At 36.9% G+C, this 72,089-nt stretch overlaps 2 protein-coding genes and 1 long non-coding RNA gene across 3 annotated transcripts; all 3 read right to left on the minus strand.

Annotated features, from left to right (window-relative positions):
* Window positions 1-718: 718 nt before the first annotated feature.
* LOC121987316 lies at window positions 719-1,256 on the minus strand. Its single transcript, XR_006113487.1, has 3 exons — window positions 1,177-1,256; window positions 818-955; window positions 719-731 (listed from the first exon to the last, which is right to left on the minus strand). It is a non-coding gene; the product is annotated as an uncharacterized LOC121987316 (long non-coding RNA).
* Window positions 1,257-34,949: 33,693 nt separating this feature from the next.
* Window positions 34,950-38,178, minus strand: LOC121984286 (THO complex subunit 4A-like). Its single transcript, XM_042537154.1, has 5 exons — window positions 37,850-38,178; window positions 37,615-37,755; window positions 36,566-36,634; window positions 36,307-36,491; window positions 34,950-35,324 (listed from the first exon to the last, which is right to left on the minus strand). Exons 1-5 carry the CDS (start codon window positions 38,006-38,008, stop codon window positions 35,165-35,167), a joined length of 714 nt encoding a protein of 237 aa, XP_042393088.1. The 5' UTR covers window positions 38,009-38,178; the 3' UTR covers window positions 34,950-35,164.
* A 5,013-nt stretch (window positions 38,179-43,191) lies between these two features.
* Window positions 43,192-45,284, minus strand: LOC121984287 (actin-depolymerizing factor 7). Its single transcript, XM_042537155.1, has 3 exons — window positions 45,118-45,284; window positions 43,667-43,932; window positions 43,192-43,582 (listed from the first exon to the last, which is right to left on the minus strand). The coding sequence occupies exons 1-3, from the start codon at window positions 45,118-45,120 to the stop codon at window positions 43,432-43,434; spliced, it is 420 nt and encodes a 139-aa protein (XP_042393089.1). The 5' UTR covers window positions 45,121-45,284; the 3' UTR covers window positions 43,192-43,431.
* Window positions 45,285-72,089: the final 26,805 nt, after the last annotated feature.

The raw sequence follows: 72,089 nt of genomic DNA on the forward strand, positions 1-72,089 counted from the left end.
CATTAGGATGCTCAAGAGCGACAGCCTTTAATATTCGCAGATCAATCTGTAAGGACATTAACAAAAGCGACGAAATCTTATGCTAGTGTAGGAACACTAACTAACATTTAAAACCAAATTTCAAAATATAAATTGCTCAAAGTTATTGAAGATTAGAGGCAATAAATAAATTTAAAATACAATCACGTTCAAAATAATTTAACTAATTACAAAAATAAACTCATTCCAGCTTTAAGTGAATTTGATCAGTAACTTAAAAACATATCTGCAAAATATTTTTCAACAAGTACAAGCATGACATTTGTTATACATTTATACAAGGGTGGAGGCATATGAAGGGTTGTGGGTTCAATTGACCTCACAGAAACTTCAATTTCAATATATTTTACCAAGTAAATTATTTTTTGAACTTACACAAATTACCTTGAAATCATTCATTAGTTATTTAGAAAATATTCTCCCTCAGCAACTTTCTTTATAGCATTATCAAATTAGCCGTTAACTTAATGATGAAATCCAAAAATTTAAAGCATGATAAGATCAATTGGGTTCAATATACACAACCACATCAGCTTAATGGAAATTAAATAAAAAAAGACTAATACAATCTAAAATTTCATCTTGATATTGTACACATCAAGAAGACTGGCATAAGATGTTGCACTTGCCTGAACTTAAGGATCGATTGAACAGGACCGAAGATCTCATCTTGTGCTATTTTTCATTTCATCCTATAAATTTCAAATATCACAACTGTCATCACAAATGCAGATTGAGAGTTTACCAAACCTTTATAGATTTAAGGACTAAGCCATACTTGTACATCAGAGAAGATGGTCGGCTGAATGTAATAACCTTTGTTTCCAATTCGATCTCCACCTGTTACTAGCGTAACACCACTGTTGATTCCCGATTTGATGTAACGCAAGATCTTGCTAAACTGCTCCTCATCAATCTGAGATATGTGTGAAGAACGAAAGTACTCAATATGGACAGGTTTCAGAACTTCTTTGTTAAGAAGCTAGACGACTTTTTCATACATGTTTTATACGAGTTATGCACGATCAAACAACAATCGAATGAGATGAAAATTAATATGAGCACATAAATTAAGACACAAACAAATACGGCAGTTTCTACCTTTCAGAGAGAACAAAGACAGAAAAAGGAGGATACCTGAGGACCTTGTTCAACACCCTTTTTAAAGGGGTCTCCAACAATGCGTTTTAAGGCACGGACTTTTGCTTTCTCTACAAACTCATCGTATATACGCTCCTGAACAATGGAATCAATCTCATCAATGAAGATAATTGAGGGTGCATTTTTCTTTGCTTCCTCAAATTACTCTCACTCTCCTGAGAATCATCCTCACCTATAATGTAGACATCATGAGTCTACGACCCAGCAAGCACAATCCATTATGAATAAAAGGACATACATGAAATAGTAGAGATAGCAACTATAAGCCAAATAGAGAAACAAAATGTATTAATTACTAAATAAAAAGAAAATATTAATAAACGTGTACAAGTGATACCCCATAGCTAATAGAGTGAATATGTCACATATCCGGTAACCATAATTAGAGCCAGTCAATAGTTAGTCGGTCAACAGTTAGCCAGTCAACAGTCCCATGAACCTAGAGGTACCTCCTAGAGAACATGCAGTCAGTCATATAGCTGAAGCTACCATATATAATTTATCAGTCATGTTTGGATGGGTCCTCCCCGGAGCTCATCCCAGGTCACCCATCTCGTACTGTCGCCACATATGCTCATACTCATTCTATTAGCTATGTAGAAAACCATAAACAACTACCTTATCATGTGACAATTTATCATGCCTAGCTATTTCATTCTTACAGTCAACATATCCATTCATAGTGCCCATTCCTTATCCGTATTTCATACAACATAGCTATACACAATATAAGCATGCGTATCAAAACCCAGGAAACTATCACAGAATATTCATATTATCATGGTAGAAAGCAGTCACGATTTTTAAGAAAAGCATGCAATCATACAGGGTATTAGATCACAGAACTAGTAACAACCAAGGATTAGATTTTTGAACTTCTACCAAAAACCACAATCAAAACACCTTTGCTCGGAGAAAATTAGAACCCATCAAAATCAAACCCATCAACACCGTAACAATTCCGAAGAGAGAAGCTTAACTACAATTTCAAATCGTGTTTGAAATCCCAGCCACCATAAACGGACCTTCCAGCTTCAAAGGTCACCCCCACTTCCAAACAAAATTTCAAGAGTCCAGTACACCACAATTAAGTCGAACCGAAAAGAAAAACAAATCTCAAATTCATCTCGAAGATGTCGTAAGAATCAACACACCAGAGCTCCACAGAAATCCCAATTCATGACACATTCCACCAACCAGTCATTAAGCCAAGCATATCAACGAACAGGTAACGTGTAAGACGTGCAAAACACTTACAGCAGCAACAATACGGTGGAACTCGATTAAAAACTCATACATAGTCAATTAAACATTGCAAGATTTGTATTAAGAACATTCCAGTGGTTATCAAGCTTCAACAATAACTGAATACACCGACCAGATATTGAAATCTAGAAATCAGGCGATTTCAACCGTACTTCGATGAACCTTCGATTCAAATCGATAAATCTCAGGGGAAACCGAGTACAATCTCATTCACAGACAGGTGAAATCCACAAGATTCACCACAGAGTAGACCACCGGAAATCCATTTCCATCGATAATAGAACGCAGGGAAAAAACTCAGAAACCACGCGATTCAAACTAAGAAATCCCCAATGAAACCTCAACCGAACAAGGCCCTAAAGAAGGTAAACCTTTCGCAAATCATTTCACCAATCTCTGCACCTAAGAGAAACGATCCACACCTCCTAAGTTACTACCACCTTACCTCACAGATCTCGCACAATCATAAAGGGAATGAACTTGCCTTTCCTTGCGTTTTCCCTTTCCAGTGTTGCCTCTACGAGTCCTCACGCGATGGTAGCACCGTCGTGAGGTGGTGGCAGGAATCCATGTCTAGGCGCACTGCCCCTTGAGAACCGCCTACGTGAGGTGGAGCCTGGCAGAGAGCTCGGTCGTCGGTGAGGTGCTTCGCCAATTTGGTGGAGCGACAGCGCCAAGAGGAACAGCGATCGCGAGTGGAGATGGTGTGGTTCGATGTTGTTTGGCGTGTTTAGGGCTACAGTGAACGGGTCGGTAAAGTTTAGTTTTTATAAGTAAGTTATCTTGCCTAACTTCGGATGTGGTCGTGGGCGTCCTCTCGCTGTTAGGATCTTGTTGGCCCTTGCCTCAGCCGGGAAGAGCGAAGAGAGGAAGGAGGAGGAGGAAGAGATGATCGGACGAGGAGGTAGAATGGAACGATTTATGCTACGGTTTTGCTTAGGACCGAAGCAGGTGGTTTTGATCCTGATCGGAAGAGGCAAGTACGTAAGGAGAAGAGGGAGATGAGGCTGAGAGAGATGGTCGGAGGAAAGTGGTGGTGGCGTCGCGGCGATATAGGTTTAGGGCTAAGTATGGGTGGACGGCGCGATATAGGTTTAGGTTTGGAGGGAAGAGTGAAGTGTTGCAAATTTCGGCTAAGTATGGTTGGAAAAATTAAATTATTTTATTTTATCATAGACATCAGATTTTAAAAACCGCTGTTAAAATCGGTGTCTATTAACGAAAAAAAGGCGCTCATAGACATCGCCTAAAAAACCGATGTCTATGAGCGAAAATCTGTGCTCATAGACACCGGTTTTTGGAAAAACCGGTGTAAAATACTCAAAGACATCGATTTTTGCTTAAAACTGTTGTTGTTCCACCGATGTCTATGAGGGTTTTTGTTGTAGTGCTAGGAGAAAGAAAGACTTCACCAAAAGGGATCCGTAGAAGATCAAGTCTACTTCTAATAACAACAAGACAAACGTCACGTGCTTTGGATGCAACATGAAGGGACATTACAAGAATGACTACTCGAATCTCAAGAAGAAGAAAGCCCTCAAGGTGATTTGGTATAAATCGTCCACGGAGGAATCCGACAGTGACGAATCGAAGCACACCAACTATCTCACGTTAATGGCATACGGACTAGAATTGGAAAGTGAATCGGATGACGGGTTTGAACCCGAATCGAGCCACGAGCCCATACTCGTTTCTGAAGGTTCCGATGAGGTACAATCTATGTTAAGCAAACAAAATAATTGCATGTTTTCATAGAAAGTTACTTATGTTCAAAAATCAAATAAACGACTAAGTATATAAAATAAAACACTTAATGAACAACTAAAATTAAATTCAACGACTGACCTAATTCAAGATGAAATCCCAACTCAAGTTGCAAAACTTGAGGAGGACAATTCTAGATTGAAAAGTGAAGTAGTTGAACTAAAACAACTGCTAGAAAAATTCACAACTAGATCTAAATATTTTGATATGATACTTGGATCAAAAAGAGCTGTGTATAATAAGTCTAGACTTGGATACAAGTCCAGCTCAACTAACAAAACCTTTATATCTCTAGTCAATCAAACTAAAAGTTAAACCAAGGCTTGGGTTCCGAAAGCGTGCCTAATCACATAAGTAGAAATCAATCAATACTACGTACCTAAAAATAAGATACACTATCTAAAATAAAATAAATTAAATAAATCAACCTTAATCTCAAAAATTAAACCCTCTAAGCTAAATTCTGTAAAGTCAAACAAAAATAAAATTAATCTAAACTCCTATAGTCAAGTCTATTACAACTATAAAACAAATTGACACAAACCTAAAACCTAACCCAATAATTCAGGGGGAGGTTCTAAACTAGTTGGCACCTCTAAAAATAATAATTTATCTGGGTAGGTAATTAGGACTATATTAAATAGGGGCAAAAGTTTAACCTGACAAATGGTACTAGTAAGTTTTGAATGATAGTATATTAGGGAAGCTTTGTCAATGCATGTCTAAGAAGATATGACTTTGACCTAGTGCATTTGGCTTAGTAGAACTAACTGAAGCTATCCTTTACGAATCCTAACTAGTTAGACCAGAGTTTTGTATTAAGTTCAGTGGATAGAACTATTTGAAAAACTTTGAAGGCGTGGTTACACTAATGATGTCCAGATGACTCACCACAACTTAGAAGTTTATCCAGTTAATGTTTGTTTGTTGAACTCAAAGCTAAAGTTGAATCTAACACAAAATTAAACCAAATTCTGAAATTTAACTTAACTCATCTTATAAAATTATAAGATTTCCTAACTGAAAATATGGATCGGGTGAGATGACTAAGGATTTAAATTAAAATGAATTAAATTAAATTAAATTAAATTAAATTTAAATCAATCAATCTAGCTAATAATGACTCCCACCTTTTGTAGGAAACCAAGTGGATAATGGACAGTAGTTGTTCCAGACACGTGACTGGGGATCACACCAAGTTTACTCAACTAACATATAAAAGCCTAAGAATGGTTGTCTTTAGAAATAATGGTAAAATTAAGGTAAGTAAGATAGGTAATATCGAACTCAAAACTGACTTTATTGTTAAAAAGGTATTACTTATTGATAATTTTAAATACAATCTACTTAGCATTAGTTAGTTGTGTGATTTTGGATATAAGGTTAGGTTTTTATCTTCTGAATGATTAATCAAGCACATAACTAATCCTAACATAAACCTAAAAGGGTTTAGGAAGCACAATATCTATATAATTAACCTAGTCATCTCTTCACTTAAGTGTCACTTAACACATAAAGAAAAAATCTGGTTATGGCATAGAAAAATGTCTCACACAAACTTTAGAAATCTAGTAAAATTAAATGGCTTAGTTAGAGGCATACCAAAATTATCTAACTTAGATTCAACAATCTATAATATTTGTCAACAAGGAAAGCAAACCAAATCAACTTACAAATTAACAAATCAAACTCAAACAAATTCTATACTAGAATTATTGCACTTGAACCAATTTGACTCCCATGGAATCTAATCAATAAATGAAAGTCTCTATTGTCTAATAATAATAGATGATTACTTGAGATTTACCTGGGTAAAATTCTTAAAAAAATAAAAATGAAACATTTAAAATCTTTAGTAATTTTTGCAAACAAATTGAAAATGAAAAGGACTAAAAAATCAAATGAATTAAAAGTGATAATGGAGGTGAATTTAGGAATAATAATTTTAATATATTTTTCCTTAAAAATGGCTATCATTATGAATTTTCATTCCCCAAAACATCCCAATAAAATGGAGTAGTTGAAAGGAAGGATAGAACCCTACTTGAAGCCTCCAGGATAATGCTAAATGAATATCAACTTCCAAAATACTTTTGGGCAGAAGTTGTTAGTACAATATGCTATGTACAAAACAGAACTACAATAAATAAAAATTATAATAAGACTTCATTTGAACTCTATTATGATAAAATACCCAATATCAAGTACTTTAAAGTATTTGGGTGCTTAGTTTATATATTAAATACAAGAGAATACTTAGAAAAATTTACTTCAAAAGTAGAAAAAGGAATTTTTGTCGGTTACTCATTAAACAGTAGAGGTTACAAAGTATATAATAAAAATACACTAAAAATTGAAGAAATCACAACTGTAATATTTGAAGAATCAAACCATAACTTAGAACAAACTTAGATTCAACTAATTGATTTTGCTAGAGGTAGCTCTAGTCAAGGGAGAGCAAGTGAAAATCTAAATCAAGAATACAAAGAAGAAAATCAACCACAAGAAAACGAACCAAATAGAATCTTAAGAGTTAACCCAAACTACCCAATTGAATAAATAATTGGTGACCCAAACCTAGGGTTCCAAACTAGATCAGTATTTAGAAACCTAAGCCAAATAGCTTTAATCTCTAACATCAAACCCAAAACAATAGAGGAATCACTAAGTGACCCAGATTGGATCTTAGCCATGTAAGAGGAACTGACCCAATTTGAAAGAAAAAAAATATGGAATCTAGTTCCATTACCAGAACATAAAAAATTAATAGAGATGAAATGGGTCTTTAGAAACAAACTAAATGAAAAGGGGAAAGTCATTAAAAATAAGGTCAGATTAGTAGAAAAAGGATTTAGCCAAATTAAGGGACTTGACTGTAATGAAACCTATGCCTATGTCACCAGACTCAAATCAATTAGAATGTGGTTGAGCTATGCGACCCATAAGGGTTTCAAATTATATCAAATGGACGTAAAGTTGGCCTTTCTCAACGGATTAATTAAAAAAGAGGTATATGTAGGTCAACTCCTAGGGTTTCAGAACTTAAAACACCCTAACCATGTATTCAAATTAAAGAAAGCCCTTTATGGTTTAAAACAAGCTCCTAGTGCTTGGTATGAAAGGTTAACCACATACTTAATCTCAAAAAGCTTCAAACAAGGTCAAGGAGACCCAACCCTCTTCATAAAAACAATTGATCAAGATTTCTTTATAGCTCAAGTTTATATAGATGATATAATATTTGGGTCAATTAATTCAAAACTTCTATAAGAATTTATAACATTGATGGAACAAGAATTTGAAATGAGTCTAGTAGAACAACTAATATTCTTCCTAGATCTACAAATTAAACAAACAAATGAAGCAAACTATATTTATCAACAAAAATATACACTTGAATTACTCAAGAAATTTGGAATGGAAAACTCCAAAGATATTAAAACTCCAATGGCCACCAATGTAACCATAGATAGTGATCCAAATGGAAAATCTATAGACCTCAAATATTATAGAAGTACCATAGGAAGCCTATTGTACCTCACTGTCAGTCGACCTGATATTTTATTTACAGTTAGTATGTGTGCTAGGTACCAAACTTGTACTAAGGAGTCACACTTGGCTAATGTTAAAAGAATATTCAGATACTTAAAAGGCATGTCCAACATAGGAATGTCGTACCTTAGAATAGTTAATTTTGAACTTATAGGGTTCTCTGACTCAGATTATGCTAGCTGTAAACTAGATAGGAAAAGTATAAATGGTGGTTGTCAAATATTTGGACCATCACTTGTCAGCTGCTTTAGTAGAAAGTAACATTGTATCTCATTATCTATTACTGAGGCAAAATATATAGCAATAGGAGAATGTGTTGCACAACTACTATGGATGATGCACACCCTAAAAGATTTCAATCCAAACTTCAAAAATATAAAAGTATTAATTGATAATATTAGCTCAATCAACTTAACAAAAAATCTAGTATATCATTCAAGAACTAAATACATTGAAGTTAAGCACTACTTTATCAGGGATCATGCAATTAAAGGAGATACTAAACTCAATTACATTGAGTTCAAGTTAAATTTAGCTGATATATTTACTACACCACTCTCTGAAAGTGAATTTAGCAATTTACGTCGACAATTAGGAATATTCTTCATAGATTAGGACACTTATTGTACATTTTTAAATGATTTTCAAATTCTAGGAACAATTCTTTACTTATATTTTGCAAAAAAAAATCCCATTTACTTAGTTTTTTAAAATTAATTTTGGTCTTAGTCTAGATCAAATCCATAGAAAATATGTTCCTATAGATCTATGACTTGAGCATCTTACAAACACAATAGGTTTACATTGGTTGTGTATTCAAACAACTTAAAATGGTGTGAGATGTGTAGGCTCTTTGCCTAGCTTCAGATGATTATATCAGTGTATCAACATAAGTCTAGACAAAAAATACCAAAATTATAGTGATAGGGTTAAGTAGTCCATTTTGGTCAAACACTATATGGATCCATCTACTTAACTTGACTAACCAAGTGAACATTGCTATCTTCTAATAGTTAGTTAGTAACTAACAGTTAAACATTTAAAGCCAAATCTTTTAGATGAATATCTTTTTTATATATCCATTTTAGGGGGAGGATAATCGAACATGATTTTTAAATATATTTATTTCCTTTTCTAATACTTGTTTTAAAATTAGTCTCTAAATCACCTTCAAAATTATTTTCAAAATTCTTTTTGAAACATACTTTCAAAATTAATTTTAGAATACTTACTTTATAAAATTCTTATACTTTTTCAAACTATCTGGTTTGAAAATTGCAAGTTGAAAAATATTTTGAATAATATGTTCAGAAAACACTTTGAAAATTACAAGTTGAAAAATATTTTGAAGGATATTTTTAGAAAACACTTTGAAAACTTTGAAAAATTTTATTTAAAGGTTATTTTTTTTTTACTTTGAAAAACCTTTTCAAAACTATTTTTCAAAGTAAATATTTTCAAAATCATTATTTTTCTTGAAGAATATTGAAACCACCTTCAAACATATTTTGTAAAGTAATTTCAATTATTTATCTTGACAACTAGCTTGTAGAATATTTAAAATGTTTAAAATCTATCAAACTTTTTAAAACTTATTTTGAAATTGTTGCAAAAGATACTTTAAAATTATTTTGCAAAAAGTCCTTTAAAAACCCCTCTTAAAATATTTTATTTGAAAACTACTTTAAATATATATATATATATATATATATATATATATATATATATATATATATAAATCATTTTGTAAAAAGTCAACTTTCCAAACCTGTTATAAAATTTGAATACCTCTTTTAAATTGAGTGGTAATTTTTCATAATTTGTTCATTTATCTACTTATTTTTTTTTGATGAATGTCAAAGGGGAAGAATTAGAGTTTAAGTAAGAAAATCAAAAAACTTAACCTTAAAATGTTACAGAGAACAAAAATTTACTTGCTTATCTTAATTCTCTTAAAGTTATTTTTGGTTTGCATATCATTTTTTAACTTTAACCCAGGTTGTCATTGCATCAATAATGGAGATATTATTGGTGTAATTTACACTAACGGTCTAGCTCAGGTTTTAATGAATGACAAGTAAGTTAAGTTAGATGTTATTGGGTCTAATTATTTTATCAAGTGTGCAGGAGTTGACAGGTCTAGAAGACTTGACACCAGGATGAAACTCAACTAGGTTTGAGGAACCGATAGTTGGTACAAAACCCAGATAAGTTAAAGGGTTGACCTAATATTTGGAAGAAAGTCTAGCTGGGTCCGCGGGGCCTGACAGCTGGCCGAAGTCTAGTTGGATCTGTGGACCTGACAACTAGCATGAAGATCTGGTGGGTCGAGAGACTAGTCAACTGACTATAAGTTGGTAAGTAAAGGTAAGTCATTGGAGGATAGTGACTCGGTGAGGACACGTCTCAATTGAGGGATAGTAGGCGATGGTTTAGTCTAGGTCCATTTTGGATCCCTAAACTGAGACCTTGACTAGTTCCTGATCCTAAAAGGATAGGAACTAATTAATACTCCTTATTATAATTTTACTAAAACTTATTTTGTAGGTTAGATATTGTCGTGTTGGACTAACCTAACTTACAAGGTAAAAAGAGCAAAAAAGGCCTTGGGTGAACAGTACCCAAAGCACCTTCATGCATTTGAAGATGTCTTCGCACTGTTCATAAAAGGCACCTTCAAGGAAATGGATGGCGTCTTTCATAGGATAAGATTCAGACCTCGTCGCAAATAAGGACCAAGCTATTCGGGATCAAATTTCTCAGGTTGGATGCACCTTTAAGGTTATGGAAGGCACCTTCTGTTGGTGTAGGGAGCACTAGACAATCGAACCTATGTCTTGATCATGGAAAAGGGGATTAAAGTTAAGTTGTCTTGTTGTCTAATAAGTTGAATTAAGTGTGCAGGAAAGTCCTAAGTAATCTTAGGCAAAGGAAAGTCATAGCTATGGTTAGGCAGGTGGAAAGTCCTAGCTACGATTAGACAACGAAGTCCTAGTCCGGGAGACTAGACGAAGTCTTGGTGGGTCGAGAACTTTGGGTGAAATCCTAGAGTTGAGAACTCCAGGTGAAAATCCTGAGGGTCGAGACAGGGTGAAAGACTAGACGGGTCATGGAGGGAATGCCCAGAATGAAGTCCTAAAGTCTTGGACACTGAGCAAAAGTCCAGACAGTTTGGAGGACCAGTTTGACAGAAGATAATTTCTCTTGAGAGGAGTAGGTGAAAATGCGTTCCTAAACAAGGAACAATAGGCGTCGGTCCAACCTAGAGTTTTTGCGAAACTCAAAGTCAGGACCGGACAATTCGAAGGCTATCAAAACTTGTTTTCTTTATATATTATTGCTTGAACTAACCTTGTTTTATAGAAAGTGGAAGATGGAAACATGGTAGTCCGGGTGCCCGGGATGCCTCAACGAAGGGGCACCCTGGCAGGGTGCTTAGTCGGGCGCCCTGGTGGTCCGGACCCCCAGAGCTGCTCCAGGAGCCCAGACGAACAAATTTCATCGACTTACTAGGTTGGAGCACAACGATTGGACAACCCATGTCAGCGGTTCAGGCGCCCAGAAGGGGTCCAGGTGTTCGGACGTGGATAAACTTTAGGTATGAAGTTTTGACGAGAGTTCGACATGTCAGCACGGTCCAGGCACCCAAGGGAGGTTCCAGGCACCCGAAAGGTGCTCAGAACATGTTATAAAAAGAGGCTTTGACTAGTGGATCAAATACAACATTTGAAACAACTTTCTCATTTTCTTGTTGCTCAGAAATGCCTTCTCAATGCCCGAAAGCTTCTCTGACGATGATTGCACTGAAGATCTAATCCTCCAAGTCATTGGTATTATTTTTATTCAAGTTACTTGTGTTTGAATTGTAATCATGTATTGTAACTTTTTGATTGATTAGTATTTGCCTAATGAAAGCACTCTCACATACGGACCTTGGAGTAGGAGCCCCCATAGGCTCCAAACCAAGTAAATCTTGGTCGAGTTAGCATTGTTCTTTTGTCTCTTTCTTTATTCTGCCGCCTTTACTCTCTCTGATTGTTTTAAAATGAATGTGAAAGCCATGAGCGTTATCCCCCCCCCCCTCCCCCCTCCAGCATGTCTCGATCTTACACCTTCCACACCCCTTATAAGGGCATGTCGAGCAAAGCTTCAAGAACAGCTTCTATACAAGCTTCTACGCATCTGCTTGGCTTTCTAACTACTCCGGCTTGTTGTTGTTGTTCTACTATGACTCTACTACACTTGACTACCATCGAGAAGTCATCCAAACACTGATCTTGAGCTAATCATCTACAAGAGTGTTTGGTAACAACAATTTAATTACTGTACTTAATTTCTCGCGTACTCGATTCTCTCTTCTAGTGGTCCCGGAGGAGATTTTTAGTGAATTACCTATCGATAGATCCGCAGGACATGGGTTTTGGAGTAGGAGTCACCGAAGGCTCCAAACCAAAACTGAATTTGTTTTCTTACTTGCTTTTGATTTTCATGTTGTTCCACTGCATATACTTTGATTTCAAAATGAAAATAAAAGTTTTTAAAACCATATGATTCACCTCTCCCACTCATGTGCATCTTGATCCAACAGTATAATCATCCTTGTACGCTATATTTGGATGATCACTCATTTCTTGGATGCTTATCCCATGCTAGGGAGGAGTTAGTGGTTGACCTGTCAAAGATTCACAGTCGACCAAAAGACATATTAAGTATGTTAAAGGTGAGATTTTCTGAAAATAAGTCGATAATGAAAATTGTTTACAATGCACAACAAAAGCATAAAACAATCAAGCATAGAGGTCGATCACAAATATAATACCTTATAGCAAAGCTGAAAGAGTATAACTATTTCTACCATCATAGGAGGTGCAAGAAAATTATTGGTCCCGGTATGGCCTGCAAGAGGGAGGTGAATTGTGTATAAAATAAAAAAAATTCTTTCCTTATCTTTCAACTTTGTCAGATAGCACAATTAAATTAAAGCATAAATAAATTGAACAACTTTAAAAAAATAAGTAAGAAGACTATAATTTACTTTGTTATAATCTACGTGGTTGTTAATCCAGGGAAGATGAAAGCACTAAAAAAATCTCCTTCGTTGAAGGCAGAGAAGCCTCTTACACTTTTTGAAAGCTCAGAAATAAACTTAGAAATGAATACTTGAATTGTTGTCTATTTCCTAGGTCCAAGGGCCTTTTTATAGTTCCTAGAAAATGTTATCCGCAGCTTGAAGACGCGTTCAAAGTGGTCCAAGGCGCCTTCAATCGAATAAGTTTTATCCTCCAAAGATAAAACCTTATCTTTGTTAGGACCGAAATGTACCTAGAGGGGGGGGGGGGGGGGGGAATAGCTCGGTGTGATCTCGTGCTCGTCGTTGCTTTGTTTCTTCAATTATGTGCAGCGGAAATACAAGAAAACAAGCACACAACGTTAACACAAGGGATTTACTTGGTATCCACCTCAAGAAGAGGTGACTAATCCAAGGATCCACACACTCACACACCCTCTACTATGAAAAATACTCCTTTACGGTAACTACCGAAGGCGGAGAAGCCCTACAAGCTCACAGTACAAGAAGAAAGGGAAGGGAAATACAATACAAGCAAAAGCTTACAAGATATGCACAAGAAACCCTAACCCTAGCTTCTTCCTCGCCTCTTGACTTGGACGTGCACCAGCACAAGCCTCCAAGAACCTTCAAGATCTGGCGTGAGAGCTGTGGAGAAGTGGCTGTGAAGTCACTGTGGAGAAAGAATCGAAGCCGTGGAAGAAGTATCAATGAAATCGCACGCCAACATCTTTATACAGCGCCAACGGTTGGATCCCAATCGATTGGATTGCTCCCAATCGATTGGGGAGGCTTTGGATCGATCGGTCGATCGATCCAGAGCGCCTCTGTGCTCTCGAAAATTGCCTAGATCGATCGGCTGATCGATCCAGGGCTTATCGCGTGAAAACGCACCTCCCAATCGATCACCCGATCGATTGGCGACTCCCAATCGATCGGCTGATCGATTGGGAGGCTTTATATTTGTGCAACACTTCTCCCCAATCGATCCACTGATTGATTGGGAGGAGGTTTGTCGTGGGGACTCACCCAATCGATCGGCTGATCGATCCAGCTCCTGTTTTTGCCCAAAACTGAGTCCAAAGTCCCCTAAATCAACATCTGGTCAACCATGACCTGTTGGTACATCATGCCTAGCATCCGGTCACCCTTGACCTACCAGGACTCGCTCACCAAGTGTCTGGTCAATCCCTTTGACCCACTTGGACTTTTCTCCTCGTGCCAAGTGTCCGATCCTCAATGACCCACTTGGACTTTCACCATATGTCTGGTCAACCCTTAACCCATCTGGATTTCCTCGTGCCAAGTATCCGGTCAATCCCTTTGACCTACTTGGACTTCCCAACTGCTTGGCTTCACTCACCAGGTCTTTCCTTACTGCCTAGCTTCACTCACTAGGACTTCCCAACTGCCTAGCTTCACTCACTAGATCTTTCCTTACTGCCTAGCTTCACTCACTAGGTCTTTCACCTAGCTTCACTCGCCAGGACTTTCCAGTCTGCCTACCCTCCTAGTTAGGACTTTCACCTGGCTTCACTCACCAGGATTTTCAAACTGTCTAGCTTCACTCACTAGGTCTTTTACCTGGCTTCACTCACCAAGATTTTTTTCTGCCTAGCTTCACTCACCAGGACTTTCACCTGGCTTCACTCACCAGGATTTTCCAGTCAAGTATCCAGTCAACCATGACCTTCTTGACTCTCCTTCACAATCTCCCCACATGAACAATCGCACCTGCAATCTCCATGTGTTGTCGACATGTATTGTCAAACATCGAAACTCAAACATCAAGACTCAAGCTTGAACCAATTCAAGCTCAGTCAACCAGGTCAACCTTGACCTAGGGAATATTGCACCAACAATCTCCCCCTTTTTGATGTTTGACAATACTTTTAAGTTAGGCTAATCTCATAGCCTTAACTCTCCTTCATGCCAATGTAAGAATGATGGTTTCCTTCATTCTCCTCCTTTTCTAGAGGGCAAACTCCCCCTTTAGGTAATGAAAGCCTAACTTAACCACACATTCTCCCCCTATTGGCACACATCAAAAACTCTCCCCCTGAAGAGTTACCCAACGTTGTTGACAACTTCACTCGTTGTTCACAACACAATAACGAAGGTCTCATACCCTTCATTATTTTTAACGCTCATCCTTGAGCATGTACCACTTGGTATATTCACACACGATTCAAATGAAGGTCTCATACCCTTCATTGCCATCAAATGCTCATCCGTGAGCATACACCACTTGCATAATGAAGATATCCACTCTCCATTATATTTAAATACCCAACCTTGAGCATTTTCGCTAAAGAAGGTTAACCACCTTCCAATGTGTATGAAAAATATATTTTTCATGTCCTTAAAGAGTAACTCCCCCTAAAGACATGTACGTAACTTCTGTCATTACACCAACAATGACTTGGAATCCCTAAACCTTTAGGAGACCCAAATTTTGAAGTTTTGAGGTTCAAAAATTCAATATTGAAACCAAACCTCAACCTAAACCTCTACTTAGTCTTCCTTAACCAATCCATCCTTGTTTTCATCATGAAAACTCCCCCTAAATATATATAAATGTGTTTTGAGGGGTTAGGAAAGGTTTTATAAACTAAAAATGGTTTAGAATGCTGAAGTCAAGCTTTCCCAGCCAAAATCAGCATTCCCAATCGATTGGAGTTGGGTCCCAATCGATTGAACCTGCTTGAATCGATCCACTGATCGATTCATCTAGTGTGGATCGATCCAGTGAGCTTCTGTTCGCAAGAAGCTCACTCTCAATCGATCGCCCGATCGATTGAGACCCTTCAATCGTTTGGGTGATCGATTGAAGGCCTGAAGTTGCTGAAATTTCATTTCAGTCAACTTCAGAAACCCCTAGAAAATTCTACAAAATTTCAAAAATCATGAAAATTCATGTAGACATTATTTAGGGTATATATTATCAAGGAAAAATATTTTTCTATGAAAATACTTTCTATTTTCAAAGATTGACACAAACTTGGAAACTTGTAAAACGTTTAGTGTTTCCTTCAAATTTGTGCTCAACTATTCAATGATGATTACTATCAAAAGATAGTCTTCATCAATGTTTTCCAAAGCATACTTAAAATCTTTTTCAAAACCAATATCCAATCATATTCTTTGGGCTCAATGTACATGACTTGTACATTAGCTTTCCCAATGATTGGAAAACACATAACTATGTGTTTTGATGAATTTAAAACTCAAAAGAATGCACTAAATCAACATCTTGAGTTTTGTTCATCATTCTAACATCTCACTTGTATTTAATGTGTATGAAACCACATACAAGTCACCTTATAGTTCTTAGTAAGATGTAAACTTTGGTTTTGCCCTAATCTAGGGAGTATGCATATCTATCTAGGCATTTTGAGATTATGAACATCCACCAAGGATGTTACTTGTTAATAAAGCCGTTTGTCCTTGATTTCAAGGAATTTAAAAATTATGCATGATGCGATATGACATACATCAAAGATAAATAATTTTCAAAAGAAAATTTTCCTAGAACTACATGATGTATGTATGGCATGACATGATATTTTTTGTGTTTTTCGTAATAAATCATGAGTCCAAGAATAAATATGATGTCATGACATATGATTGGCAAACAAAGCATGATAAATTATCATAAATAAAATACCTAGAATAACTATCCAAGTATCCTTAAACCTTAGCCAACTTAAAGTTTAAACCCTACATTTTCCCAAAATGTCCCAAGAAAATGCCAAAACCCAATTTTGACATTTCTTTTACTTTTAAATTAAGCATATTCCTCAAATTTGACACAAATTACTCTTTTAAAGAGTAGCAAATTAAGTTAAGGCTTAAGTTGCCTCTAATTCCTAAGAACATACCACAATCCCCACTTGGCATTTCTTTACACTTAATTTCTTGTGTCAATCAAGATTATATCAAATTTCTTAACCTATGGCACATCTTACCCTTTCCAAGAGTAACTCATTTATCCATATCATTTTCAAAGGTTAATAATAACCTTGAAAATGCTCTTAGAGTGCCAACTTCATCATGATTGGATTAACTACCCTTTCAATTAGAGTTGACACTCTCTAACCCATCTAAGGGGTAGAGAAAATGCTCCTAGGAACCGAAAACCTATTTGTGCTCCTTGGATGCTCTAGGTATTCACTAGAAATAGTCTTCCTAAATACCTTCCTAGTGACCTTGTTAACTTCTTAGAAGCCTTGGTCACATCTCCTAGGTCAACTCTAGGGATTTCTTCCCTTGTGACCTTCTTTGTGACTTTCTTAGACTTCTTAGAAGTCTTAGTCACGTTTGTTACAAAAATACTCTTAGGAATAACCTCCCTAATATTTTTGACTTGACCATTTGACCTAAGGTTGGTTCCATAATTATATGGAATCATGTGATAAGAAGGCACATCTTTTTTAGTTTTAGGTTTGTATCCCAAACCCCTAAGGCCCTTGGATGACCCTTGTCATGCTAAACCTAGGTTTTGCTCATTTTGTCCTTTTAGGATACTTTCCATCCTTTTTAGAGTCTTTTCCATTTTATCAAGCCTTGACCTCAAGACTTGATTTTCCTCTCATAACTCCCTAGATTTTGATTTTTCTTAAATCCTTGAGCATTTTTATTTCTAGGCTTATAACTATGGTCCTTAGTGTTATTGCCTAACCTTTTTCCTATCTTCCTAACCCTAGGTGTAGTGGTCTTAGCATGGAGAGCCATGTGTTTTTCTTTAATGCTATCATGCTCCCTATTTTTATGGTAAATAGCATTAAAATGATAAAAATTTGAATTAGCATGCTTTTTACCATTATTTAAAGGAGTAAGCTCAATAAACGATACCTTTTGTTTTACCTTGGAGGCTCCCCCTTGAGTTGTGTTTCCTCCTTGAGCCTTGACCACTTTCTTCCCCTTGGGACATTGATTCCGATAGTGTCCCCTTTGATTGCAAGAAAAGCACACAATGTGCTCCTTGCTCTTCTTTGTTCCGGGAGCAGTCTGTTTGAGCTTCTCCTTGCCCTTAGTTGCCACTTGGTCCTTCTTCTTGGCTAATTTAGGGCACTTGCTCTTGTAATGCCCTTTTTCCCTACACTCAAAACAAATAATATGATCTTTATTATTAACAATTGAAATTGGTATACCTTTGCTTATAAGGATGACTTCTTCTCCTTTTGATCCTGATGTAGAGGCTTCTTCTTGATCCGACAATGATGATCCACGCTCCCCCTCAATCCTAGAGATGGAGGCTTTTACCTCTTCATCCTCGGACGTTGAGTATCTCTCAACTTTTGAATCCTCATGCTCATGAAATAAGGAGTATACTCCTTTGCTTGTATCTTCGTGCTCCATAGAGGATGGATCTTCTTCTTCTTCCTCCGGTGTTGAACATCTCTCAACCTCGGAATTCTCCTCCTCTTGGTCTTGATCCACCAAGTCGCCCTCTTTGGATTCTTTATTGTTTTGTACAGTGGAGGGGATCTCATGAATCTCGGCCAACTTTCTCCATAATTCTTTCGCATCTTCAAATTCTCCAATTTTGCAAAGAATGGTGCTTGGCAATAAATTAACCAATAATTTGGTTACCTTGTCATTCGCCTCGCATCTTTGAATTTGTTCTTGGCTCCATTTGCTCTTTTTGAGGATTTTTTCCTTTGAATTTCTTGGAGTCTTGAAGCCTTCCATGAGAGCAAACCATTGCTCTATCTCCATCATCAGAAAATTCTCGATTCTTGATTTCTAAGAATCGAAGCATGTCATGGTGAACGGTGGAGGCACCCTTGTATCGAATCCAAGTCCATCTTAGAATTCCATCTTTAAGTTGAGCTTCTTGAATGAAGTCTTCGACTTGTAGAATTGCTCCAACTTCTTCACCCTCTAGCTTTTTGCCCCTTCCGGTGATGATTCCGGTGAAGAGCAACCTTGCTCTGATACCACTTGTTAGGACCAAAATGTAGCTAGAGGGGGGGTGAATAGCTCGGTGCGATCTCGTGCTCGTCGTTGCTTTGTTTCTTCGATGATGTGCAAAGGAAATACAAGAAAACAAACACACAACGTTAACACAAGGGATTTACTTGGTATCCACCTCAAGAAGGGGTGACTAATCCAAGGATCCACACACTCACACATCCTCCACTATGAAAAATACTCCTTTACGGTAACTACCGAAGGCGGAGAAACCCTACAAGCTCACAGTACAAGAAGAAAGGGAAGGGAAATACAATACAAGCAAAAGCTTACAAGATATGTACAAGAAACCCTAACCCTAGCTTCATCCTCGCCTCTTAACTTGGATGTGCACCAGCACAAGCTTCCAAGAACCTTCAAGATCTGGCATGAGAGCTGTGGAGAAGTGGCTGTGAAGTCGCTGTGGAGAAAGAATCAAAGTCGTGGAAGAAATATCGACGAAATTGCATGCCAACGTCTTTATACAGCGCCAACGGTCGGATCCCAATCGATTGGATTGCTCCCAATCGATTGGGGAGGCTTTGGATCGATCGGTCGATCGATCCAGAGCACCTCTGTGCTCTCGAAAATTTCTTGGATCGATCGGCTGATCGATCCAGGGCTTATCGTGTGAAAACGCACCTCCCAATCGATCGCCCGATCGATTGGAGGCTCCCAATCGATCGGCTGATCGATTAGGAGGCTTTTTGTTCACGCGACACTTCTCTCCAATCGATCCACTGATCGATTGGGAGGAGGTTTGTCGCAGGGACTCACCCAATCAATCAGCCGATCGATTAGGCATGAGCCAATCGATCGGCTGATCGATTCAGCTCCTGTTTTTGCCCAAAACTGAGTCCAAAGTCCCCTAAATCAACATCTGGTCAACCATGACCTGTTGGTACATCATGCCTAGCATCCGGTCACCCTTGACCTACCAGGACTCCCTCACCAAGTGTCTGGTCAATCCCTTTGACCCACTTGGACTTTTCTCCTCGTGCTAAGTGTCCGGTCCTCCATGACCCACTTGGACTTTCACCATATGTCTGGTCAACCCTTGACCCATCTGGATTTTCTCGTGCCAAGTATCCGGTCAATCCCTTTGACCTACTTGGACTTCCCAACTGCCTGGCTTCACTCACCAGGTCTTTCCTTACTGCCTAGCTTCACTCACTAGGACTTCCCAACTGCCTAGCTTCACTCACTAGGTCTTTCCTTACTGCCTAGCTTCACTCACTAGGTCTTTCACCTAGCTTCACTCACCAAGACTTTCCAGTCTGCCTAACCTCCTAGTTAGGACTTTCACCTGGCCTCACTCACCAGGATTTTCAAACTGCCTAGCTTCACTCACTAGGTCTTTTACCTGGCTTCACTCACCAGGATTTTCTTCTGCCTAGCTTCACTCACCAGGACTTTCACCTGGCTTCACTCACTAGGATTTTACAGTCAAGTATCCAGTCAACCTTGACTTTCTTGACTCTCCTTCACAATCTCCCCACATGAACAATCGCACCTGCAATCTCCATGTGTTGTCTACATGTATTGTCAAACATCGAAACCCAAACATCAAGACTCGAGCTTGAACCAATTCAAGCTCAGTCAACCAGGTCAACCTTGACCTAGGGAATATTATACCAACAATCTTCAGCTAACAGCTAGTGAAGGCACCTTCTATAGGCTAGAAGGCACCTTCCATGAGGCATTGAAGGTGTCTTCCATGGGATGGAAGGTGCCTTCCACAAGACAGATCATGTTCTCGAGCAATTTTTCGCTCTAACTTCTTGTCCCTAGTAACACCTCATGCTTCCTTTGCATCTGCCAGCGTACTTTTCCACAACATCTCGTCTCTCAGGCGCACCTATCCCATCGACTCTTTCCCATGCTATCTTTCTCGCTAGCTAGGTCTTTCACTCGACTACTTATGCTCCTAAGTTCCTGCACACTTAGACATAAAGATCAAACAAAACATGACCTAACTTAACTTGGTTGACCACATTAAAACCACTATAGGGTACTTACAAAAATTGACACAGTGGAGGATATTTTCTTTGCTCACCTGATGAGTATTGATCTGTTACGTGCTTTTCCATGTGTATTATTGATGGATTATACCAGACAAATTGATAAGATTACTATTATTTGAAACAGTTGGTGTGATGTCAACGTACTTGACATTTTTCATTGCTTGCGTATATTTGGAGTATGAGCGTGAAGATAACTACTTATGATCATTGCATATCTTGAGGTCATTAATGGACGACTCATCTTTACCCAACGTAATTATAACCAATTGAGGGATTGCATTTATGAATGTGATTGAAAGTACTTTTCCCACTTCAAAGCATTTATTGAGTCCATGACATATTAATAGGAATATATAGGTAAATTATAAAAAGGGATTTCACACCAAGGAGAAGTGAGATTCTTTTATATCTTCGTGGAATGCACTAATGTTAGTTGAAAATGAAGCTACATTTTGTGAGTTGCTTAGGAGATTCCAACAAGATTCAGATGTTATTTAGTATACAATAAATCAGTAGATTCATTCTTTCAAAGAAAGATATGTGTCTTATTGGACAAACAATGTCTTGCATTTTGTCAACACAACAATAAATAGGGCCGAGAGTGCACATGAAAAATTGAAGAGACAACTTGGATCGAGCCAGGGTAACTTTGAGACATGTTGGACTAAAATTCACTCTTTGCTTGAGTTATCTCACACTGTAGTCAAAGATATTGGGATATGCCCGATGCGGTGTGTGCTAAAACATGTTTCGTAAACATGCGCAACGGAAAATAAAACAATAATAATTCCTAAATTATTACATCACACACACCACATGCATACATACAACATGCCAAACATGATCGCATAATTAATTTTTTATGAAAAGTAAATTTATGCTAGGTGTACCTTACATATGACCTGTAACGAGAAGGGTATCAACCATAGTGGTGTTGTTGAACCTCGCCTCTATTCGTATCCACACCAAACTCCTCAAGGCATCTCCTTAAGTACAAGCCTCTCCTTTGGAAGTTACTAGCCATGAGCAAAGAAGAGCAATAAGAGGAAGAGGAAGAGAAGCACACAAGGGAGAGTTTTCTCCCTTGTGGTGGTCACAACAACAAGGGGAAGGGCTTCCCCTTGTTGGCGGTGGCAAAGAGAGAGGGGAGAGGGAGAGGGAGAGGAGAAGATAAATTGGGTTAAGGTTTTCTAAAAATCTTACAAGTCAATTAATGATCTCATGTGTATAATCTTCTCTCAACCATATCAATATATAACCCTCATTAATGAGTTGGATTAGAAAGCTCAAATCCAACCCATTATCCCTTAACAAAAAATTAGCCCATTAACCCCTTGATTTGGTTCACAACTAAACAAAGTTCGTTCATGACTAATTCATGATTAAATCAAATATGATCCAACTCTTTCACAAGAGATATGGCCCATCGCGCTTCCATTGCGATAAATATTTTCATATTTGCCTTATATATGGTCCAACCAAACATTTATCTCTTGATCTAAGAATCATATTCTTTAACTTATTTTATGTCTTTTAGAGACTCATTAGTGCGTGTGACCCAATATGTTCCTGGTTTATCTTGACCGATCATAATTAACTATTTAATTATAGAACGATCATGAATGGCACCTAGTAGTACATCATGATCCCCAATTAGCTAGAAAATCATAGTTGATCTTAGAATTAATTCTAAATCTTTCAGCAGCTACAGTAAGTCGTGTCTCATTCCTTTCACTCATCTTATACACACTTGATTCAAGACATAGTCTATATGTCTTGTCTCCACTAGGTGTACTACGTCACACCTAGCTCATGCAATATTTCCTCGTTCTATGGATTTAAATTACTCGTACATGTGTACAAGAGTCTCGCACTCTTAATATGTGATACTTTATCCAAAGACTTTGAGTAATAATCCTAACGAGTGGTCATAGGATATACATCTCCTCGCAAGGAGTGGTGAATCCTCTGTGAGCTATCCAAATACCTTCGATCACTTCAACTTATACCCAATCATCCTGGGTCTACACCTCAAGGAGATGTTTGCTTAAGATGTCAAAGTATAAGTCTCCATAACCAAGATGACTTGTATACCTCAAGTCGAAGGAAACTTGCACTCGTGCTATAGTAAGAACTTCACAGACATATCTATATATATGTAGAGAACCATATGAAGTCTCACAGTGATTCACTCCAATGAACTAGTTACTATATCCAACATCCACGTTTAACTCTCGACATCACAATGTCTCCAGCCAGTGAGAAAACAACCGCTTGGTTGAACCAAGGAGTATAATCTGTGCTAGTCTTACAGAATTGATGATGTCCGAATGCATCAATTCGACAACTAGGAAAATTTTAATATATTCATAATCGCACATGTAGAGATAATCACTAATTGCGATCCAATCACAAATTCTCTCATATTATGAATTATATTACAGATATTTAGTAAATGAGTTTAAGATAATCAAACATATAATATGCACTCAAATAGTGAATCTGTACTTATCAAATAAATAGAAAAAATTATAAAGCGATTGCCTTAGGATATTTCTCAAATTCTAACAAAAGATTCATTTGAAAAGAATATTAATGTAGTTCAACATCAATGTAAACCATCCATATTCAAGTTTCTGCAAGGTGTAGTTTCAATTACAATTTTGGATAAGATTTTTGATGAAATGAAGGGTACAAATGCGACTGGTGTAGATCCTTTGGCATGGTTGTGTATTGCGAAAGACATGTGGTTTACCTAGTGCACACGAGCTTGCAAAATATACTCAAGTGGACATGTCAATCCCCTTAGTTAATGTTGACAAGTTTTGGAGAAAGTTAGATATAGAGCTGAGTAAGGGGATTGATATTAGGGATGACATTAGTAGTCGATGGTCTGAGATGGTTGGTGATGTTAACATGATTTTTTCAATGGCAAATGATTCACAGAGATTATTAATATTAATAAGATTGAGAGAGATTATCAATCCAGCAACAACCTCATTGCAAGTGCCAGAGGTAAACACTTGCACTCGTGGTTGATCCAAAACTTTGAAAGCTAAATAAATAAAATCACCCAAGTGTGACCCAAGTGCTTTTGAGTATGTCAACTCTATCATGGATAGTTATTCACCAATTGAAAATATTTTAATTGTTAGAGGACCTATATTTACATAACCTATAGGATTGTCTACAACGAGGAGGTAGAAGAAAAGGTAACAACATTTATTTTTTCAATATATTTAAATAACCATTAATTTTTTTAGATGCGATTGACTTTCTTATATCACTTTTGAATAGATTGTCCATCATCATACACGTTCAACTTCCACTGTTGGTTATATTGATTAACTATCATCTCATCTCCACGAGTCTATTGTTGGCACTAAAGATGTGGGGGTAGATGATCACTGTGGTTTTTGTTCTATTGCTAGCTTACGTGGTTTTGCTGAGGATGCATGGCCGAGAGTGTGACGAGACCTTCTTGAGGAGATCACACATTTTGAAATATTATATGAAGGTATTGTTGGTGCAAATTTGAAATGATTTATCTCTTGCTAAAGAACTAGAAAGGACATACACATTAATAATATGAAAATAACATGTAAAAGAAAGAGATTGAGTGTTTACTTGGTTTACAACTGGAAATTGCTAGTCCAAGACTAAGAAGCGTACTATCAACATCTCCTTCTTTGAACACAAGTTAGAGGCAAAGAATTCTCTTACAGTAGTTGAGCACAGTATGAATTTGAAAGCATAAAAGAAAGAGTTAAACAAGTGTGTTATTTTGAATCTTGAGCATCAGGGCTTATTTATAACCACTATGCTTGAAGTGACTATTTGCTGATGTGGTGGCTTCCAAGCACCTAGACTTGGTCGAGGTCAATCCACTTGGCAACGGTCCATCTAACGGCTTTGGATAACTTTTCCTGATCTAGGCACCTGGAAGCAATCCAAGTGCCTAGAGTTTGCTGATGTGGTTGTTGTCCTCATCCGTTTCAACAACGAGCGTTTGACATGGCCACCCAATCCAGGCGCCTAGAACAAATCCAGGTGCCTGGGATCCGAGTGCTTAGAAATAGTCCAGGCGCTTGGAATTATCAACTTTTAAGTTAACCATTCTTTGACCTCTGTTCGTCTAGGTGATTGTTTGGTCATCTAGAGTTGAACTTACCCGAATCCAACTCTGACCTTCTCCTAGAGCAAGCTTCCTCCTAGCTTCTTGTCCCTTGGATGCGCTACGCACTCCCTTCTAACTCCACTTGTGTACTCTTCCGTAGCTTCTCGTTCCTCAGATGTACTGAGTCCGTCGACTCGCTTCCCATGTCATTTTTCTCACTTGCTGCATCTTTCACTCGACTTCTTGTGTTCCTAAGTCCTTACACATTTAAACACAAGGAATCAAATCTGCAAGGCCTAACTTTAACTTAGTTGATCACATCAAAATCATCCCACGGGGTACTTACAGGTATATTCAATGAAGATGGTCATGTTGAAGTAGTAAAGCACATATTAAATTGTTTTGATGAAGCAGCGTTACTCTCACATTAGATGACTATGTCGAAAATGAGTTACCTTGTTGTATTGAGATATAATGTTGCCCTGGTTAGTTTGTTTACTCAATTATGTTATACATTTCTACCCTTGAGGACTCCCGTGGTTGAGCCTCCAAAGTGTATCTGTATTGCATATGTGAATGGAAATCATTTTATTTAAGTATGTTTAATTTCAATTCAACAATATATATTTCTTAATTTATAATTTGTTGCATTCTTAATTATTCATTTTTTGTGTATAGGTTTTTTTACATGAGAATCATCGATTACCTCTTGTTGTTCACAAGTGGTATGGATGTCATTTTTTCATGCTCAGCAAGATGGGATTTTGTGTATACTCATCCACTTGCACTTGATAATCATTTGTTAGGAAATAGTAGCATAGTTCATAGCATAGACAGTGTTCATTTAGATGATCATTGAGATTATTAACGTACTCATATTTACAAAATCTTGTCTGACAAATATATTCATATTTACAAAATCTAAATAACAATTCTTTGCAACAAACATACTCATATTGTCAAAATAACATTAAATCACAAAAACTATATTAATAACCTAAAAAACTATATAAAGTTCAAAATGTATACATAACATTAAAATCATAAACTACATAAAATAATCCAAAGCCTATAAATGTCATGAAATGATCCAAGATAGCTATACATACAACATATGAAAATCATCGTCTTCTCACCCGACGCCTCGATGAAGTAGGTTGTTTATTTTCATATTTGTACAATGTCAACCCTTGTAATGCAACATATGTTTACTGCACCATTGGCATCACCTGATCCAGCGTTAGATTCCCGTAATTGGAATTCCATCGTTGCACTATAGGCTCAAGCAAATTGTGTGTAGTCATGATTCACTCCTAAGATTGAATAACATCTGCACCTATTGCCCTATGAACATAGGTCAATCGGTGTTGTGGGTTCTTAACAATTGGATGAGTGTACTTGTTGTACAATTGCATATACTCCGAGGAACACTCACATGCAGGGTCAGCCAATCTACCATGACGAGCATCTGATAAGATATGATTATCCCAAGCTACAAAGTATCCTCCAAGAATTCCCCACAAGACATTGTAATGGACATGTGTATTATCTCTTCTTGCCCTAACAAGAACAAGAGGGTCTAGTGGAATTGTCTGTACATGTCTAAATTGCTTAAGCACGCAATCAGGATGGTATGACTCTATAATTTTTGTAAAATATGGCACCCAAATAATAATTAAATAATAAGATTTAATGGGCAAATAACCTTAACGGAAGCCCTCTCTATTTTCCCCTTCCAATCTTCTCTTTGCTGGCGCCTCACACTGGCTGAGCCTCCCATCTTCACCACATAGTGTCGCCCTCTCCCTTGGCGTCGTCACCTTCTCCTCTCCACTGTCGCTTCTCCTTTCCTCATCACCGACGTCGCTGATCACCACGCGCAGACGCCATCAGACACCACGAGTGCTAGCCAACCGGCGGCATGCCTTCCGCGACACCCGATTTGCCACCGCCGCACCTTCTTCCACTCAATCGCTGTGGAAGCAACTACTGTCGGGTGCTGCCATCACCGGAAGGGAGGAGTCGATGAAGGGAATTAGGGCAAACACTTCTCCTTACTTGCAGTCCCTGAGCAACAGTGGTTGTTGCCATAGCGAGTTCGTCGCTCGATTTCTCCTCCCTTCTCATCTTCAGCCGTTGCTGTGAGCCGCTGTGAGGGCAGTGGACATTCCCTACTAAATGGTAACAAACCAATTAGCCAAGCATATGATTTGAATGTTAGATCTATACTTAGTGCTGATTTAGAGTGTTTGTTTGGGAAGACAGCAGCCTTACCCAATTCCGACAGCGATTACTCTAGGTGCGAATCAATAGAAGAGCATACATATTTAGATGAGATCTTTGCCTTCACAAAAGCATCCTGGATCTTCCTCGAGTGACTGTGGATTTAAGTGGAGAGCTTCCTCTTCATTACAACAATTTTTTATTCCTTCACCGAGAGGCTGAAATTCTGGATCGTGGTAATTTGTTAGCTTAGTATGATTATTTGAGGGTATGTTCCCTTATTGAATTAGATTAGTAATTTGATTACAGATTTGGTTAGGTTGTGCATAATATCTGATTAAGGGAGATCTAATCTCTTGTTTGTAATGAATGAATGAATTGGAATTAAGGTCCTATTTCAATTATGGTTTATGTAAATTGAGATTTGTGATAATGCATGAAGTAATTGATAAATCTGTAAATTAATGGAGGTTGTATCTAGAGATTGACATGATTAATCTGTTATCCAGCTAGTTGATTAGTTCTGTTACATGATTAGTTGTGAATGATTCATTTGGAGTTGGTTAACAAGTTGGTACGAGATGAGATTTGATTTCATTTTTGGTTGTAGTTTGGTTGATTTCTGGATTAGTTGATTTAGAGGAGTACATGATCATTATCAGAATCATTAAATTGATATTGTGATTAGTGGTAACGGGTTAGATTTATACGATTCCTTGTTGGCAGTATTGAATGGATTTTAATTATGGATTCATGGATTGGATTAATTGAGGTAAACCAACGATTAGTGTTGACTAATAATCATTATAATGGAGGGTTACCTTATCGGTTTGGGGAACTAGGTTTAGCTAGTTGATGCATACGTTTTTAGCTAAACTATATATTATATGACTGGACATTATATGATTTGCAGGACTTTGATTCAAGATGAGCATCTCGACGTGGGATTGCTTAGCATGTTAGGCATATAAAGGTGGGTACCTTTGACTTATCTCTTTTGATATTGTCATTGTGATATGCGTAATATGTTATAGCTGGTAGTAATGGTTATGCTTATATCTGTCTTGGTATATCATTACCTAATATCCGTAGTATGCCCATATTGTTATCTATTATGCATTTATGCTTATGTCTCTTGATTCTTGCCATATGTACTTATATTCATAGAAGTAGTGACATACAGTGCATTACCAGGTATAGGTCTAGCTACTAGATATATTTGGCATGTATACTTAGATTTCATTACCTGGCATGTGTACCTAGATTTATGATACCTAGCTCATTGTTATGGACTCGATTTTCCTTTTGATACATATTATTTGGAGGTTGATATTTCAGGAGTTACATGCTTTAGTGTCATGCACCATCTTGCATGATTGCATACTGAGCGATTGTCGACTCCTTTGTAGTTGAGCAAATCGCCAGTTATATGATTTGCACACACAACCACTCATGGGTTAGTGGTACATCAGGAAGGGTGTGTGCAGTTGCTTTGTCAGGGCTCCGCTTGGTCGCTCATGGATAGTGGTGACACAGCATGGTAGCGGACAGAGATCCCTCCTCTTGACTATGATACAGGGAGATAAGAGCTTAGGCTCCTCCACTATGTTTGGGGTAGGAGGATAGGTGTACTCCGACAGCATCCTGTCCACTCGATCGCTCAGGAGTAGTGATAACAGAGTGCACAGTTGTCATAGCCCTACCCACTCGACTTCACCATTGCATGTGAGGTGGTTGACTGGCGTCAGGGGTGACCATGTCATTTGCATAATATGCATGAATTGCATTTATTGCTTGTGATTGCTGCATTTTGGATGATGCATTTTTGTGGTTGCATATGATTGACATGCATACATGAGACATTATGTATTTGGTCTAAATACCCTGCACCTGTTGGTATGGTTCACACCCTTATGTTCGCATAGGAGGTCCTAGTAAGTACAGTTTCCTCTGTTGTTCAGTTTTGCATTACCTGTTATTGTTCAAGAGACTGTACTGCATGATTATTACTGATAGTTATATCTTACTATGCATGTTTGATTGATATTCGCTGAGTTCTTGAACTCACTCCGTTGATTTATTCCTATTTCAGATTGAAGCCGCCTGGAGATCATGTCCGCCAGTCCCATGTCACATCGAGTGACCTATATTGTTATTGCTTTCATTTATATTATTGGTTTTGTACTTGTATTTGTATTATGTACCTTCTATATGATTTTATGGACTTGTGGTGTCCTTTATTTCGGTTATGAACTTGTTGTGTCAAGTCGGGTCGACTCGCAGTTAGTTGTATTATTTTTTTATGTTTTGTTTATGTCTTCCGCTATATTTTTAATACAGTCGTGTGGGATGCTTACTATACAACTGCGTGGCTAAGTTCTTTTGTTCCAGCCGTGTGGGTTGTGTATATAACTGCGTGGTTGTGTTTTATATTTAGCCGTGTAGGCTGTTGGCTTGTGAGTAGCTTTGGGAAATGTATACTGGTTTCATTTGTCACTGCTATAGGGGAGGTGCTGTCCGATTTTCGTCGGACAACCTTACTTTCGGGGCGTGATAATTTCTAATGATCTTATGCAGCCATAGTAAAAAGTAGCCTCAAGACGTGGAAAGATATGTCTCACATCAACTTATGAATCTCAAATGACCTATAACGTATTCATATTATATAACACTAAATCAAACAGTTGAATAAGTATATAAAACAAAAATAAATATATAAATAAAATAAATTAAGTACTCATATTATTTGGATTAAGCAAATCTAACCACTCTTTATATGATTGTAGACTTTCTAAAGATGCTCTAGCATGTGCCTGTTGTGACCATCTCATTGCAATTGATTCTCCAATATGATATTATAGGTTGTGAGGAGGCCTAGTTGTTGGGAAGTGTTCGTATATCCATGCCTATATGTGAGAGAACATATTAAATTCAAGGTAATTAAATAATAAAATAAATATGTATATAAAATGTTTTTTACCTCCAACAAACTTAAATATCCAAAAATTTGTTTCACTTCTATTCTAGATGCGAGTCAGATATAGATGAGCTAAAGTAGCAATTTCCCATGTATATCTATATACTATACATATATCCTCTAAAAAATCCAAGAGGCCTTTAAAGACCCGAGTACAAGTCTTGTCAGAAAAAAGAATGTAACTCATAACATATAGAAAATACACCCTTGCTAAATATGTTAGAGTATCATCATCAAAGTTGTTAGCAATTTTATCATTAAAATTCTTGCATAGCCACTCATAGACGAACTCCTCGCACCCTCGAATGACTTATTAACTTCATCCAACGCCACACCAAACAATCGACTAATTTATTGATGAATGTAAGATTTGTCATCGCTTGTAGGTTGCAATTGAATCCCTCTCACCAGTAGACCAAGAAGACAATACACGTCGTCTAAAGTGATTGTCATCTCTCCAAATAGCATATAAAAGGTATTGGCCTCCAGTTGCCAACGTTCCACAAAAGTAACAATCAAATTTATGTTTAGCTTTTGGTATGATATCTCTTTCACTTGATCAGGATGAGAGTCCCTAGAGACTCCTCCACATTTGGACTGCTCTTGAATCCAAGTTTATTATAGTAATTGGTTGTGTGACATAGACATTTGAGCATGTTTCGCTCTTCACCAAAACAAATTTTTGACGCTATGTGCGTTTTAAACCCCACAATAATGATGCATCATGTGGACCATCTGGAAATGATTCGCTCAATATTTCATCATCTTCATTAATGTTCCCTCCAATGAGAGCTTACTCTCCTTCACCTCATTCATTCCTGAAGGTAAATTATCTTGTGGAGGTACTTCTTCATGCACATCTTCTTGTTGCGATAATTGTGGTAGTACCTCTTCTTTTGGTACTTGTGTTGACTATACCTCTTGTCAGCATTTTTACTGCATATAAGAAACAAGTGAATTAGATATACAATCAACATGTGTTTTGAAAGGAAATGGAATTGTTCGGCCACTCAAAATTGAGCAAAACACAATGTGTTTGGAAACACACAACCGAACAAATCCGTCGGTGTTCAAATACTAAAGGCCAAACATTTTATTTTTCATTCAATAGACAGAAACTGAACACATTCAGTTACATTTTGTGGTCATTGACCAAACACATTGTGTTGCGTTCGATAGATCATGACAAGAAAATCCTAGTGCATTAGACTAATGGTAACTGAATAGGCAGCAATGTATTCGATGGACTAGGGTCGAACGACACATGACTAAAATTCGAGATTTTTATCATATTTCTACCATACTTTTTGTAATTTCAACAACCGAGCACCCTAAAGTCTTTTCATGTGAAAAATATCATATTCAAGTAAGTTTCAACACTCATAAATGAAAACTAAATACAAATATAATAAAAAAAAGATTTACCTATGTAATGATAATGTAGAACAAATGAAAGGTCAAACTAGCACTAACCTATATAATTTGAGTTTGCTAAAAATCGAGTTCCCCAAGTCCGATTGATGTTTGTGCGCTGAGGAGATGAGAGAATGATGAAGCAGAGGAGGGAGGGAAAGTTGGAGATGCATATTTTTGACGCTATGTTTTTTTTAGAATTGTTAAAAAGGGTAAAATAGGAATATTATGAGGTGTATTTACAAAATTATGATAAAAAAATTTATTGATGGATGTATTTAGAAAATGAAATGTGTTTAGTGAAAATGGGATGTGGATAGCACTCCCCAATTTTATTTTAATGCTATTATAGTAATTTTACTAAGAGCATCTACAATGAGAGACGTGGATGCTCTAAAGGAGCTCCCTCCCATAGTGGGAGGGAGCTCCTCCGGTGTTATCAAGGAAGTAGTTCTGTGTTTGCAGAGCTGCTTTAATTATTAAAATGATTTCATTTTTAAATACTTGCAAAAAAAAATAATGAAGTCGTTGCACAATGGCTAATTTGTTAGCCGTTTTTTATAATAAAATTTTAAATTTTTTATTTAAAAAAATCTATAAATACATTTTCAATCTCTCATTTTTTTCATTTATCCTATCATTCTCTTCACTTTCTACTTCTTTCTTCCTTTCATTCTCTATTTATATTCAAGATGGATGAAAAATTCAATATTTCTTTTATAAATCTGTTGAGTTATTCAAATGCGGAAAAAAATACATCTTCTCAAAATAGTCGCATTTCTCCAAATGTCCAATACCCTCATCTTTTCTCTCACACACAATACCCTTCAAAATTTTAAAATATTTCATATGCTCGACAGTATCCTCTAAATTTCTCAAATTCACAAAGTTTTAAAAAAAATTCGATGAATCCAAGTAACGTTGCCCCAACTCCATTTGGTATATATCCACTCCAAGATTGGTCAGTCATGGGCAGTCAATTTTGGATACCTTCTCTACCTTAAGTATTTTCTCATGTTCAACCATCAATCATGTTTTCGAATGAATCAAGAAGGGCTACTACTGACCCATCTATCAACGACAAAAAATCTTTAACGCCATCATCTGTTCCAGCAACTCAGCGACCACCACACTCATCACAAGAAGAGTGTGAAGTTGAACTAGAGAAAGATGATTCGAAATGAAGATTTTGGTCTCTCAATGAAGACATGATCCTTGCAAAGTCATGAGCAACTAACAATACTGACACAGTCATTAGTAATAACCAGAAGGATCAAGTTTTTTAAAAACATATAGCTGATTATTACAACAAGCACCAACCCATCGAAACTTTAACAAGAAGCTATCAGCGGCTAAAATCACATTACTATAAGTTTTCGCCAATGGAAATGAATTTTCTACAACTTATAATAATTTTTATACTCATCATCAAAATGGTTGGAATAACAAGAATGTGTTGAAGAACAAACTGAACATGTGGAAAGCAAATAATAATAACAAAGATTTCAAGTATATGCATGTGTAGCGAGTTCTCAAAGAATATGAGAAATATGCTCCATAATCAATTGCTCATTACTCTAGCAAGAAGGCAATGACATCCGAATCAAGGTGGAGCACTTTAACATCAAATCCAAATATGAGTGTTGATGTGGATGACTATGAAGTCCGCATTCATCTTATAAGACAAAAGACAGTGAAAAAGAAGGGCAAATCCAAAATTAAAGAGGACGATACAATGGAACAAAACATCGATAAAAAATAACAAAATATTAAAAAATGTCAAATCCAAAAAATAACTTTGGGAGAAACTAAAATATTTCATAAGGATTATGAAATTTTTATGATGAATATTAATGAAATGACACCGAGATAATTTTATATATGAGAAAATGATTGAAAAAAATTAAAGAAAAATATAATTAGATGTAGATGTGTTTAAATTAAATTTTATATATTATTATAATTTATGTCTTTTATAATAAATTTTATTTACCATAATATTTATGTATTTTTATTATTATTAGTATTATTCCATGTTAGTAATTTATGAATTTAAATTTTATAAAAATTTAATTATATATAAGATAAATATGAAGAAGATAACAAATATATATAATGAATAAATATGGACCTCTGAAAGAAATTGTGAGAAATTTTTTTAAAATGAAGAGAAATATATATAAAATCCTTTATTTTTGACGTGGCACCAATATAATAATATAAGAGCTCTCCAAAACTATCCACACCTATGGATGCCCTAAAACACCACCTACAGCTAGCAACATCACTTAAAACTTAGTAGAATGTTCGCTCAAGGATCTTAGTTTTTACCTATAAATGCCCAAAGTAAAATGCTACAAGACAATCAGGGATAGCAGATAAAAAGGATGCCTAATGAAATCACTATTTGTAAAACTAAAGTAGTTGAACTTCAAACACGATACAGGTGCATTATTGAAACAATGTAATGAGTCATAAGGTTCTACCACTTCGAGCAAGCTGACACATGATAAAATGAAAGTGTTACTTGCATTCCTGGATGTGGTGCTGATCAGATTGGTTCAGGTGCAACAAAAGAACAGAACGTACCAGGAACAAGGTTGCAGCCTTGTGCAGGCTGTAACCCAGACACCATTTGCACAGCTATCACTTGTGACCATATAGAAACGTCCACAACAGAAACATTTTTTGGAAAAAAAAAACGTAAAACCATGATAAATTAGCTCAAAAGCAACTGTACTTCTTTGAGCGACTTGGCATACGATGCACTGAGGCAGAACCAAACAATGAGACGCAGAACTCCGAATAGAACTTAGGATCTATTTGAGCAGGATTGAGCATTCATTCATTTCCAGATGGGAAAACCACATCTATGAATATTCCTTCCAATCTTCCCATGCATCATCATATTAAATTTCCCCAATAACCCAAACTGAGCAATTCCAGGAGTAGCTATTGTACTGATGATGTTCACAAAAGAGTCCCAGCTTATATTAACAGTTAGAGAAACTTATAAAACTATGAGGCCAAGGAATAAATCTAATGGGTCGACAAAAAAAATCCACATAGCAAAAAAGGCTGGAACCTTGGAAGAAACTCCAAATTTCATATATTAAAGTTGCATCACCAATGAAGCAAGGGCAGTCCATGATCCCTGCCCAAAAACCAAACAATGCATTTATTCAGTACACATGTATAATAAACCAAACAGGGTGTGTTCTAATCACAATAGATAATTGCATGCGAGACTTACCATATACCCTTATCTTCAGGCACGAAGGACTGAACTTCATACGTGAGATGCATGTTGCTGTGCAGAAGCCAGTCCCCAACAACACTAGCATCAAAGCCACAAATATAGGAAAGAGGACATTGACCAACCAAAAGAAATGATGACTGGGTGATGCTAGATTTTCATTTGAATCCTAGTACTAGCAGGAAGTTTAAACCAAAACAAATAGCAAAGCCAAAATCTAAGAGTACTTTCATAGTCCTATCGTCCATAAGCTACATTATGCATGTTTGCCAAATAAATATTAATGAAGACCAGCATCTGCATGCAATGGTTGCAATTGTAGTATGCTGATGAAGCCAGTTAGGACCATTCAGTTAGTCTGCATCACTTCTGCATGATACTTGTCCAAATCAGCATCCAGGGCTGCAGCAGAAACTGGTTCACCACGACCTTTACCACGTCCACGACCCCGTCCTCTTCCAGGGCCACCAGCTCGTGGCAATCCTACAAAACTCCTCACAGGTCCAATGCTGCAATACCGAAACGAGATATCAAAGAAATGGTCATGTATATTAAACAGAAAGTGACAAACATTTAGGAAAACATATGTATTAAGTTCATGTTGATTTATAAGAAGTCAATGCTGTAGTAAGCATTGTATTCATTCATTAAGGCAGCAGATTCAGAATGCCTAGAGACATGAACTAATTTCACCGTCATATTAATAATATCAATTTTTTTACTGCAGACAAAAAGAATGCCATAATTAATTTACACCCTCCTAGAGAGCTAACACTCTAGCACTAGTGCTAGTTTTATCTACATGATAAATGTGTTTGAGTTATCTCAAAAGGAAAACTTAGCCCAGTTAAAATGGTCCTCTAGATCCAAGACATTTCCTGGTTGACTTTCAAACCTAACATATTGACACACCTCAATGGTATACATCATTGATTACATACGAGAGGAAGAAAGAGAAAAAAGGTGATAAAATAGCACATTAGAGAAAACAATCAGACCTAATAAAATGTGTGCATATGGATCATAAACAGGACAAGATAACAAATCTAAACTGAATGAAAACTCACATCTTTAAGCTAGGACAATCTAACACAGAAAATAGATACTTGCACATATGATAATGAAGAAAAATAATAACATCCACCCATGTTAGCCAATAGAATTCATTAGAAGAAAAGTTGTACATGATTGATGATTTCATCATGGATGGTGCACAAATATAATGTAAATGGAATCTGACAGATTAAGGTAGGGACCATAGTACATACTTGATATATGATAATGGGAAAAGATATAAAAAAAAGTTGTACATTTTCATTGAAGAAAATTGGCAGGCGAGAAAGCCTAAAATGATTGCACAAATTGATCTACAAAGCTATATCAATAAGAAACGAGTAATAAGGATAAATTTCAATAATGAACCATTAGAACTTAATATATAAATAATCACAATTAATTGGCATGCATCTCAAAAAGAAAGATAAAGCAAACCTTCTTGGAGCACCATTAGCAATTCCTATGGCACCATTGGAGAGTTGAGGTACAACAGTTGGTGTTGGAATATTTGTTCCTATAATATCTATTTTCATTGGTTTTCCATCAAGCAGCACATTGTCGTACTTCTTCACAGCTGCTAAAGCATCAAGTCGCCTTGCAAAAACTACTTCAGCTGTTCCCTTCATTTATTAAAAATTGAAATAAGACAAAATATAAACATGACAAAAACAACCACATCTCGCTGAGTAACTACCTTAGACCTTCCACTTCTATCATAATTAATAGAATAGCGCTTGAGATCCCCAACTTCTGAAAAAAGTTCCTGGAAGAAGCAAATATCATCATGAGCAAAGGCAACACAAATAAAGGTAGTTAATCTAAGAGAGAGAAAAACACAATAGTAGCCCAGGGCAAAATAACAGTAGTATTCCATACACATTCCAAAAACACAATAAAAATATTTAACTCCGTATGCACATTCAGTAAAAATATTTTATAACATACAAGATACTAGATCAAATTGCAAAATTTAGAGAAGTACCACAGACGTGATCAGCCAAAACAATAGCTATACAGAATACACAGAAACCTCTTTTAATAACCAGAATGATTAAAAAATATTACTGCACCGGACATGATTCACTTCTCAAATTCAATTAACAAACAAATCTATACAAGAACAAGACATAAGAAGAAAGCTACAATATATGATCATATGAAGATCAGAACAAAAAAAGTGAAATGAGTTGTATGTGTACGAGTGGGTATGCTTTTATAAGCAGCTGCTAAATTTGTTAAAGAAATTTAACAAGTTTAATACATAATTTGATTCACTTTTTGGGGGAAAAACTGGTGCTTGGACCTTGCCAAAGGGATATAACAAGTATAAGATAGGATTTCACCCATAAACTAAAAATAGCTGCAAAGGCAATGTAGCTGTTATAAACTAAATTTAGAATCCTCTCTCCTTTCTTACTTGTAAAAAACCTACAATGAAGTTCGAGTTACCAAATCTTGGTCCGATGACTCATAAAGAAGCATTCGTTGACACGGATTGGAGAAGGGCCTAAATTGCAAAACTAGAAAAAATATACCGGATGTATAAATCCCATAATCGAATGAACAAATACACCTAGTATTAACAGGAAGAAAGAAAGTATTCAAGAAGAGAAAGAAACCCGAAATTCATGAAGAAGAAATACACTTTTTCTGTAGAGAATCAACGTATGCAAAATTTCCAACTCAATAAAAAACAGTGATCAAACTGTTATAATAAAAATATCAAGTCGCCAGACAAAAAACCTTGATGTCCTCGTTTGAGACCCCATATTCCAGATTCGAAATATACAACTTTGTTCCGGTCTCTATGGAGGAAGCCCTCGCCGTCGGAGCAGGAAACCCGACTGCTGAGTACATGTCGTGCTGCCACGCAGATTCAGGAGCCTGGGATCGCATATCGAGTGAGAACCCGAGGACGGTTCCATGGAATATGAAGGAAACACGGATCCGGCAGCTGGAGGAAAATCTACGCGCATACCTTCCCGACCGAGTAGGGGGCGGATCGGTTGGCCGATCGGATGGGGAAGCGACGGGAAGGGCCAGCGCCGGAGCCACGGCCCCGTCCACGGCCCCCGACGTTACTCTTCTTGTTGTTTTTTATGATGTCGTCGAGGGACATGTCAAGGGCGCTCGACATCTTCGACGATCGACAGGAGATGGCTGCGGCGGCAGAGTCTTCCGGTGTGGATCTCAGAAGATGCGAGTTGGAGGATTGAGGCAGAGACGCAGATGTTAGGGTTTCGAGGAAAGAACCGGATCAAGAATTTAAAAGCGCGATTAATTTAATGTAGGGCAGATTCAGATTTTCGAAACGGCGGCCTTTCCCATAGGTTTCCTTCCAAAGCCGAATTTTATTTATGTATTTATTTATTTATTTTATCAACGTATATCATTTCTTTTCTTTAAAGAAAGTGGAAATTTTATATATAATTTCAACTTTAAAAAATTTAAAATATTTGATCTGTTAAAATTATCTTAATTGTCCATCAGCCATTTGGACTGAAATAATTAGATAAACTAAATAACATTTTAATTTAGAAAATAATATATAAAGAAAAAATCGGTATATTTTAATCTTAAAAGTTGGGTAATATTTTATTTATTAACAATTATAGAATTCAAACCTAAAAAGTCCTAAAAAAAAAAAGCATCTTCACATCATAATCGTATTTTAAAAAATATGAGAAATATAATCTAAATTTTAAAAAATCTCCCCTTTTGGGGCTGTTATTACTTGAGTGTAGGGGAAAATATTCAAGGTGGAAAAAATCTTTAAATAAAAAATAAGAAAAAAAAGGAAAGAAGAAGAAACTAAGAGGAAAACAAAAGAAGAAAAATAAAAAATTCCAATAAGTTCGTGGTCACCTTGTAGAACCTCACAGAACAAGTAGCCCGCAGCCACAGGTTCGCTTACAACTGCAATCGAGACTACTCGTGGCCACAAGCAAGGCCCCCCATGGCCACTGGCAATGACATCACTGGGAGAGATTCCAACACATCCTCTCGGGCAGTATGATGATTAAAGTATAAGGTATTGCTATATTAGATTTTAGAAATGAAATTTGGTGTGTTTAAGTATGACTTTTTATGTTTTGATCATTACAGTAATGACTAGAAATCATCAATGATTTACTTTCTCCATGTTGATTTAGAGACGAGTTGATAGGGGCACTGGCACAAGTGAATCATCCTTTTACCACATTGGGAGAGATTTAAACAAGCATGTTTAGATAACAAGCAGATAAGATTTACCACTTGAGATTGAGGGATTGAATATCAAGATTGATGAGGCTTAAATTTTTATACTCCGCATAGCTCACTCTCATCTATTTAGTTTCTCAATTATCGTGATTTACCTCCTCATTATGATAGTAAATAGTTAGAGATTTACCACTTGATTTCAAGAGGTCAAATCTCGGGACTGATGGGAGTGTCAATTTGGATGGATGAAATCAGATTCGGATTAATTTTTTTTAAATCTCAACCTGAATTTAAACCCAAATCCAAAACTGAAACCAACCAACCCAACCGGAATAAATTAAAAAATCTAATCAAAATTATTTTTTTTTCTATTTTCCCTAAAATTCTTACTTTTATTTCAATACTCTATCATTATTATACTAAGATATATATATAAAAAAAAGATTTTGATATCCTGCGCACCCGCACAGTGCTTGACTGTGCGCGCCCGTAGGATATCACTCATTTTTTTAAATTTTTTTTAAATTTTTGAATTAAAAAAATAATTAAAATATTTTTTAAAAATTTTATTTCTAGGGTTAATGCTTTGGGTTATAATTTTTAAGCTATTTTTTTTACATTTTGCCTCTAGGGTTCAGGCTTCCCAATTAGGTTATAGTGTTTGGTTTAAAAAAAATTAAAATAAAATAAATTTAAGTATTTATTGAGTATTGTAATATGGTGAGGAGATATATTAATGTATTAGAAATTTATATAAGGAAATGTTAATTTTTTTAATTTAAAATATTAAAAAAATCAAAAAAAAATCGAGTGATCTCCTGCGCGCGCAAAGTCGCACACTGTGCGAGCGCGCAGGAGATCACTCCTATATATATATATATATATATATATACAGATTTGATATATTGGGCGACGCTTTGGTGCACAACTGTGAGCGACGCGCAGACGTAGCGTTGCCAATTCGATTTCCCTACAAATAAAATATATCATTTATTCTCTCTCCCCTCCCGTATGCAGTTCAAAACCACGTCATGGGAAATTACCCAAATTAAAATTAAAATCTCCCTCGCCGCTCTCCCATTCTCGCTCCCTCCGTCTCCATCGTCCATCATCCGACCGACCTCACAAGCCGCCGAGAAAGTTTAATATTAAAATCTCTCCCTCGCCGCTCTCCCTCTCCTTCGCTCGCTCCCTCCGTCAACGTCCTCCGTCGTCCGTAGTCCGTCGGACGTCGTCCCTCAGCCCTCGCGCTCCCGGCGGGAAAGTTTCACCGGCTTCTTCAATCACACAACTGCTGCAAGAGCTTACCACCTCTCTCCATTTGCAATGGTAAGTTGTTTCTGTTGGATCGAGATGCGCTATAGGGGGTGAATAGCGCTCGTGGCTTTCATTTTTCATGTTCGGGAATCTTACGAGTAATTGCAGCGGAATAATAAACAACACACATAGAAAGGACGCCAAGATTTACTTGGTTTGGAGCCTAGGGTGACTCTTACTACAAGACCCACGCTCATTGAGCGTTTACTTTGGGCAACAATTATAATAACGCAAATGTTTACAAATATGTAGTACAAGTAAAGCAGTAATTAGCTTATATCGACAACAGAAATGATAGATTTGAAGCTCCTGGTCGTAGGGGTGTTGCTACAACAGTTCTGGATCGTCTCTTGAGCAGCACACGGAAGAATGATCGCTTGGAATGTGTTGTTCAACAGATGCTGCTCAAGACCTCCTGATAAAGGTCGTTGAGGGCGTCTCCAAGACCCTTGAGGGTGCCTCCATCACCAGCAAATTTGCAGCGAGGATGAGCTTTGACTCCTTCGTAGCTAATTATGGTATAAAAATAATAGTTTCATGTATATGGTTGGCAGAACTAAATGGCAAGCCAGAGAACTGCTGCTTCCCGTGCATATTGTAAGAAAGTGCATTGAAAAAGTAATTACCCTCACTTCAAGGGTTTTGTATCATCACTACACATAAACGACCGGCAGATGGAGTTGATCAATGGAAGCTCATTTGCCTGGGCAGTAGTCATGTCTGAAATTGTAAATATTCGAAGTCTTATACAAAATATGTTTGACAATTGGGACGTTCAAGTCAGATGCTTCATATTTCATAATAAGGAGATTATATTTACTAGGAAAGATGTTTCATTGATTTGGGACCCTAAACCAAGGCGATGAAGTAAATTTGCAACAGCATGTAGCCACCACCCCACTATTTCTTCAACACTTCTATAATGTGGAGTGCACACAGAAGGAGCTAGAGAACAAGATGATTAACCTCAGCAAACAACCTCCATTTGTTGAATCCGATACTCTCTTTTGCCAAATTTTAATATTGTATTTCTTTATTTTTGTGTTATTTACTACTACTAGTAGTATATCTAGATTATTAGTACAATCACTAATAGATTGCATAGATGATTTTGCTAATTTAGGTAGGGATAATTGGTGCAGCAGTGGAAATAATTTTATATCAATTTTTTAGTAAGTTGATATACAACATATCAAAAATATAGCTACTAGGTTAATCTCTGCTAGAAAATAACGCTACTAGAAAAACGACTTACCATATTTGCTACACAAGGTGTAGCAGTTATTAGACGAAGTAGCTGCTTCAACATATACCAACAAAGCAAACCAAGGGCGCTGCAGCAGCGAAAATATTTTTAATTTATTTTTTTAGCAAGTTAATATACAACATATCAAAAATATGTCTACTGGATTAATCTCCGCGAGACAATAGAGCTACTAGAAAAACGACTTTCCAAGTTAGCTGCTACAAGGTGTTGCAACTACATAGAGAGTTAGCTGCTACAAGATGTAGCAGTTACCAGTACACGTTGTAGCAGTTACCTCTCCATGTAGCTGCTACAACTTGTAGCAGCAAAGAAAACTCCAAGTGGCTGCAGGTGGTTGTTACAGCCGTCGCCCTTCCACGTTGTAGCATAAATCCATCCAAGTTAGTTGCTACAAGTTGTAGCAGCTACAAGGACGGTTTCCTACGAAGTAATTGATGCAACGTTTAGAAGCAAAGCAAAGACGTTGTATCTTTAAACAATAATTCCAACTATTTTTTTACCAAACTGATATATTTCTAGAGGTAATATATGCTAGCAATTGTAGATGCAAAAAAAAAAAGACTTACCAAGTGGCTACTCCAACATGTAGCAGCTACGTTGCAACCCACTTGGCTGTAGCCTGTAGCCGTTTGTACAAAGCGTCGTCCCTGAACGTTATAGCAATAATCCTTCTAATATTTGTAGGCTATAACGGTGTGGATTATGAAATTAAAATGAAACGACTTACCATTGCGAATGGAGAGAGGTAGTAAGCTCTCGCAACAGTTGTGCGATTGAAGACACCGGTGAAACTTTTCCGCGCGGAGCGCGAGGGCCGAGGGACGACATCCAACAGACTACGGAGGACATTGACGGAGAGAGCGAGCGAGGGAGAGAGAGAGCAGCGAGGGAGAAATTTTAATATTAAACTTTCCCGACGGCTTGTGAGGTCGGCCGGACGACGGAGACAGAGGGAGCAAGAGTGGGAGAGCAACGAGGGAGATTTTAATTTTAATTTAGATAATTTCCTGCGATGTGATTTTGAACTGCATGCAGGAGAAGAGAGAGAATAAATGGTATATTTTATTTGTAGAAAAATCGAGCTGACAACGTCACGTCTGCGCGTTGTTCACGGTCGTGCACAAAATGTTGCTCAGAATATATATTTTTTCAAAATAAAATTTAATTTAACTATAAAAAATCTATTAAATCCTAAATTCAAATTAATCTGAACCCCCCGATCCAAAAATTTTTAAGCCAATCCGACACAAAAAATTTCAATCCAAAACCCTCTCACCCGAATCTGAAAATTTCTAACCCAAACTTAAATTTCAAATCGTCGGATCATATTCATTACACCTCTAAATCCCTGTATCCTATATAACTCATCCCATCCACTTACCTCAGTTATGATGATTTATCTTCTCCCAATTGATCTTGGAATAGACTGACAGGAATGGACACATTGCCCCCTTTTACCACTTGTCGCTACGAGAGATTAACTGAGACACAGTCCATCAAAAAAAAGGAGGCATTAGAGTCACGTAATTACTATCTTTTTAGACACAAGAACACGATTTGAAGCTAATGGCATGAGTACCACGTACATAATAATACATAAACACTGAGGTAGAAACGGAAGATACTTTGAAGGTTTCATTTTAGCAATGCCAACCACAAGCTCACATGATATCTAGGGAACTAATCTTCCCTTGGAGTATGAACATTCCAGCAGAATCACACAAAATAATAGAACGAGTTCACCGGGTAAAAGTCGTGGGACGCCCCCCACATGCTCAATTAGCACGACCTTTTATGACATCAAGCCCCATCTCAGTCGGATCAGTTGCTTGTAGCTCAACCTGGATACCGTCAAGCTCTCTCTTGAACCTCTCTTTGGAGCTTGCATAAAGCATCTTGCTTCTCACCCTCGAGGTGTCAGGAGACCTTATATGTGGGGAAGAATAGGTTGAACATCAGAGCTAAAACGACATCAAATAAAGTCAACTAGGAAGAAAATAAAAAGTTTACCAGGCAATAAAAAAGATTTTGCTCTTCTGACAGTTCTCTTCAGTGACAAAGTCAAAATCATATATTGCATATCTACATTCATTTGCAGGAAGGCTGGCAGTAAAATCATCATAGGTCAAGTTGGGTTCCCCAAGCTTCTCCACAAGGACCTCCTTCTGCTTTTCATCGATCTTATAGATTATGAAACGGTAAGTCCGCTTTGCCTTCAATTCCAAAAACTTCAACTTGCAGTCATCATTCACAGCCATTCCTGATACTGCATTGGCCTGCCGTATCACAATGCAGGAAGACAATTTAACAAATCTTGATGCATTCATCAACAAGCATATCTTACTCCTAGGGGAGGGGGGGAGGGGGGGTGCGAAGGATCCATTTACAGGCATTGATTAAGTCCAGTACATAGAATACAAATGTGACAAAAGAACCGATGATCGCCTACATACTAGGGAGGCACCATTACCAATAGGTGTTTTAGTGTCTACCTCCCATCCAGGTTGAAAGTTTGTTTCATCAACAGAATCACTAAGGATATAAGTCCCTGTTAAATATGCCCCTATGGGTGTAGTACATTTGGTAAAGCACTCAGAGGAGCAATAAAAGAGTCAAAGTTCGAATCTCAAATGGAATGAATATTCTGGAAGTCAGCTTGAAGTGCATAAGTTGTGCTGGATTTATCTGGTTCACCGGAGAAAGCCATCTACCTCCAGAATTAGGCAAAGCAAGAACACATGGATTATCCAAAAAAAAAAAAAAAAAAGCAGAAACGAAAAGAAAAGAAAAAGGTGCAAGTATATCTTAACCAGGTTGGCAAAGCACATGGTCAATGTTATTGATTAGCAATTCGGCAACTGAGAATTAGTAGCACAAACAATGTAACTTCATCAGAGCTAATAGAACAATGAATCAACTACTGATTCTATATTGTTTCGGCAAATATATGAGCTAAAACGGCAGAGGAAATTGATAGTCCCTTGATAAAATCGGTGAGTGTGAATGGAGATTCTGTTAACAATTCCTGCACAATAAAATAATCTGTCCGATCTACAACTTTAACCATAACCGACCAGAAGCAGCATGAAGGATCCGAAACTTAAACCATTCAGTTAACTTAAGCAGCAACTATAGAGAATGAAGAGGGTGGACAGAAGTCAAAGAACACATGCTATTCAGAAACAAAATCGGTAAGCAATTACCAAGGGAATCATTTATCCGACCCCAACAATCCAATCGCAACAAAAATAAACAGCATGCTTCACATCCAAACCCTAGCCAAATGAAGTCAAACAGACTAAATGATCGCGAAATTAGATCCGAAATCAAGAAATCAGCAACCAAGCAACGACCGGATTCAGAAGAATTGTGAAAGTACAGCAGATTGATCGATCACAAGGAGAAACGTAAACCACACGAACCCTAGCATCAAAGTGATCGAGGAAAGGGATGGAGATTACCATTTTGATAACGTCCGCAGGCGATCGGAGCGGAGAGATCAGCAGAACCACTAAGGCCCTTAGCAAGGGGCCTCGGAGACGGAGAAAGGCAGGAGTAGATACCAGAGGAAAGGAAAGCAGCGTGTGAGGACCGAGGACGGGCGATGGCAGTGCTCATATTCTCTTCTTCATTTTCGCTTTAAAGGAAGTAACGGCCGTCACGACAGGCGCCGACTCAGGCACGGTTTGCCCAATCACGACACGGCAAGTCTCCAGCAACTGCGCCGTCAACTAACGGAGTTATTTCAAATATGTTTGCTTAGTTTTCACGCTTAGCCTACGCAGCCACGCTCATGGCCTCAAATATTATTATTTTTATTTTTTTTAACAAAAAAGAGCAGTTTTTAAAACTACCAAAAGAAAAATCAAAAATAGTATTATTTACTTCCTACTCTTCTTACCAACATCCTAAATTCCCTCTCTATACTATTTTATATCACCCAGTGGATTTGCTATGATAAAATATCAGGCCCAGTAGAAACTTGATATAGGAAAATATTATGGTCACCATGGGTCTAATATGAGATTATATGCTCAATGGTAAGCCTGATATGAAAAAATATCAAGTCCTTTTTAATCCTGGAAAGAAGGGATGTATTAGAAAATGACGAGAAAGGGAGAATTTAGGAGGTTGGCGCGAGGGATAAGAAGGAAATAATACTATTTTTTATGTTCTTTTTCATAGTTTTGAAACTAGGTTGCTCCTTTGGGTAAATAAGAAAACATGATGCTCCTTTTAGTAAAAAGTCGTATTATTTTTGGAAAAAAATAGAATGAAATAAAATGATTGCTAAATATAACCCAGTTTCCCCTCTTAGCCTTTGTTGGATGGAATTGCTAAATCTCTAACGGACAGACGATTATAAGTTAATTTCATAATTTATCTTTTTTCATATAATTTGAAGACGGACCATAAGAGACATATGAAGTTAGCGTAATCATCTTTTGTTATTTTTATTACAATTGGATAGTGAGCATGTCTGAAAGTGAAGAAGATGATGCGTTGACGGAGTCGCTTTGCTATTGACTGTGAGAAGATGAGGACCTTGATGACGTGGATCAACCTATGCACACCACACAGAGAAGCAACAATAATGTTAGAGTGAGAACTCGGGAGGGGGTCCTCGACACAAACACTTCGACACTTAAGTTAAAACAGTATCTCATGTGAGAAAGGTGGAAGAAAATGAATAATAGAGTAATAACGTGGATGTGTCTCAGCGTGCATGTGTGAGCGCGTGCATGTAAAAATATACATCGCCAACAGAGCCTTTTTATACTACCCCTCATAATGTCCGCAATAATAAGATGGCAGAGAATGTCTAATATCAAAATATGTCGGATGTACAACAACCCTCCACTATATAGAAGAAAGTTCCATTATGTGTATATGTCATAATAAGAGAATATATTTTCTAGTGAATAACTGTTATTCTTTGACAATTGTTTTGATTCCCTGACAATGTTGTTATTGGTGCAATATTCCCTAGGCCAAGGTTGACCTGGTTGACTAAGCTTGAGATGACTCAAGCTTAAGTCTTGATGTTTAGATTTCGATGTTTAACAATACATGGAGACTTATAATACATGGATATTGCAGGTGCAATCGTTTATTTGGAGGAGATTGTTGGTATAATTCTCCTCTGGTCAAGGTTGGTCAGTTAGGTGTGAAGAAGAGTCAAGTAGGTCAAGACTAACTGGATACTTGACTGATCCTGGTGAGTGAAACCAGGTAGTTGGAAAATCTTGGTGAGTGAAGCCAGGTGAAAGACCTAGTGAGTGAAGTTATGCAGGTGAAAGATCTAGTGAGTGAAGCTAGGCAGATGAGAAGTCCTGGTGAGTGAAGCCAAGCAGATGGGAAGTCCTGGTGAGTGAAGCTAAGCAGAATGGAAGTCCTGGTGAGTGAAGTCAGGTAGTTGGGAAATCCTGATGAGTGAAGCCAGGTGAAAATCCTAGTGAGTGAAGCTAGGTGAAAGTCCTGGTGAGTGAAGACAGGCAGATGAGAAACCCTAGTGAGTGAAGTTAGGTGAAAGTCCTGTGAGTGAAGCTAGGCAGAAGGGAAGTCCTGGTGAGTGAAGCTAGGCACGTGGAAATTCATGTGAGTCAAGGTTGACCGGACACCTGGTATTGAGAAGTCCAAGTAGGTCAAAGAGTTGACCGGATACTTGTCACGAGGAGAAAAATCTAAGTGGGTTAAAGGGATTGACCAGACACTTGGTCAGGAAGTCTTAGCAGGTCGAGGGTAACCGGATGCTAGGCATGATGTCTCAACAGGTCATGGTTGACCAGATGTTGAGTTTTAGGGGTTTGGGACTTGATTTGGGCAAATCAAGTTGATTCAATCGATCAGCCGATCGATTGAATCATGTCCAATCGATCGGTTGATCGATTGGACTGGTGTCGCGGCAAAAGCCTCTCCCAATCGATCATCCGATCGATTGGGAGCCTCTAATTAATCGATCGATCGATTGGGAAGCTGTCGCCGATTGCACAGAAGCCCTCCCCAATCGATTGGGAGCCTCCAATCGATTGGGCGATCGATTAGAGCACTGGAAATCACACGATAGTCTTGAATCGATCAGTTGATCGATTCAGGCGATTTCCAGATAGCACAGAGGCGCTCTGGATCGATCGACCGATCGATCCAAAGCCTCCCCAATTGATTGGGAGCAATCCAATCGATTGGGATCCGACTATTGGCACTGGATAAAGTCGTTATGAGTGTCTTCTTCAGCAGACTTTCGCCCGATTCATCTCCGATCTTCACAGCAACTTCTCCGAGCTCTCACCGCCAATTCTTGAAGGTTCTTCGAGGCAAGTGCTTGTGCACGTCCAAGTAAAGAGGCGATCTACAAGAAGAAGAAGAAGCTAGGGTTAGGGTTTCAAGTGTAAATCTTGTAAGATTTCAATTGTATTTGCTTCCCTTTCTTTCTTCTTGTACTGAGAGTGTTGTAGGGCTTCTCCGCCTTCGGTAGTTATTGTAAATGAATGTTTTCATAGTGGAGAGTGCGTGTCGTGTGTGGATCCTTGGATTAGTCACCTCTTTTTGAGGTGGATACTAAGTAAATCCTTCGTGTTAGCGTTGTATTTTTGTTTCTTGTATTTTCCGCTGCCTATCATCACCAAGAAGCAAGATGACGAGCGCACGACGAGCTATCCCCCCCCCCCCCCCCCCCCCCACCCCCCCTCTAGCACATTTCAACCCTAACAGTTGTCTCCTAGAAGATATTCGACCGACTCTAGGGCCGGATAGATATAGGTTCGGAGTTGCACCTAGGAGAAGTGAGGAACTGAGTTCTAAAGATCTGACTAGCTCTAGGGTTGGACGACCATATGCTAGGAGCTTGGCCCCAAAGAAGTGAAGAACTGAATCCTTGAGGTCTAACCGACTTTGTGTCGAGCGAATGTATGCTGGGAGCTTTGTCCTTATAGGGTGGGGAGCTAAGTCCCATAACTCCGAACGGCTTAATATTTGCCAGGGTTTATGCTAGAAGTTTTGCTCATGAGGAGTGGTGAACTAAGTTCCGTAGTCCTGACGGACTCTATGTCCGACCAAGTTTACGTCGGGGCCTTACCCATATGAAGTAAAGAACTGCACCACTTATCCCTAGCCGGCTATTGGTCTGCTCAGATTTATGCTGGAAATTCTGCTCATGAGGAGTGGGGAGATAAACCTCGTAGTTTCCATCGGCTCTATGTTCGACTAGGTTTATACTAGGGTCCTGCCCATATGAAGTAAAGAACTTGTAGTGTCCGAAACCACTTATTTAATTAAGGATATTTATTGGAATTAATTAGAAGTTATATTTAATTACAAATTTATTAATTATATTAAGAAGATAGTAGAATACAAATACGTGTAAAATTGATGAGACTTATAACTTTTATTATAGATTATTCATCTAAACAATATAGAAGTAAAATATATAGGGGTACACAAAATTAAATAAAAGATCTAAATACGGATGATATATGTGAATATATATGAAATTATATAACCATGGATATAAGTTTCTATTTAGATTTAGTATTAAGTTTTATAAAAATAATATAAATGACTTAGCAATTATAAAATCTATAACTTACGAATTTTATATATGTGGATATATATGAAATTATGTAACCATGGATATAAGTTTCTATTTAGACTTAGTATTAAGTTTTATAAAAAAATAATATATAAGACTTAGCATTTATAAAATCTATCTAGCATTTAAATAAAAGTATAAGAATTTATATATCAATTTACATGCCTTACGTGTATATACATAACCTATAAAATGTATATGTTGTAGATAATGACTAAGAACTATAATATTATCACATATAAATTTTATATGTATATATGAAATTTATATAATTATGGATATGGATAAAGGATAGAGATAAAAACGTAGAATGAAGTTTTATATAAAATTTATAGGAATTAGATATTGAGACCAAGTCTTAAGTCCCCTCTTGTATTTAAACCTTACCTTCAAAAACCTCCTTTTGAGTTGTTGCCGTCGGCCCTAAGAAGATTTCCCTCTCCCTTTGTTTCTTCACCAGTGCTAGAGCTTCAAGGGAAGACAAGGAGTTGGTAGCTAAGTACTTGAGGCATGTTCCTTAACTTGCAATGCTCTAGTTGGTTTCTATAGTCTTGTAAATTTTGGGTACCATAAATTGATGTGTGATGCTCTACTTTAAACTCCCTTCTTAAGGTTTAAAGGTTGGTAATAATAAGGATTTCGGATTCATGAGGGGAAGTTCCCTCATTAATTTGCTAAGGATTGTTCATTATGCTTCCCTTTACAAAATGTGCATGTTCCCTACCTTAGTTGTTGCTATAGCTAGGCTCTATAAATTGTGAAGTTTCAGATTTTGTAGCTTGTAATGATTGGCTTGTTTTCTTGCTAATAACATCATGTTTAGGTTCCTTTCTTATGCTCTAAATTGATTGTGAAGAGGATGGATTTCGGATGTTATAGGGTGTGTTATAAAACCTTTTGTTTAGTTCATACATCTTAGTTTAAATTCTGTTTTTGAAGTTTAGTCCTCATGATGTTTTACTATAAATTGCTTCATGTTTACTATTGGTTTACCCTTAGAGATTAGAGAACTTTTCATGCTCACATGGATTAGTAGGACTAGTAAGTTCGGATTCTTTAGAGTTTAGTATAAATTCTGTTTCTAGAAGTTAAATATTGGAATATTGAACTACATTCTAGCTCCATGTTTCTAGTTGTTTTCCCTTTAGAAGATAGAAGACCATTTGATGCTCAACTTGAATCATAAAACTTGTAAATTTTAGATTTATAGGAGTAGTTTAAATTCTATTTTTAAAAAATTATATGTTGGGGGATGTTGCACTACAATTTGGGTCATGCTTCTAGTTGCCTTCCATTAGAAGTTGGGAAACTTTTATATGCTCAATTCAACTCATAAAACTAGAAAATTTCAGATTCATAGGATTTGTTTAAATTCTGTTCTAGAGGTTTAGTTATTATGATGTTCCACTACAAGTTTCTTCATGTTTTACTACTTGTTTACCTTTAAAAGTTAAAGAACTTTGCATGTTCAACTTATGAAGTAGAACTTCCAAGTTTTGGATTCTTTAAGGCCTTGTTTAAATTCTGTCTTAGGGGTTTAATTATTATATTTTATTTTAGTTCCTCAAGTTCATGTATATTTAGGAACTTTAAATGAGTTTTCAAGCTTGAGTTATGCTCTACGTACCATGATGACTATATATGCTACATCTAGGTTTCAAACCCCTAGATTAGGTCATATTGCTTCTTGCTTCTCATTATGATAACCTTAAATGCTAGTGAAATTAATCCACTTACGATGATGCACCTATTAATATTTGCATTTCATGCTTAGGTAGTGATCACGTTTACGTATATGTTGGTGTGCATGCCTATGTAAGGAATATGTTTAGATTTAGGTACATGTTTATGTTCATGCCTATGTAGTGATCATGTTTATATTTATGCTCATGCTTATGAAGTGATCCCATGTTTAGGTATATAATCTTATTATCTACATGTTTATACTTATGCCCATACTTATGAAGTAATCAAGTTTATGTTGGTTGTAAGTTTATGTTATGTGTGGGTTAAGTTATGAACCAGGGACCTAAGCCTGAGTAACTGTTACGCCTCCGCAAGTGCACGGATTCGTCGTCAGTAATAAAGATTATCGATCCCACGAGCACTGGTTATAAGCACTAGCAATGGATCACTTAGGATTATCTAAACTACCGATGGTTGTAAGTTATCTAAAGAAAAGAGAGTGGGAAGCGGAAACGAGAATTAGTAAAGAAAAAGTAATTAACTTGGTTCGTGAAGAGTTCTAGGAGTTCGGTTTCATTGTGGTGATATTGATCGTATCACATTTTATCCTTTACTCATTGTCCATCAACATGCATTCGCCGGAAGCTAAAGCAACTATCCTTAAGTATCACATAGAGAAGATCCCTATGAAATCCTGTTACGGTTAACCCTTGTCACTAGGACGCCTCGGTAGATCATAAGAACGCAACTCTAATTGGTGTCATTAAGGATAGAAATAAGGAACTTAGTTTGATCTCTTGCTTCCTTGTGGAGAAGTTGCCTCTCCTTTCAAGGAAGTACCCTAGATGTCCATGAATGGGTTACCCCTGTCACTAGGGCCCCTCGGGTGTACGATCTAAGATACTCTCTCTACGAGTTTAGCAATTCCTACACAATCAATTAATACGCAACAAGCATGCATAATAGTTGAAACAAAGCAAGCAAAATCATCCAATGAATAGAAGCATAAATATGAGTCTTACATCAAAACTAATCCACAACTACTCCATAATCCTAGAACAAGGAATCTACTCCATAGACGTCAGAGAAAAACCTGAAGACATAATGTAATTGAGTATACAATTCTCGAACACGAAGAGACGAAGAGAAAAGATGCTTATCCAACGACGACGAGTGATCTTCGGATCCAATCCTTTACTTTTGGAGTTGATATGGTGATAAAAGATCGCTGGATGGAGGTTCTGGATGGCGTGGAATGACACCAAGATGATTCTTCCTTTGACCGCTCACTTCCCGGCTCTCCCCACTTGAGGAGAAGGGTTAGAACCCTTTTATAGGCTAGGGCACGACTGCAGCGGCACGATCGTGTAGATGTGGCACGGTCGTGCCTTCTTTAGCCTCTGGCCGCGCTGCACGGCCGTACAAATGTGGCACAGTCGTGCCTTCTTTTGTCTCTGGCCATGCTGCACGGCCGTACCAATTGCCACGACCATGTGGATCTTGGGCTCTACTTCTGGGACATGGTTGTGCAGGATTGCACAGTCGTTCCTTGCTTGGATGCTGGTCGTGGGGGGCACGACCGTGCAAGTTTGCATGGCCATGCTCCATCCTTCTCTATTTGGCCGCACGACCGTGCAAGAGTTGCACGGCTGTGCACTGTCCTTCTTCTGTTTGGCCACACAACTGTGCAAGGTTGCACGACCGTGTTCTCTACCTCGTTCCGGTGCGTCGACAATCGCTGTTTTTGCTCGAAAAGTTGTCCCTGTCAACACAAAACCAAACAAAGAGCAGATATCCGAACAAAGGAGTATTTATAATGAGTACATAATAAAAGAGATGATCATGCAAAGAATACATACGTATAAACAAGTGAATGTACGTTAAAACATGCATAAACCATCATAATATTTACGCACATCACACCCCCAGACTTGAATCTTTGCTTGTCCTTAAGCAAAACGCTGCAAACTATGTTCATGAGTTCCTGCAGTGTTTCATAATCCCTAGTGCATTCGTCTAACTCTATCAACTAGTTTCATTGATAAGCACGATTGTGGAGTAACCTAAGTATGACCTAATCATAAGTTCTTTGTGCTCGGTGCAATAAGTAACTCAACCTCTTCAAGTTTCAATTCTTTGTTTTAGTTAAGTTGTCATACAATTGAGTTCCTAATGTTCCCGGTGATAGACACTTACTTGCCACACACTTGGTTCATTTTCCTTAAATTACACAAGGTCTCAAAGGATACTACTCGAAATCAAGAGAAATATAACATTCATTTCCCCAGTAACCTATCTCGGTCTCAAAGGGGTGAATTATTAGTTTCCACTCATGACAACTATTTTTTATCCCTTATTCAAATAATTTTTTCCTTTTTTTGTGCTAAAGAGGTGTAGCACTAATCACAAATGTGAGATGCATATGTTGGGATTTAGATTTTTCCAAATGAGCTTCCATAATCCAAGGTCATCTAGTAACCAAAATGTAAATAAAAAATCACCATGAGAACAAAAGTACTAAATAATTTGGATGAATCATAACTATTTCAAAAATATTTCTACTATTCAAGCTTAAGTACTTAAGTGTAGTAAAAATAAGATCCTTAAGGTTAGGCTAAGACTTATACCAAACTCTATACAATACTTAGCTTATTTCATGCTACTAAAGATAGAGAAAGGAGATACACCAAACATACTAACACTATCTTGACAACACATGAACTAAGAAAATGCTAGTCATTTTGCTATCGAACAAGTTAGCAGAAAAAGTAGAAGGTTTGATGTTCTCAAATATGCCTCAAAACTTTTGTTTTTCATAAGTAAGAAAGTGCAAATGAGATGCAAATAGAAATATGAAACTAATAAAATGCGAATAAACAAAGCAGACTAATAAAATATGCAAAACAGAAAAGAAAAACTCGACTCGTGCAGACACAACACCCCCCAGACTTAAACTTTTCATCGTCCCGATAAAATCAAAATGGTCGATGAGGCTGAAGGTCGGGGAGATCTGGAAGCTTAGGATAAATCTCAACTACCCATCTTAGGTCCCTTACCTGTTTATGATATGTGAACAACTCATCAATATTACTCTGAAAGTTCCTCATATACCACCTAAAATCTTCGTTCCAACTCATTCTCTTTCTATGAGCCTCCATAAATTCAAGCATTCGTGTGTATAACTCTCTCTCACTCTTAAAACACTCCTGCAAACACTTAAATTGCTCATCCTTCATGTAAATATTTCTAGTGAACAATCCATTATTTTGTTCTAAGTTATGATGAAGAGAGTCAATGATAGAATGAAATTCTTGGAAATCGAATCGTAAAATATCTCAACTAACCGAAGGCATATTTATAGGAATGGAGGATGGAGGTAGGTTAATCTGTTGTTTTGCTAAAGTCAAATGTCAATTCTCCTTAACATGGATCGTGGTCAAAGCCGGGTTGGGCAATCTAAGGGGAAAACTATCTTTAATCATAAAACTGTTAGGATGTATATATACTAAAAGCCTAGCTTTTGATATAAAACATTTATCTAGAAATAAGAATCACATTGGTCAAATGTCTATATTTGTGATAAATGTAGTTGTTCAATTAATTTATATTGTAGATAACATGGTGTGTGGTGTCACACACAGAAGATCATGTTATCAGTACCTTATAAATTATAAACAGTAGCTCACGACCATGATGGAAAGGAACAAACCATTGGAAGGTCGTAGTGTAATTAGGTGTTAGTTTATCTTAACTATATAATTACACTAGTACACTAAGAGTGTATTGAGTAGGACCATTAGAGGTTGTTTCTTTTATACTGACTTTATAAAGGAGCAAAGACCTCAGTTATTATGGAAGTGTATGCTCTTAATCTTAATATAATAACAATCATATATATTTGATATTTATTTCTTTAATTTATCAATGGGTGAGATTTAGTTCGATGAATCAATAAGCCCGATAAGTTGGGAAATGATATCACTTATAGTGTGCGTTGTTGATTATAGAAGGAAACTGTGTCCTAGTAATCTAGGTTGAGAATGTCCCCAAGAGGAGCTCATAAGGATTGTTATGTTAAACCCTGCAGGTGGACTTAGTCCGACATGACGATGAAGTTGAGTGGTACTATTCTTGGAGCTAGATATTAATTAAGTAAGTTGTCAGTAACTTACTAAATTAGTGGACATTTGTTATCTTAAACACAGGGAGACTAACACACTCATGATAAGTAGGAGCCCAAAATGTAATTTGGGATTGGTGCGGTAGTTCAATAATAGTTCTCTAGTGGAATGAATTATTATTGATAAAATTAAGTTGTGTGTTCAGGGCGAGCACGGGATGCCTAATTTTATCGGGAGACCAAAACCAATTCCTCCTCTCGTTCCCTATCGTAGCCTCTAGTATATAGAGATTTATACCCACCGCATACCCACCTTCTTACCCATCCAATGGGGCCGGCCAAGCTAGCTTGGAACCCAAGCTAGGGCCGGCCAAGACCAAGTGGATGAGCCATATAGGTGGCCGGCCAAAGCTTGGGTCCCAAGCTTAGGTGGCCGGCCACTAGAATATTAAAAAGGATTTTTATTAAAATTATTTCTTATGTGGATATCATGATTTTAAAAGAGAGTTTAAAAATTAAAAATTTCTTTTTATAGCTTTCTACAAAAGATTAAGAGAAGAGATTAATCCCTTTCCTTATTTGTAGTTTAAAAGGATGGTTTTAATTTTTGGTAAAAACTTTCCTAATTGATAAATCATCTACATGTTTAAAAGAGAGTTTAAAATTTGAAATCTTTCCTTATTTGTTGATTAAAGGAGGATTTTAAATTTTAAGAAAACTTTCCTTTTTAACCATGTTCATGATTTAAAAGAGAGTTTAAAATTAAATATTCTCTTTTATAAGTTTCTACAAAGGATTAAGAAAAGATTTGATATCTTTCCTTATTTGTAGATTAAAAGAGTTTTTAATTTATAGAGATAACTTTCTTTTTATCCACATGTTTAAAAGAAAGATTTTAATTTATTAAATTTCCTTTTTATAAACCAATCATGAAGGGATAAAAATTATTGGAGAAATTTTTATAAATTTTCGGAAGCAAATAAGGAAGTTTTAATTTTTGTTTAAAATTTTATTTGCTTGGAGAATTTATGTGGTGGCCGACCATTACAAATTGAAAAGAAAAAATTGTTTTTAATTAAATAAATTTTCCTTTTCAATGGTAAAAGAATTAAGGAAGTTTTTATTAATTTTTCCTTATTTGCCAAGACCAAGGATTATAAAAGAAGGGGGTAGAGGAGGCTTCAAGGCTAAGGACTCTATTTTATTTTTCTCCCTCTTTTCCTTGGTGTGGTGGCCGGCCCTTCCCTTTCTCTTCTCTCCTCTTGTTGTGGCCGAAATCTATCATCTCTTGGAGCTTGGAGGATGTGGCCGGATCAAGGAAGGAGAAAAAGGAGAGAAAGCGTGCATCCCTTGGAGCTTGGTTGGTGGAAAATTCTTCATCCTTTGGAAGTTCTTGTGCTTGGCCGAAACTTGAAGGAAGAAGAAAGAAGGTGCCTAGGTGGTTCTCATCTCGGAAGATCGTTGCCCACACAACGTCCGAGGTTAGAAGAGGAATACAGTAGAAGATCAAGAGGTCTTTCTAAAAGGTATAACTAGTAATTTTTCTTTCGGCATCATACTAGTTATTTTTGGAAATAATACTAAATACAAGAGGCATACGATTCTAGTGTTTTGAATTTGTTTTCGATATAGTGTTCTTTTATTTTTCTTTTCCTTGTGATTTGATTGTTCTTTTCGGTTGACCTAAAGTTATTTTAGGAAATTAAATATTAGCTTTCCTTAAAAGGTTTTGTCTAGTTGGTGGTGGTTGCTCCCATATCCAAGAAGGCCATGTGCCTCGCCACGTCAGTACTGGGAACCAATTTTGGAAATTAATATTTAATGGAATTAATAACTTAGGTGATTTGGATCAAACGTGTTAAGTTCCGCAGGAGATCCAAGTCAAAACCTAAAATAACAAATATATTAAGTTTTGGATCAAACGTGTTAAGTTCCGCAGGCGATCCAAAATTTAATTTAAAAGAACACATGGTAGCTAGGAAAAGGTTCAGACCTTTGTACAAAATTTTTGTACAGTGGAACCTCTAGGTTTTCCGAGTAGCAACCAACAAAAACTATACCCATATTCCTCTCGGTGAATCAAACGAGTGGTTAAATAAAAATTTAAATTCATTCGATAAACATCTTCAATCATTTCAAGACCACTCAGATCATAACCTAATACTGTTAGTTAGAGCTCTAGAGCCAATCATGTGATGATTATTGTATGTACTTGATGTATCATATTCCTATATGTTTATAAAGGCATTTTTTTTATGGTTATTATACTTACTTATATTGGTGCCAATAACCAAGTATAATAGCGTCCTTGAGTAGAAGGTTCTTATCTATATCAATCGATTGGTTGAATCGATAGTGAGATGATATAGAGAACACTACTCTTAACCATTCCTTGTCAAGTATTACATTCAGAGACAATGTTAATGCGTTGAGACTAGCATGTATGTCAACTTGATGACTTGATCTCACAAGTCATGGATATAGAGATATCAAGTTGACACATGAGTATGCATTGGAGAATGTATACTGAATGACCCTGTTGGGTTTTTCGGGCCGCGAAAACCACTTTTTCACGTCGCGGAAACCCCGAAACCCCCATGCCACCGGATCCATGCGAAGTAAAAACTTTCGAAAACATTATGAGTACGAGTTTTATTCTAGTTCTAAACTAGATTTACAAGGAGAAAACCTTTTACCCTTGATGCGTGCCCTTTACGAATCCCGCTCGTCCAAGGAAGTGCCAGATCTCGAGATCGTCAAGTGTACGATCCTCTAGAAGTATGCACACGAATAAATGGGTGGAGAAAAACTAAACAAAGGTGTGATAGCACCCTTGATCAGTCACGGCAAGAGGAGAGGGAGAGCAAGAAGAGAGAGCAAGGAAGAAGATGATGGAATAATGCCTTGAATGAACAATGAATTTCATTCACACACAATAAGTGGCCGGCCACCTCTTGGAGTTGTAACCTCCATTCTCTTTAATGTGGCCATTAAAGAGGGGATTTGTAACCTCCATTAGGTGGCACACACATGTGCTAACTATGATGATATGGCACATCATCATTGGCCACTTAATGCCAACTCACAAATGAGGTGGCAAATAGTCAAGTCAAACTTGACTCTTCCTCTTCCTCTCAAGTCAAGTCAAACTTGACTTAATCTCTCTCATGGTTGATCTAATTCAAGCCAATTTAATATAATGAATCTAATTCATTTAATTAAATTGATTCAATGAGTCATAATCTAAATTAGACTCATTGAACACATGAAGCAACTTGAGTCCAACTCAATTAGCCCAATTAGGATTACTCTTAATCCAATTTGATTCATCACATGAATCTTATCCTCTTGGTTCATCATATGAACCTAATCTCCATCTAATTGTCCTTAGTGTGTAACCCTATAGGTTCTTGTAATGTTGGCAATGCCCCTAAACCCATTTAGGAGCATTAGTAATGAGCGGTATCTAGCAACACATCATTACTACCCAAGTTACAAGAATGTTGAGATCCAACATCACTTTGTGACTACTAATTGTGACTCCTCACAATATATGACAAGTGTCCTTCTATCCTAGACATCTACATTGATCAATGTGAGGCATAGACCATGTCATCCTCTGACCAATCTAAATCTTGAACTCCAAGTAGACTCACTAAATCAAATGAGCTCAATATCTCATATTGACTCATTTGGGTATGACCATGCACTTCGTGGTCTCACTCTATCAAGAATATCGATGTCTCTCCCGTCATATAGGAGGGATAGATCTCATCTACATCACTCACATCCCTTTGCATAATTTGTTACATATCCAGTAATCGCCTTTATAGTCCACCCAGTTACGGGTGACGTTTGACGAAACCAAAGTACATAACTCCTTATGTAGGGAACCATGGTGACTTCAGGTCTAAGGATTAGTAGTCATACTAATAGTCACATGAGAAAGTATATGACACTCATATAATGATCCATGATACTTTCTCATGGCGGGTCATTCAGTATACATTCTCCAATGCATACCCATGTGTCAACTTGATATCTCTATATCCATGATTTGTGAGATCAAGTCATCGAGTTGACCTACATGCTAGTCTCGTCGCATTAACATTGTCCCTGAATGTTAATACTCGACTAGGAATGATTAAGAGTAGTGTTCCCTATATCATCTCACTATCGATTCAACCAATCGATTGATATAGGTAAGAACCTTCTACTCAAGGATGCTATTATACTTAGTTTATTTGGCACCAATACAAGTAAGTATAATAACCAAAAACAAATGCCTTTATTTATATAAGAATATGATACAGCAAGTCCATAATACAATCATCAAATGATTGGCTCTAGGGCTCTAACTAACAATCTCCCACTAGCACTAGTGCCAATCAGTGTAGGCTCTAAGCCCCAATGACCTAGTGTGACCATCATGCTTCCTCTGTGCCAAAGCCTTGGTCAAGGGATCTGCGATGTTAGCCTCTGTAGGTACTCTGCAAATCTTCACATCTCCTCTCTCGATAATCTCTCGAATGAGATGGAAGCGCCGTAGTATGTGTTTGGTCCGCTGGTGCGAGCGAGGTTCCTTCGCCTGTGCTATGGCTCCATTGTTGTCACAATAGAGCTCAATGGGGTCAGCGATGCTAGGAACCACCCCAAGTTCAGTGATGAACTTGCAGATCCAAACTGCCTCCTTTGCTGCCTCTGATGCAGCAATGTACTCGGCCTCTGTTGTAGAATCAGCTACTGTGTCTTGCTTCGAACTCTTCCAGCTCACAGCACCACCATTTATGCAAAACATGAACCCTGACTACGATCGATAATCATCCTGATCGGTCTGGAAGCTTGCATCACTGTAACCCTTTACAGCTAGCTCATCATTGCCTCCATATATCAAGAAATATTTTTTAGTCCTTCTTAAGTACTTAAGAATATTCTTGACCGCTATCCAGTGATTTTCACCTAGATCTGACTGGTATCTGCTCGTCATGCTCAAAGCATACGAGACATCAGGACGAGTACATAGCATGGCGTACATGATAGATCCTATGGCTGAGGCATAAGGGATCTGATCCATGCGGTCTCTCTCCTCTCTAGAAGAGGGACCTTGAGTCTTTGAAAGACTCACGCCATGTGACATCGGCAGAAATCCCTTCTTGGAGTTCTGCATGGCAAACCGAAGGAGTACCTTGTCAATGCATGTACTATGACTTAGGCCAAGCAATCTCTTAGATCTATCTCTATAGATCTGTATCCCTAGAATGCGGGATGCCTCACCTAAGTCCTTCATTGAGAAACAAGTCCCTAGCCAAGTCTTGACAGACTGTAGCAAAGGGATGTCTTTCCCAATGAGTAGTATGTCATCCACATATAATATGAGGAAGACAACTATGCCCCCTACAACCTTCTTGTAGACACAAGGTTCATCTTCATTCTTGATGAAACCAAACTGTTTGATTGCATCATCGAATCGAAGATTCCAGCTCCGAGAAGCTTGCTTTAGTCCATAAATGGACCTATGCAGCTTGCATACTCTGCCAGTATGCTGTGGATCTACAAAACCCTCAGGTTGTGTCATGTACACATCCTCGAGCAAGTTTCCATTCAGAAACACGGTTTTGACATCCATCTGCCATATCTCATAGTCATGGTATGCTGCAATAGCAAGCATGATCCGAATGGACTTAAACATCGCTACTGGAGAAAAGGTTTCATCATAGTCAATACCATGAATCTGCTTGAAACCTTTAGCTACCAAGCGACCCTTATAGATAAGTCCATCCATGTCAGTGTTTCTCTTAAAGACCCACTTACACCCTATGGGTTTTACCCCTTCAGGTGGATCAACCAAAGTCCATACTTGGTTGGTGTACATGGATTTCATTTCGGATCTCATGGCCTCTAGCCATTTCTCGGAATCTAGTCTCATCACTGTTGGTTGCTACTCAGAAAACCTAGAGGTTCCACTGTACAAAAATTTTGTACAAAGGTCTGAACCTTTTCCTAGCTACCATGTGTTCTTTTAAATTAAATTTTGGATCGCCTGGGGAACTTAACACGTTTGATCCAAAACTTAATCTATTTGTTCTTTTAGGTTTTGACTTGGATCTCCTGCGGAACTTAACACGTTTGATCCAAATCACCTAAGTTATTAATTCCATTAAATATTAATTTCCAAAATTGGTTCCCAGTACTGACGTGGCGAGGCACATGACCTTCTTAGATATGGGAGCAACCACCACCGACTAGACAAAACCTTTTAAGGAAAGCTAATATTTAATTTCCTAAAATAACTTTAGGTCAACCGAAAAGAATAATCAAATCACAAGGAAAAGAAAAACAAAAGAACATTATATCGAAAATAAATTCAAAACGCTAGAATCGTATGCCTCTTGTATTTAGTATTATTTCCAAAAATAACTAGTATGATGCCGAAAGAAAAATTACTAGTTATACCTTTTAGAAAGACCTCTTGATCTTCTACCGTATTCCTCTTCTAACCTCGGACGTTGTGTGGACAACGATCTTTCAAGATGAGAACCACCTAGGCACCTTCTTCCTTCTTCCTTCAAGTTTTGGCCAAGCACAAGAACTTCCAAAGGATGAAGAATTTTCCACCAACCAAACTCCAAGGGATGCATGCTTTCTCTCCTTCTTCTCCTTCCTTGATCCGGCCACATCCTCCAAGCTCCAAGAGATGATAGATTTCGGCCACAACAAGAGGAGAGAAGAGAAAGGGAAGGGCCGGCCACCACACCAAGGAAAAGAGGGAGAAAAATAGAATAGAGTCCTTCACCTTGAAGCCTCCTCTACCCCCTCTTTTATAATCCTTGGTCTTGGCAAATAAGGAAAATTTAATAAAAACTTCCTTAATTCTTTTGCCATTGAAAAGGAAAATTTATTTAATTAAAACAATTTTCTCTTTTCAAATTACAATGGCCGGCCATAACAAATAAAATCTCCAAGCAAATAAAATTTTAAACACCAATTAAAACTTCCTTATTTGCTTCCGGAAATTTATAAAAATTTCTCCAATAATTTTTATCCCTTCATGATTGGTTTATAAAAAAGAAATTTAATAAATTAAAATCTTTCTTTTAAACATGTGGATAAAAATAAAGTTATCTCTATAAATTAAAATATCTTTTAATCTACAAATAAGGAAAGATATCAAATCTTTTCTTAATCTTTTGTAGAAACTTATAAAAGAGAATATTTAATTTTAAACTCTCTTTTAAATCATGAACATAGTTAAAAAGGAAAGTTTTCTTAAAATTTAAAATCCTCCTTTAATCAACAAATAAGGAAAGATTTCAAATTTTAAACTCTCTTTTAAACATGTAGATGATTTATAAATAAGGAAAGTTTTTACCAAAAATTAAAACCATCCTTTTAAACTACAAATAAGGAAAGAGATTAATCTCTTCTCTTAATCTTTTGTAGAAAGCTATAAAAGGAAATTTTTAATTTTTAAACTCTCTTTTAAAATCATGATATCCACATAAGAAATAATTTTAATAAAAATCCTCTTTAATATTCTAGTGGCCGGCCACCTAAGCTTGGGACCCAAGCTTTGGCCGGCCACCTACATGGCTCATCCACTTGGTCTTGGCCGGCCCTAGCTTGGGTTTCAAGCTAGCTTGGCCGGCCCCATTGGATGGGTAAGAAGGTGGGTATTCGGTGAGTATAAATCTCTATATACTAGAGGCTACGATAGGGACCGAGAGGAGGAATTGGTTTTTGGTCTCCCGATAAAATTAAGCATCCCGTGCTCGCCCCGAACACACAACTTAATTTTATCAATAATAATTCATTCCACTAGAGAACTATTATTGAACTACCGCACCAATCCCAAATTACATTTTGGGCTCCTTCTTATCATGAGTGTGTTAGTCTCCCTGTGTTTAAGATAACAAATGCCCACTAATTAAGTAAGTTACTGACAACTCACTTAATTAATATCTAGCTCCAAGAGTAGTACCACTCAACTTCATCATCATGTCGGACTAAGTCCACCTGTAGGATTTAACATGACAATCCTTATGAGCTCCTCTTGGGGACATTCTCAACCTAGATTACTAGGACACAATTTCCTTCTATAATCAACAACACACACTATAAGTGATATCATTTCCCAACTTATCGGGCTTATTGATTCATCGAACTAAATCTCACCCATTGATAAATTAAAGAAATAAATATCAAATATATGTGCTTGTTATTATATTAGGATTAAGAGGACGCACTTCCATAATAACTGAGGTCTTTATTCCTTTATAAAGTTAGTATAAAAGAAACGATCTCTAATGGTCCTACTCAATACACTCTTAGTGTACTAGTGTAATTATATAGTTAAGATAAACTAACACCTAATTACACTACGACCTTCTAATGGTTTGTTCCTTTCCATCATGGTCGTGAGCTACTGTTTATAATTTATAAGGTACTGATAACATGATCTTCTATGTGTGACACCACACACCATGTTATCTACAATATAAATTAATTGAACAACTACATTTATCACAAATGTAGACATTTGACCAATGTGATTATTATTTCTACATAAATGTTTTATACCAAAAGCTAGGCTTTCAGTATACATTCTAACAATCTCCCACTTATACTAAAAGACTAAGCTGCCATATCTGCTGCCATACATCTGATTCCCATGCCTTTCAAAAAGCTCTTGCCTTAAGGACCTTAGGTTATCATCTGATGCAATCTAGGCGGCAACAACTTCTCCTCGTTTTACAATCTCTCGTATTGGGTAGTACTTGCGCTCTATTATGTTTACTTGCCTTATAGACTCATGGTTTCTTCGAGTTTGCTACTGCACCATTATTATTACAATAAATTGTAATAATCTTTGGACAAACTAGAAATCATATCTAAGTCTATCTTGAGGTTATTAAGTCATTCATCTTTTATGGCTACCTCAGAGGCTTGCCATATACTCAACTTCTATGGTGGAGTCCAGAAAAACACCTATGCTTATCACTCTTCCATAGTTATGACTTTTCCTCCTAAAGTAAACACAAAACCCCGAGGTCGACTTATTATTATCCCTATCCGATTGGAAGTCAAAATTCGTGCAATCTACAGGAACCAAATTAACTGCCTTGTAAGCTAGCATATAATCTCTAGTGCCTCTAAGGTACTTTTAATATATGCTTTACTGCAGTCCAATGTCCTTGTCTAGGGTTACTTTGATATCTGCTAACTATGCCCTTGGTAAAATAGATTTCTGATCTCGTGCATAGCATACATTAGGTTGTCTAACTGCCGAAGCATAAAGAACTGCCTACATGTCCTCAATCTCCTTTGATGTCATCGGAGACATCTCTTTAGATAAAGACACTCCATGCTTAAAAGGTAAGAAACCTTTCTAGGAGTTTTTGCATGCTAAAAATGAGCAAGGATTTTTCCGATGTATTAAGCTTGGGATAAGTAAAATATATATATATATATATATATTTTTCTTGTGATCCCTTATTACTTTGATCTCAAAAATATATACATTCTCCCAAGTACTTTATATCGAATTATTTGGACAACCATACCCTTACTTCTGACAACATTTTGATATTATTTCCAACTACCAAAAATGTTATCTATGTATAGTACAAGAAATACCACCACGTTTCCATCACACCTTTTGTCTACACAAGACTTATCCATTTACTCAATAAATCCATAGGTCTGGATTACTTTGATAAACTGGATGTTCCAAGACCTTGAAGCTTTGCCTCAGTCCATAGACTGATTGAGCTTGCACACAAGATGCTCTTAGCCCTTTACAATGAACCCTTCTGGTTGCTTTATATGGATGCTTTCTTCAAGACTTCCATTAAAGAATGCTGTCTTGACATCCACTTGCCAAATAGATAAAAGAATCCGGATAGACTTAAGCATGGTTACCAGTGAAAAAGTTTCCTTTTTCATCTATCCTTGCTTTTGAAAGTTTCTACCTTCTTGTCTATCCCTCTTTTCCTATTATAGACCTTTTTACACCCAAAGGCTTTTACACCATTTGGTGTTTCTACAAGCTTCCAGATTTTATTAGAATACATATATTCTAATTCTGTTATTCATTACTCTTTGCCAAGATGTTGCATCTTTATCTTGGAGTGCTTCGTCATATGTCCGGAGATCAGGTTCATGTCCTCCAGGGATCGAGTCCAAAAACTCTCCCAAAACATGAATCCTTTTAGGTTGCCTAATAACCCTCCCACTACGACAAGACACTTTCTACAATTGTGTATCATTTGTGATACGTGTTACAGTTTCCTTGTGGTATCTCATCTTGTACAGTTGGTACTAGATTAGACATGTCTTTTATTATTTCCTTAAGAACAAATTTTCTTATGGACACATGGTTTATTACATAGTTCTTTTCTAAAAATCGATCATTGATGCTAACAATGACCTTCTGATTTTTAAGACTATAAACCTACTTTCATTTCTCTAGGATAACCCACAAACAAGTGAATTCCTGTCCAACTTATCATGGTCTCTCTTCTGCATATGTGCTGGACTACTCGAATCCGAATATGCTTCGAAATAGGCTTACGCCTATTCAGCAATTCTATATGAATAGAGAGTTCTGTCTTTGGAAGGTACTATATTCACTTCCGTTTCCAGAGTATATCCTTAAAATGATTTTGGTAATATTCTAAATAACTCATCAATCTACTTATTTCCATAAGAGTCCTATACCTTCCTTTATCTACACCATTCTGTTGGGGTGTACCAGGTGCAGTTAGTTGGGATTGAATCCCTACTTCTGATAAGTGACTCCTAAATTCTCCCAAGAGGTACTTGCCACTACGATCTTACCAAAGTGACTTTTACTTTAACATTTCTCCACATCAGCCTTGTACTCTTTGAACTAATCAAAGTACTTAGTCTTGCGGTACATTAAGTAAATTTATTTGTATCTTGAATAGTTATCTATAAAATAGACGAAATATTCAATACTACCTCTTGTCTGGATAGTCATAGGATCACACAAATCAGAATGAACCAATTTCAACATATCTTTGGCTTCATACCCCTTAGACTTAAAAGCTTCTTGGTTATTTTTCCTTCCAAGTAAGACTTGCAGGTTGGAAAGATTTCCACTACCAATGAACCCAAAAGTTCATCAGCTACCAATGAATCCTACTCAAGTTAATATAACCTAGCCTTAGATGCCAAAGATATATTGGTTCATTTCCGAAGGTTGCTTCCTCTTAAAGTTAGAAGATGTGTTATAATTTCCATTTATTACATCGTGGGAGTTATTGGATTGTCAACCAACATACCAGAATAGATAACTTCTCTATTTTTCTTGATAACAGCTTTGTTATCAAATAGACACAATATCTATTCTATAATAGTTTAGAAACTGAAATCAGGTTCTTTCTAAACTTAGTACGTAAAAATAATTTCTAATAATCCATATTTTATTCCTATTAGAGAATAAACCTCTCCCACTGCAACAACTGCTACTTTTGCAGTAATGCCCATGTGGACGGTGTTTTTATTTTCATTTAGTTGTCGGGTTTCCTGGAACCCTGCAATAAATTGCAGACATGATTAATGGCATCTGTATCTACACTCCAGGTTCTGGTAGATAACACCACTAAACATGTTTCAACTAATGAATTAAATACACCTAAATTGTTCTTAGTTATAAGAAGACAGTCTACCTTAATGTCCAAGTCCTATTTTCAATCATTACAATTAGGACTACTAAGTCTTTTCTATAGTATAACAACTAGGGGATTGACAAAAATTTTAAATCCTAAGAATCACAAAAATATTTGGTCAAGATCAATTCTTTTAAAAATCCCTATGAATTTTGTATGTCACGATAGTGTGGACGTATACAAAATCAAAGAGGAGATTTTATCTATTAATTTTATTATCTCATCAACTTTTCTTTATGATGAATAAAATTAATAGTTGATCTATCTTTGATCAAATATTTGGTCAAAACTTTTGAATTTAAAATAACATTGATTCCTCAAACAATATTATTTAAATTCACCAACACCTCAAACACCGTGAATTTTACATGCCACGATAGTGTGGATGTATACAAAATTAAACATTTGTAAGAGGAGGGGTTTACCCATTAATTATCTTGTTAATAAATCTTTATGACAAATAAAATTACCTCAAACACCGTGAATTTTGTACGCCACGATAGTGTGGACGTATACAAAATCAAACATTTGTAAGAGGAGTTTTTAATTTTATTATCCTGTCAACCTATTTATTTGACAAATTAATAGTTGGTTTTCTTCGGTCACACAAATAATAGCAGTGACTCCGATGGGGAGGATACTATTAGACGTGCCTAAGTGTATACCATTACTTGACACTAAGTCCGTTAATAAGATTGTGTCCCTTCCGATGGGGAAGATCACACGCTCTTAATTAACTTCCTATAGTCATCCAAAATGGAAGTTTAAGCTAGTGATCCGCAAACAAGCTCATCCGATATGGAGGAAGGCACTCAGAGCCAACGCGCAAGCTTGTTGCATCACTTATAAACCAGTAATGGAAACCGTGGAATTTTTTTAAAAATAAATCCCTCTCCCACTTAGTTATTTAAAGTGAGGAATTTTGACTATGCTAGCCTACTTAGCATGCATACTAACAAAAACTCACAACACATCATAAAAAGCAATAAATAGAAAAACTAATTTTCAACTATTATGGCTTTTATCTATTGCAGTCCTCCATGTGTCGCCAACCCTAGCTGCTGCCATCTTTGGCCACCGCCACCGGGTCTAGTTGTCGCATCCATCTTGCTCCTTGTTCCGCTGCGCCTCTGATCCTCAAAAGGTTCAACGCCTTGCAAGATTCGATCCACGCCATAAATAGAATTTTACATTTTTCGATCCTATATTCCTCGAAGGAATGTACATGTAAACTAGATCGAACATAAAATAAAATTTACATCCATCGATCCTATATTCCATAAAAGGAATGTACATGTAACTAGATCAAAAAATAAAATCCTAATAAAACTAAATACAGCTCCTGCTGTATTTTATAATACAATCATGCACACACAATAAAATGTCCTTGACATGTCCAAGTGTCCAATCACACACATAATAACTATAAGCCATAATAGTTGGATCCTGCATCCACAAAGTTAGCACATCATACTATTAACCTGTCTAAATTATGTATGATATGTGCATAATTAAACTAATACCAAATACACAGAGGCAAAACCCTAGCTCTGATATCAATTGTTGGTTGCTACTCAGAAAACCTAGAGGTTCCACTGTAAAAAAATTTTGTACAAAGGTCTGAACCTTTTCCTAGCTACCATGTGTTCTTTTAAATTAAATTTTGGATCGCCTGCGGAACTTAACACGTTTGATCCAAAACTTAATCTATTTGTTCTTTTAGGTTTTGACTTGGATCTCCTGCGGAACTTAACACGTTTGATCCAAATCACCTAAGTTATTAATTCCATTAAATATTAATTTCCAAAATTGGTTCTCAGAACTGACGTGGCGAGACACATGGTCTTCTTAGATATGGGAGCAACCACCACCGACTAGACAAAACCTTTTAAGAAAAGCTAATATTTAATTTCCTAAAATAACTTTAGGTCAACCGAAAAGAACAATCAAATCACAAGGAAAAGAAAAACAAAAGAACATTATATCGAAAAAAAATTCGAAACACTAGAATCGTATGCCTCTTGTATTTAGTATTATTTCCAAAAATAACTAGTATGATGCCGAAAGAAAAATTACTAGTTATACCTTTTAGAAAGACCTCTTGATCTTCTATCGTATTCCTCTTCTAACCTCGGACGTTGTGTGAGCAACGATCTTTAAAGATGAGAACCACCTAGGCACCTTCTTCCTTCTTCCTTCAAGTTTCGGCTAAGCACAAGAACTTCCAAAGGATGAAGAATTTTCCACCAACCAAGCTCCAAGGGATGTATGCTTTCTCTCCTTCTTCTCTTTCCTTGATCCGGCCACATCCTCCAAGTTCCAAGAGATGATAGATTTCGGCCACAACAAGAGGAGAAAAGAGAAAGGGAAGGGCCGGCCACCACACCAAGGAAAAGAGGGAGAAAAATAGAATAGAGTCCTTCACCTTGAAGCCTCCTCTACCCCCTCTTTTATAATCCTTGGTCTTGGCAAATAAGGAAAATTTAATAAAAACTTTCTTAATTCTTTTGCCATTGAAAAGGAAAATTTATTTAATTAAAATAATTTTCTCTTTTCAAATTACAATGGCCGGCCATAACAAATAAAATCTCCAAGCAAATAAAATTTTAAACACCAATTAAAACTTCCTTATTTGCTTCCGGAAATTTATAAAAATTTCTCCAATAATTTTTATCCCTTCATGATTGGTTTATAAAAAGGAAATTTAATAAATTAAAATCTTTCTTTTAAACATGTGGATAAAAATAAAGTTATCTCTATAAATTAAAATATCTTTTAATCTACAAATAAGGAAAGATATCAAATCTTTTCTTAATCTTTTGTAGAAACTTATAAAAGAGAATATTTAATTTTAAACTCTCTTTTAAATCATGAACATAGTTAAAAAGGAAAGTTTTCTTAAAATTTAAAATCCTCCTTTAATCAACAAATAAGGAAAGATTTCAAATTTTAAACTCTCTTTTAAACATGTAGATGATTTATAAATAAGGAAAGTTTTTACCAAAAATTAAAACCATCCTTTTAAACTACAAATAAGGAAAGAGATTAATCTCTTCTCTTAATCTTTTGTAGAAAGCTATAAAAGGAAATTTTTAATTTTTAATTTTTAAACTCTCTTTTAAAATCATGATATCCACATAAGAAATAATTTTAATAAAAATCCTCTTTAATATTCTAGTGGCCGGCCACCTAAGCTTGGGACCCAAGCTTTGGCCGGCCACCTACATGGCTCATCCACTTGGTCTTGGCCGGCCCTAGCTTGGGTTCCAAGCTAGCTTGGCCGGCCCCATTGGATGGGTAAGAAGGTGGGTATTTGGTGGGTATAAATCTCTATATACTAGAGGCTACGATAGGGACCGAGAGGAGGAATTGGTTTTTGGTCTCCCGATAAAATTAAGCATCCCGTGCTCGCCCCGAACACACAACTTAATTTTATCAATAATAATTCATTCCACTAGAGAACTATTATTGAACTACCGCACCAATCCCAAATTACATTTTGGGCTCCTTCTTATCATGAGTGTGTTAGTCTCCCTATGTTTAAAATAACAAATGCCCACTAATTAAGTAAGTTACTGACAACTCACTTAATTAATATTTAGCTCCAAGAGTAGTATCACTCAACTTCATCATCATGTCGGACTAAGTCCGCCTGCAGGGTTTAACATGACAATCCTTATGAGCTCCTCTTGGGGACATTCTCAACCTAGATTACTAGGACACAATTTCCTTCTATAATCAACAACACACACTATAAGTGATATCATTTCCCAACTTATCGGGCTTATTGATTCATCGAACTAAATCTCACCCATTGATAAATTAAAGAAATAAATATCAAATATATGTGCTTGTTATTATATTAGGATTAAGAGCACACACTTCCATAATAACTGAGGTCTTTGTTCCTTTATAAAGTTAGTATAAAAGAAATGACCTCTAATGGTCCTACTCAATACACTCTTAGTGTACTAGTGTAATTATATAGTTAAGATAAACTAACACCTAATTACACTACGACCTTCTAATGGTTTGTTCCTTTCCATCATGGTCGTGAGCTACTGTTTATAATTTATAAGGTATTGATAACATGATCTTCTGTGTGTGACACTACACACCATGTTATCTACAATATAAATTAATTGAACAACTACATTTATCACAAATGTAGACATTTGACCAATGTGATTCTTATTTCTAGATAAATGTTTTATACCAAAAGCTAGACTTTTAGTATACATTCTAACAATCACAGCTTCCTGATAGGTGGTAGACTCATCCTCTATAAGCACAACATCATCATGGTCAGACAAGAGAAATGAGTATCTCTCAGGCTGACGACGTACCCTATAAGACCTGCGAAGAGGTATGTCTACTTGAACTGGTTGTTGTTCCTCAACTTCTTGTGGAACAACATCATCCACAACATTTTATGGTTCCAGTTCAACTTCCATCGAGGCTTCAGTGCTATGGTCCGCATCTTGAACTTCTTCAAGATCGAATGTACTCCCACTAGTCTTTCTAGAAACAAAGTCTCTTTCTAGAAAGACCTCAGTCTTTGCCACAACTACCTTGTGCTGACTGGGAATGTAGATGTAATATCCCTTAGTTTCCTTGGGATATCCAATAAAGTAGCACTTGTCGGATTTGGGTCCTAATTTGTCTGAGACTTGACGTCGTACGTAAGCCTCACAACCCCAAATCCTCATAAAAGACACTTGGGCATCTCTCCCAGTCCATATCCTATATGGTGTCTTTATCACGTCCTTGGATGGAACTCGGTTGAGTATAAAAGCTGCCGTATCTAGAGCATAGCCCCAAAGGAATGTAGGAAGATCTGTGTGACTCATCATAGATCGTACCATATCTAATAGGGTATGATTCCTCCTTTCGGATATACCATTCCACTATGGTGTTCCAGGAGGAGTGAGTTGGGATAGAATCCCACACTTAGCTAGATAGTCATGAAACTCATGGCTAAGGTATTCACCACCTCGATCTGATCGAAGTATCTTAATACTCTTGCTAAGCTGGTTCTGTACTTCATTCTTGAATTCTTTGAACTTTTCAAAGGATTCAGACTTATGTGTCATCAAGTACATATAACCATATTTACTGAAGTCATCAGTAAATGTGATGAAGTACCTATAACCGCCTCTAGCAGCGACATTGAAAGGGCCACATACATCACTATGTATAAGTCCTAACAAATCAGTCGCTCTTTCACTGTGCCCACTAAAGGGAGTCTTGGTCATCTTGCCTAGTAGGCATGACTTGCACGTCTCATAAGATTCAAAATCGAATGAGTCCAGCAAACCATCCTTATGGAGCTGGGATAAGCGCTTGTCA

The sequence above is a fragment of the Zingiber officinale genome, chromosome 5B, assembly GCF_018446385.1.
Source record: "Zingiber officinale cultivar Zhangliang chromosome 5B, Zo_v1.1, whole genome shotgun sequence".
Taxonomy (NCBI): domain Eukaryota; kingdom Viridiplantae; phylum Streptophyta; class Magnoliopsida; order Zingiberales; family Zingiberaceae; genus Zingiber; species Zingiber officinale.

What these genes read in the sequence shown, in the direction of transcription:
- LOC121984286 (XM_042537154.1), bottom strand. Translation starts at nt 38,008, where the DNA reads ATGTCGAGCGCCCTTGACATGTCCCTCGACGACATCATAAAAAACAAC. An exon ending in TCTCAAACGAGGACATCAAG is followed by an intron (nt 36,635 to 37,614) that starts GTTTTTTGTCTG and finishes TGCTTCTTCCAG; the next exon opens with GAACTTTTTTCAGAAGTTGG. An exon ending in GCTAATGGTGCTCCAAGAAG is followed by an intron (nt 35,325 to 36,306) that starts GTTTGCTTTATC and finishes TCGGTATTGCAG; the next exon opens with CATTGGACCTGTGAGGAGTT.
- LOC121984287 (XM_042537155.1), bottom strand. An exon ending in AAAATCTTTTTTATTGCCTG is followed by an intron (nt 43,583 to 43,666) that starts GTAAACTTTTTA and finishes CCCACATATAAG; the next exon opens with GTCTCCTGACACCTCGAGGG.